The sequence below is a fragment of the Pongo abelii genome, chromosome 4 (assembly GCF_028885655.2).
Source record: "Pongo abelii isolate AG06213 chromosome 4, NHGRI_mPonAbe1-v2.0_pri, whole genome shotgun sequence".
Classification (NCBI taxonomy): domain Eukaryota; kingdom Metazoa; phylum Chordata; class Mammalia; order Primates; family Hominidae; genus Pongo; species Pongo abelii.
Window position 1 is genome coordinate 183075093 of NC_071989.2, and position 72089 is coordinate 183147181.

Here is a 72089-nt window from a genome sequence, read left to right on the forward strand (position 1 = left end):
GCTGCGTGGGGCAAACACCCTGCTGCTACAGGATCTGAGGTCCATGCTGGAAAATCCTGGAGACTCTCTGTGAGGGGTGGGAACAGGATGGGCTGTGGAGTCAGTTGCTAGGCATCCTCACTCTGCCACCTTCCTTGCTGGGGGAACTAGAGAAGTACTTTCCCTCTCTGAGCCTCAATTTCCTCACCTGAAAGATGGAGCTGGTATCTTCCCCACTGACTACTAGGAGGTTAGACTGGATACTTAATTGCACATAATACAAAGTCCTGATGAGTCATTTTTTTATATATCACCCAGTAAGGGTTTGCTTCTTAATGAGTACAAAGGATGTAGTTTGGCCTTGGGGAGAGGTAGATTCAAGAAAATCCCATTGCTAGTATCGATAAAACCTGACATTTCTTGAGGACTAACATACAGCACCCTAATTCTCATACTGCTGCAAGATGGAGAATATATTCCCCACTTTGCAGATGAGTAAACTGAGGCTCAAAGAGCTTAAGGGACATGATTAGGTCACACAGTTAAGAAGTAACAGGTCTGGTGGGTGTCCCCAGGTCCGATGCCAGGAACTTCTCTGCTCACAACTCTCAGAAAGACTTGACACTTTTTTTTGGAAGATTTAGACTCCCAGTGCAACATCTCTGACCAACAACTGGAATGAGAGAACTTTGAGCTTGCCACTCCCCAAGAATGACCTTACTACCCAGGCTGGTAACGTCCTCAATGCCTCTGGTCTCTGCCACTGTGGTCCATCTCCTGCACGGCCCCACCCAAGCAATCTTCCTAAGCTCTAAATCTGACTGTGCCACTGTCCTGCACTAAATGCCTCAATGGCTCCTCATTGCCCTCAAGAGAAAGTCTAACTCCTTAGCCAGAAGCTCAGGGCTGCTGCTGAGCTTTCTAGGCCCCCTCCCATTTCCTTTCCCTAGGATCTTGTGTCTCTATCAGGTTTGGGTGGATCTTCTCTCTCCTTAACTTTAGGAATTTCTGCTTTCCCACCTCTGTGCCTTTGGCTGCATACTTCCCTCCACTTGGAATTTCATTCCCAAACCTCTTCACCCTCCCAATCCTCCATTTCTTGCCCCCTGAAGTCCTACGTACCTTTCAACATCCACTTTCTGATGTGGCTTTCCTATGAGATGACCTCAGAACTTGCTACTGGAAGAGACCTTCAGTAGATATCTGTAAATTGAATGTTTCTTCAGTCCCCCTTACCAGGTGCACCTGAATTTCCTGACTGTTTAAATTTAAGGGGCATTGACTCCATGAATGGCTCCACAATTGAGTCCTTATTGGTTTTAGCCTGGCCACAGTGATGGATTCAAAATGAGCACACAACCCAACTCAGGCCAATCAGAGCCAATAGGACTCAACTTTTTTTGTTCACGTTGACTAATAATGCAGATTTTCTTTTTACATACTAGATTTGAATAAGGAAGCATGTGACCCGGGATATCGCTGGTGGGCATCTTGCAACCATGAGCCTATGGGGACTGCAACCATTCTGAGGAAGCAGAAATGCCAGATTCCATTTACATTGTTAGAGCAGCTGGATCACACCTCTCCTAAAGCCACTGAACCATTCAGTTATGGAAGCCACTCAGTTGTATTTATTGTGAATGGCTATAGTCTTCCTTCCCAACATTTTCCCCAACCTAATGGCCCAAAACTTTTAGAAAGGAGGAACCTCTTTCCTTGGATAATCATCCTGGTCTGTTGGTTTTAGGTTCCCAGGATGTACATAGATGTCACTGAGAAATTTCTCCTTCCTATAGTATTTCTCTTGGGAAACAAAACCCATAAAAAGGATGTTAAAATGAAGTTCTGAGACTACAAATAATTCTGTAACAAAATATTTTTCTATAATTACAACTTCTCTCAAAGGAACATGAAAAGCAAACAGAAAAAAAGGGAAAGAATGAATGGATCCTGTTAAATGAAGCAAGAGGTGGAGAGAAGTGAAATGGATTCTGTTAGATGAAGCAGGAGCTAGAGAGAAGTGAATTACTCTGCTTAATGGAGGGAGAAAATTTTTGAATTCTCAGAGCAGTTCAGGAGGACAGTATGAAGATACAGGTGATATGAGAAAGAAGTTGTCAGCAGAAATTCTCTGTGGGTGGTAAGATGAGATTGGCGGGAGAAGAGAAAGGGACATTTGTAAGCACCTCCCTCCAGTCAGCACTCTTCATCTTCTTATCTTGGATAAAGTCTACTGCATCCACGGAATAGGTGCTAATAAATATTAATTAAATAAATGAATGGATGAACAAACCAGCCAAAGTTACAAGGACTTTACAAATGCACATCAAGAAAAATAACTCTGAGGTTAGGCAAATTTCCAGGTGATAAACCTTAACAGTGTCATTTTCAATAAGTGAGCTAGGGTGAAACCTGTGCCAATGCTATTTCCAAATATAGATAAATATGCCTAAACTTACTCCCTTATCCCTCATGCCTCAGTGATATGAAGATAGAATGAGAGAAAGATAATTGAAACTGACACAGAGTCTCTTTGCATAGAGAGTCCTGTGAGACTGACTTTACCTAACAGGTCAGTTCTTATCTAGGGACTAGAGGAGAAACTGTGATCCCCCCAGGCCAGAGGCTGAGGGAAGAGTCTTGAAGCTTGAAGAATACAAAGCTGCAGAAGAAGGAACATAGTTTCCAAAATGAAAGTTAATTAAACTCGTTCATTTATTCATTCATTCACTCGTTCATCCATTCTTCTGCCAGTGTACCGGGTGTTCGTGAAATATACGTTCATAGAGTGTGTAGTCTGGTGGGAGATAACAAGTAATTATAAAAATAAAAGGAAATACAAAAAATTACTTTATAAAAACAAATAATAAATGTCCAAAGAAGGATGTAGAAGTCTCTGAAGTCTGGGGCATCAGGAAAGGCCTCCCCAAGGGACGTGGGCAGGACCACATTGCGATTTTAGAGTCTTAAGCACTTTTGCTTCCGTGGGCCTCTTCGTTTCTTAAACAAAATTTTAACAAGTTATTTTATGGCTATATTGGTATGTTGGTGATAAAGATGAGTATATTTCTGGCTGTATTCTTTATTATATATTTATTATGGCCCTATCAACATTTTTCTTTTTAAGATAAACTGAAATTGAAACACTTTATAGGCCCATGATATTTTTAGCGCATGGTGCCTTTGGTGCTTAATGAATATGCTGGCCCTGGAACTGGGTTTGGGCCCAGATCCTAAGGAGGCAGACGAGGGGTCTCTCAAGAGCAGAGAACAGCCTATACAATGGTTTTCATGGACCATGCTGGCAAGGCTGGGGTCTCATGAGCTGGGGGTGAAGAGGGGTGAGCTGAGGCAGGAAAGCACACAGGGGCCACATTGTGGGAACCAGGCTTACTTTTTAAGATTCCTCTGGCTTTGCATCTGGCATGATCCTTCTCCCTTCAAGATCCACCTGGATGCTGCCACCTCCATGGGCCATTCCCCAGTCTTCTCATCCTGGATGACTCTCCTCTTCCTCCCCCAGCTCCCACATCCTCCATCTGTCCTGCTCAAGGCTGACATCTGTGCCCTAATCCCTCTTGCCAGGACTCTGGGTTTCACAGGATAGGCACTCACTGCCCCAGCATACGTGGAGAGGGAGCTTCCTGGTTCCTCCTACAAGGGACATCTCCAGGTGTCAGAGAATGCCTGCAGCATGCAGCCCTTACTGCTGGTGCTGCCTTCCTCTATGGCGACACCAATCTCAGTTGGAGTTTCCTTGTGTTGTGCTGAGAAGGCCCTCACAGCCTTGTCTCGGAAAAGATTACAAAATTGCATTTCTCTCACTCTGGGAGGTCATATGTCCATCCTGAGCCAATCATGGGTCTAGGTGATAGGGTGCTTTGTTTGGCTAAATCTGGTCGTATATGCACCTCTTATGCTAGGAGTGGAGTCAAGTTCACTCAAACACCAGGGACTGAGTAAGGGAAAGGATTTTTCCAAAAGAAGAGGGAGGTGCTGTTCCCAGCATAGGGTTCATGAGTGAGTGGGCACAGCAAAAGATGAAACCTACTCTGTTCTCCCACCATCAGTGAGTGCCAGGAGAGGGGGACCATGTTACTCCTCTCAGATGCTTGGAATAGTCAGGGCAATGCCTTGTCCAAAGCTCAGACAATATTCCCAGTAGAGAAGATACCACCTGCCTCTTACAAAGTCAGGAAACCTCACCAGAACTAAATCCGACTCCAACTACACCTTTCACCAGTGTGGTGACCAAAGACACGTCTTTTAAAATCTTTTGGGGCTTTATTTCCCCCAGAGATGCTGATAGAGAGCTGGTTATGAGATAGCCCTCAGGGACACGCTGGGAGAATGTCCTCCCCCTCCATCCTCAGGGGGCACTAGTGTGTTCACCTTCACTACTAATGTTTGGATTCCCTGGAGTCAAGAATCATGTCGTATTTATCTCTAAACCTCAGTTTTCTTACCTGTGAAGTGGGGATAATTTCAACCTTGAAAGACAATTGAGAAAGCAAAATAAAATCACGAATGCAAGGTGCTTATTGAAAAAAAAAATGAATGAACCCAAAGCTGAAACACAGGTAAATTATGCTAAGTCAGTGTCAAGGAAGGATGAGGGAAGAAAAGAAGAGAGTGGAGGAAAGAGACATAATTCTTCCCATTTTTGTTCTTCACAACAGCAAGCAAAGGCAGCCCTGCAGAGCTGCAGGCTCAGGAGGGCGGGAGAGCTGCTGGCAAAGCTGTTATTCCCAAGGCTGTTAATTGTGGGAGCGTTTGCTTCTCTCCCCACGGCATTTTTGGCTCTCAATTTAATATCCCCCCTTCCTTTTTGAGTAGTTTCAAATGTGTAAATATCTCAGAGAACATTAAATCCTGAAAAGGGGGAGAAAGTGGAAGGAGAGGAAGGGAAGGCTGTGTGTAGGGGAGGAGAGGGTGTTGATACAACATTATAGAGCTTCAGTTGGAAAGGAAAAGAAGGAGAGAAGTGGGACGTGGCCATGAGAAGAGAAGGCAGGCCAGTGAGAGTGGCCTTTGTGGCCAGCACCTATCCACCCAGCCCCCACATCCCTCTGGGCCAGCCCTGCAGGTGAGAGCTCTCGATTTGCCAGGAACCCTGCAAAGCTCTTCTTTCAACCAATCTTGAATGAAATGTAAGGAGACGCTCACGTTGTGCATGCAGTGAGGGGAGTTTCTCCTTATATTTTGCATCCTCGGCCCCTCACTCTCAGCCCAGTCTGGGCCCCATTCATAAAAACCTTCAAGGAAGACAGGATTCCCATCTCCTCTTTACAGATGGGAAGGCTGAGGCATAGAGAGCCTGAGTAAGTGAACCAAGCTCACACAGGAGATGAACACCCAAGATTCAAAATCAGACCATTGGGATTCAGAGCCCACAGTTGCAAATCTTTACTCTCATGCCTTGATATGCCCAGAGCACCCCGCCCCAAAACACCCAAAACAGACCTTCTGAACCAGAAAGGCCTCAAACCCATTTCTTCCCCGTCTGTAACATTCTGCTACTGGCCCTCTGTTGCAGCCCACTCCCTCTTCCCTAATGTAGAGGGAGATATGGAGTGGGAAGAATGGGAGGGATGATTGGGAGACACGGGGCGGCCTTTCTGGGAGCCTTCTCCTGTCACCTGGCCAGTGCTCCACACTGAGGTCTTCAGTTCCAGCCCTGGGCTCCAGGCTCCCTCTCCTATGCTCCAGCTCCATGGAGCAGACACAGACCTCAAATTTTACAGGACTTACTTGCCAGCTTGGGAGAAAGGGAAGCACTCTAAAACAGTGGCTTCTAAAAAAAAGCAGTTTATTGAGATATAATTCACACACCATACCATGGATTCATTTAAAGTATAAAATTCGACAGCTTTTAGTGCATTCACAGAATTAACAATTCTCACCACAATCAATTTTAGAACATCTTCATACCCTAAAAAATACCCTGCCACTTAGCCATCTCCTCTCCACCTCCCAGCCCCTGTCAACTACTGATCTACTAATGTACTTTCTGTCACCATAGATTTGCTTTTTACAGACATTTCATAGAAATGGAATCATATAACATGTGGTCCTTTGTGACTGGCTTCTTTCGCTTGGCATGTTTTCAAAGTTCATCCTGCTGTAGCGTGAATCAGTACTTTGCTCCTTTTTATGGCTGAATACTACTCCATCGAATGAATACACACTTTAAAAAAAGATGTATCAGTTGATGGATTTGGGGTGCTAGGTGGCTTTTTAAGGGATAAGACAATGCATACAGCTGGTAGGGGAAGAATGACAGTAAAATGGTTTAATCCTAAAACAGCTTCAACTCCAAACCTTCTGAGCTTATTCAGGGAGCCCAGGACAGCTCCTTTGAGCAAACGCTACTGCACCAGTGACTAGCCCTACGTTAGAGACAAGGACACGGAGTCCCAGGAACTTGTGCTCAAGGTCACCTAAGTGCCAAAAAGCAGGAGAGAGCTCAGAGTTCTAAGCTTCCACACCTCTCGAAGCCAACTCAGCAAGATCATCTCATACAATCTAAGTTGCCATCAATTGTGAAAACATGTTTTTGACACACCACTAGGAAAGAGAAAATGCTGCCAGCTAAACTATGATACATGGCTTTCTGGAAACATCAGTTGCAAGATGCATTACAATTTCAGAGATGTTAAAATCTGAGTGAAAATGTGTGCTAAATTGATGATATACAGTCTCTTTCTGTAAGTGTTGGATGGTTCTAAACATGCTTCCCCATCTTCTCTTCCTCTGCCCAGTTCTGCTTCCTTCCTTCTGATTCTTGTCTTAATGAGCTCTCACCCAAGGACCTCAAGCTATGATCCCCAGCTTCCTTCTTTCTTCCCTTCTTTCTATTTGCCATCTAATCGGTAACCTCACCTGGCCAGTCCTCTAAAGGACTCTTCACTGTGGCCAACCCTTTCCATCCCAACTGCCATGGCCCTAGCTCTGTCCTCTTCCTTTTCCCCGCGCACACCTGCAGCCCCTCCCATCCTCTGCACTGCCGGATCGCCCATGAGACAATGTGGCCTTGCTCCCCGTAAGCCTGTGCTCCCCTTCAGCCACCTATGGAATAGAGTCGAAACTCCTTACTACAACACCCAGGTCCCAGCTTTTCTCCTGGGTCTCCCTGCAGGCTTGGGTCCCAGACACTGCATTAGAGACAAGGACACTGAGTGCTTCCGCACCTGGTAGACGTGCTGTGGGAGGAGCATGCTCCACATGCCCTGCCTTTATCCTGGGGTCCTCCTCCAGAAATGCTTTTCCTGCATTCTCATTTCGGACACCCCTTCATGGGGCTCCACCTGTCTCCCATTTCTAGCTGAACCAACAGCTCCTTTGTTTTACTCCAAGGCTCCTTGCACGGCCCACTGTTGTAGCCCTTGGCTGTGCTGTGGAGCACACAGAATGGGGGCCTCACACCACAAGGCAGTAGCTGTGTGATACTGGCTAAGTCACAGGATGTCCTAGAAAGCTGCAGAGGAGGAGCCCTTTCATTTGCTCTCTCCGGGCATCACTGCTTCTCCCCCAGTCCCTTTTCAGCTCCGCCACAAAAGAGGAAGGGGTGCTGATTCTCGATAGCCAGGGCCTTCCATGGAGCTGAGGGGAAACTGTGCCTCAGTGATTAGCACCAAGGGCACTGTGCTCTCTGGCACTCTGGTCTCAGACAGGTGGAGCCTGTTCCCCAGGGCACACACCTCTCTCCCTCCCAGGGAGCTGTGTGAGTGAGTGTGTTCAGCCCCAGCTCATGCTAGCCAGAGATTTAGTTTTGGAAGGGGAGTGCCAGTTGGAGAAAAGGCTTATCAAGACCTCCAACCTAAGTTGCTTATTTCAGTCCAGATTTTACCAGAGAGTTCTGCTCTCAGGGAGGTGGTGGGGCTGTTGGTTTCAGACAGTTGCCCAGTTAATTAAGCACTTCCTGGTGAACACTCGGCTCTTGCTCCTTGCAGATAGTTCTCCTGCACTGAACAGGGAGGAAGGTGAGCAGCAGGGCTTGACTGAGGGTTTCCTGGACCTGCATCCCAATACCACCTGGATACAAACAAAACATCTCCTTTCACTTCAAACAGTAAGTGCAACACTGTTGCCATTGTCTTCATCTTCATCCTGCTCACGTGTGTTTCCCTTTGTAGCCTGTGCATCCTTTTAGGGAAGATGCATGTCTTATTCATCAATGTTCAAACAAGGCCCAGAGCAGAGCCAGTGCTCTCCTTGCTGGGTTATTTGAAGCACACGATTTGGGTCTAATTATTCTAGTGAGTAACAGGGGACAACGATGACTGTGTTCTAGAATGTGACCCTATTGGACTATTAGGGAGGGGGAGGATTTCTGTACACATCATTAAGAAAGAAAGACAGCGACATCTTTGTGGTATCTGTGTCTGGGATTGGGCCAAGCCGAGAGGCCTTGCGGTCTCCTCTGAGCAGTGTGGACCTGCCCCTCACAACCGATTGCCAGGAGCCCTGGCCTCCCTTCATCTTCCAAGCTGAAATTGAATGCCCTTGCTTCTTTATAAAACTGCAGCCCTTGGCATCTCTTCTATTCATTGTGAGTTTGAAGAACTGCAGGAACCAGAGTGGTCCAGTGAGCCCCAGCGACTTGCACGTATTGCAGCTCTATGAAGGAGGAAAATGAGAGAATGCACAGGGAATGATGGAGATGGCATTTCTGGACTTCAGGCTCTCACTGTTCTCTCCCTTTGAGAATTCTGAGATAAACAAAAATTGCACCCCATGCTGGCCAGCTGTTTTCATAGTGGGCATTCATTAGTGATGCCTCTGTTTGGCTGGGACAACAATTGTGAGGAGTTTGGGGGCAATGGGATCAGGTCTGAGGTGCTCCATTTTGGCACTGTGGACACCCTGGGGTTGATGTCCTTTAAGGCTGAGAGCAGAGACCCGGAAGACTTGAGCTTCTCTCAGAAGCACATGACTCCTCCTCTTTGATTCTGGTTGACCCCAAACTAAGGACCTATATATCCAGTCCTTATCAAATCTCCTACTGGCTCTGTAAACTTACCATGTATATATCTGATTGTCCTCCTTCTCCCTGGTCACCTCATCTCTCTCTCTCTCTGTTTTCTTTTTTTAAATAGACTTTACTTTTTAGAGCAATTTTAGATTCACAGCAATATTGAGCAGTAGGTACAGGGATTTCCCATATACCCTCTGCCCCAACATGTGCGGGGCCTCCCCTGTTAACGTCCCCCACCAGAGTGGTATATTGATGAACGACGTTGACACAGCATGATCTCCCAAAGTCTTGACTCTTGGTGTACGTTCGATGGGTTTGGACAAATGTGTATGGACGTGCATCCATCATTATAGTATCATACAGAGGAGTTTCCCTGCCCTAAAAATCCACTGCGCTCTGCCTGCTCATCCCTCCCTTTCCTGAATCCTGGCAGCTACTGACATTGTACTGCCTCCGTAGAGTTGCCTTTTCCAGAATGTCAGATATTTGGAATCATACAGTAGGTAGCCTTTTCAGATTGGTTCCTATCACTTAGTAATATCTGTTTAAGGCTCTTCCATGTCTTTTTATAGCTTGAAATCTCATTTCTTTTTTAAAACTCATTTTTTTAAAAAAACAAAGCTCATTGTTTTAATTATTCAGTTTTTGAGTGGAATAATAATAATAATAATAATAATAATAATAACAATAGCAGCAGCCAGCATTTACTCAGCTCTTACTAGGTGCCTATAAATACCATAATTGTTTAACTCCCCACAGTAACTGTCCCTTATTTTACTTAACTACTCTATCTCAAATTACTCCCAGATTGTCACTGCATTTGTGTATATGAACTTTCATTTAGGTTGAATTATCTCCAAAAATTACATTTCAGAGTTAAGATTACTGTGAGTCCCAGGGCATAAATATTCTTATTGCCCTTGGTACAAATTGCCAAACTTTATCCCCAAAGGCTTATGTAAAGTTTAAATGTCATTAATTATACAAGAAAGTGTCCATTTCATGCACCTTTGCCAGCACAAAGTGTGATATTTTAATGTCATTTTGTTGCTTGACTATTTTTTAATGAAAGAACTCATCATTCCTTTGTTTTTATTATTTGTCAAAATTTAACATCTTTCCTTATTTTAGCTTATTAGCTCTATTTTTCTTTTCTTTCTGTGTCCCCCCATTTATTTATAAAATTGATGTCTCTTTTGCCAATTTGTTGACCTATTTATTTAACCTCTTACTAAATTATAAGAATAGTTAATGCTTACTTTTAAATAAAGAAGTAAAATTCCCTTCACTCTTTCAGCCCATAATTTTATTTCAAGAAATAATTACTGTTAAGAAAATGGGGCATTTTCACCCAAATACACACTTACAAATTGGAACTCACTTCGTATTTTCACACTTCAATATATCACTCACATCTGTGCCAAACCTACTGAGTCATCTTAATCTTTTTCATAATTACATGGTGTTTCATTATATGGATATATCACAATTTACTTACCAGTCCCGTAGGCATTTAGGCTCCTTCTAATATTTGGAAGACTCATTTATTTTAACATGAAATAATATTCCATCGTCTAGATGAACCATTGTTTATTTATCCACTCACCTACTGAAGGACATCTTAATTGCTTCCAAGTTTTGGCAATTATGAATAAAACTGCCATAAACATCTATGTGCAGGCTTTGTGTAGACATAACTTTTCAACTCCCCTGGGTAAACGCTAAGGAGAGCGATAGCTAGATCATATGGTAAGGTTATGTTTAGCTTGTAGGAAACTGCCAAACTGTCTTCCAAAGTGGCTATACCATTTTGCATTTCCACCAGCAATGAGTGAGAGTTCCTATTGCTCCACATCCTCACTAGCATTTCATGTTGTTAGGGTTCTAATGGATTTTAATTATTCTGCTAGGTATACAGTGGATCATCTTCTCTTGGGTTAATGGAATCACCATTTATGTGCTTGCCCAATTTAGAAACTGGGGAGTTATTAGAGACTCTTTCTTCTGAGGCAGTGGCAATGTTCTGGGTTCCCTTTTCTCCCAAGCACATGACCAAACACATTTCTCCAGCTTCCTTGCAATTAGGCATGGTCATATGACTGAGTTCTGGCCAATGAGTGTAGCCAGAAGTGATGTCACCACTTCCAGGTCTGGCTCATGAAACTCCTCTCAGGGGAACCCTTTCTCACTTTCCCCATTCACAGCTGGACTAGAAGGACTCTGAGGGTGTTGGGATGGGAAAGCCTCAAAAAGGAAAGCCTGGATCTCTGAATGACTACATGGAGTATAGTCACCAACTAGATTTTGTATAAATAAGAGATAAATTTTAGCCACTGAGATTTTGGTGTTTATCAGTTACCACAGCTAGTGGCAGAGTATCTAACACTCTCCAAACAGTCTGATTCTGAAATTGTTTCCATAAACTTTATAAAATTAATCAGAGAAGAAGAGAGAGGGAGAAATGAAAATAAACCAGGCTTGCAGCACATTCAGCATTAATCACTAGTTCAGCCTGCTCTCTGACCTGCTTCCTCATAGTTTTTTGCTATTGCTCTAGAATTATGTAGACCCTGTTACAAGACTGTATACTTCCCCTTAACTGTTCCATACAGCAGCTATACAACATTAATATTATGAAACATTAAGTTTTCCCTTTGAGGTATGCTTTCAGATCCTACATGCCAGTAAAACTGCTGACGTTAGCTGGTCTGAAGGAGCCCATAAGAAGGTGACTCACCAAAGAGCGAAGTCTCCACATACTGCTGATTTCATCCCCCTTACCCTAACCAATCAATGACCCCAACTTTCCAGCTCCCCACCCTCCATAATCCCCTTAAAATCCCCAGCCCCAGAACTCCTCAGGAAGATGATTTTGGGGGTCTCCTTTCATCTCCTCACTCAGCACCTGCTATCATTAAACTCTTTCTCTGCTGCAAACCCTGCTGTGTCAGGATAATTGATCTGTTACTGCACAACATGCATACAAATCTGTTGGTCCTATAACAATCCCAAGGCTTGAATTAGGGTAGACCATCATTTCCTCATCTGTAAAATGGGAACAATGATAGTATTTTCATTGTGAAATTATTGGGAGGGTCAAATGAGGTCTTCCACATAAAGCAGTTAGCACCAGGCATTTAGTAGGTACTCAGCAAGTGTTAGGATTATTATTAAAATCCTTTCAACTCTTTCACAAGTGGCAGGGGAATGTGTGGCTGAGTAGAGTAGATGCTGAGATTCAGGGTTACAGACAACCAGGCCTCATTTCTTCTGTTGCATATGTTTTTCTCTCACAAGTGTAGGTAGGTAAACCCGGGCTCCCTGATATCCATGGAACATACTCTTTTTATAACCAAGAGCAGTGGTTCCTTGATATGGCAAACCTTGCTCCTATGGTTATTTCGAGGTTATTTCAAGGTCTTTGTCCAGGGGCTGAGGAACCCCTTGGAGATAATAGATCAGAGTGAGGGCACATAGCACCAGCAGGACTCACTGACATGGCTGACACCCCAGCAATGGAGGAGAATGCTAAGTCTCAGGACAGCAGCATAGCCCAATTCCTGGCCACACTCTCCATGACTTCAAACAGGTAAGAACTGAATGCACTGCTTCCTGTGAGCTCCACAACACTGGACCCCAAGCAACACTTCTTTGGGGTCCCCCACTGTCAGGTGCTACTCACAGGGGTGAAAGCCATTCTCCATCCCCTCGCTTCACTTTTCAAGAGAACCAGTCAGAGGCAGTGGATTAATTTCCTGTTGCTTCTGTAACAAATGATCACAAATGAGGTGGCTTAAAACAACACACATTTACTCTCTTACAGATTTGGAGGTCAATTCCAAAATCTGTCTCATGGGCTAAAATCAAGATGTCTGCAGGGCTGGTTCCTCTAGAGGCCTCTGGACAATTCTTCTGCTCCCCAGTCCTTGCTTCTAGAGGCTGCCCATGTTCCTTGGGGCATAGCCACATCAATTCAATCTCTGTTTTTTCTTAATTAAATTTTGTTATTTTTAATCTTTATGGTGTACAAGAGATATTTTGATACAGGTATGCAAACACGTAATCACATCAGGGAAAATGGGGTATCCATCAGTTGTCTTTGTGTTACAAACATTCCAATTACATTTTTTTAGTTATTTAAAAATGTACAATAAATGTTTGTTGACTATAATCACCCTGTTGTGCTATCAAATACTAGATCTTTTTCATTCTATCTAACTATATTTTTGGGACCATTCTGCTTCCATTTCACATAGCCTTCTCCTCGTTCTCATCTTCTGCCTCTCTAAGGACATTGGTGATTATATCAGGCCATCCAGGCCCTCCAGGCTAATCCAGGTGATCTCTCCAATGCAAGAGCTTTAAGTTAATCACACCTGCAAAATCTCATATCAGGTAACATTCACAGGTTTCTGGGATTGAGATACGGACACTGTTGAGGATCATCATTCAGCCAGGAACCACCAGGATGGAGTAATCGCCATGGCTGGTACCTGTGCCAAGTAGGTCAGCAGCACTGGCCAGAGCCTGGGAGCTGTGGCACCCCAAAATCAGAGCCAGCTGCAGCACCCAGTCTGGGCAACTTGCAGAGAACAAGCAAGGTTCTCTCTGGGGAACCCTGGAGAAACTAGGACTGGGGTTGGAAGCAGACAGGGAAGGGGGGATTTGCAGGAGCTGAAGGGACAAATGAATAAGTGCACACAAGAGCCAGCCTCCACACACCACCCTGTCACCCAGAGTGGAGGCATTTTTCCAGGTCATAGAATGAAGTAGGAGAAAAGAGGAAGAGAGGACCCCTTGCCCACAAGTGCTGGTAACACATGTTTTAGTGCAGAGAGCAAGAGGCTGTCTCGGCAAAGCTGACCCCAGATTGCTGCTTCGCTGTGCTCAGCTAATGGAAGGCCTTGGGCAGCCAAGATCTCACATCCCTGATCAGTCTCCCAGACAGAGCTCTTATCTCAGGCCCCCTAAAGGCCCAGCACAAGCAATAGAACCAATTAATTAGAGAAAGTGGTCTCCACATGCACACTTTCTGAAGAGAAGATAATTGGATTTCTGTGGTTATGCAGACAAACTCTCCCAAGAATGGGGCCATTTTCATGATGGATGAATGCAGCAGATTTTCTTCTGTTTCAGGAGATGCTATTCCATGGCCTGATGGGGATGCTTGGTATAGAATTGGGGGTGATGTCTGTCAGGGGATTGAGATACAGGGAAAAGACTGCCTGCACCCCCAGAATGAAGTCAAGCCTCCACCTAGGGGGACAAAGGACATATTTTGGGGCAACAAGGCCACATAAGGACCTGGCTCTGAAAGTCTAATCTTGTTAGAATCACCAAGTACATTTAGTCAATGCTAATCAGTGTGAAATAATGGTCATTGTACGCCTGCCCAGCATCCATTTACCCTACTTCCAGTCATGGCTCCTGATTCTAATTTGGGGACCCATTCCAGCCTCGTTCTCAGGGCATGGGATTTGCAGGGGCCTCACCATCAGTCTCCAGATTTAGAACCTCTCTAGGCCCGTTGGCATGTTCTATCCTCCACTCCCTACTTGGCTCAGTGACCAGCTCACTCACTGATTGGCACAAACTTTGGGCCAAGACATCAAATTGGATCAGATCAAACCCGGGGGCTGTGTTCACAACCCCTGCAGGAAGCATTTACACCCTTCCTGCTGGGCTTGGAAGTGGGAGCCGCTGTAGATGTCTTGCGGATGTGATGGGGGAAACTGTGGGGTATGGAGCCAAGAGACAGACATAGAGGAACATACTCTGGGGACTCAAGCACTTAAGTCAAGTAGTGCCTGAAATTATTAGCTCCAGACATTTAAATTGTAAGTCCAATAAATTCCCTCCCCATCCCGCTTTATTTTTTCGTTGTTGTTAAGTCAATTTGGGACGGGGTTTTCTATCCCTTTTAATAGAATCCATCTGGTAAAAAACAACTTGCTGCTTACTTAGGCCTTACCAGATGTCAGTCACTGTGCTAAGAGTCTGGAATGCATTCCAGACTTTAATTGACATTGTAAGCCTATCAGCATCATTGAGGCTCCGGGGTGCGTAGCCCCTGAGACAGTTTGCCTGGCTTGAACACCACTGTTCTCTTAAACACTCTGCTCTATAGACAAAATCTGCCACAGGCCTTCCCTCTCAACCACAGCTTTCAACTCCTCTTTCCACTGGACTGTCTGCCTGGCCAGGACACTCAAGTCCTTCCAAACCTGGTTAGAAAGCTGAGGTCTATAGCGATTGATGAATGAGTGCAATCATCCTAGGGTCTGGAGCCCATTCAGGGGTGCTCCCTCTCCTCCCCGACTCCCACTCTTGAGGAGAGATGAGAGGACAGAGGACAGAGCTCTCCCAGGCTGACCCTTCCCTTGGGGAGTAACTGAGATGATCCCATTATTTGTCAGGGTATGTACCGCTGGTGGGGGCTCCATGAGCTAGGAGTCCCAGAGAGGCCATAGGCTGCCATAGGAAGAACAGGGCTTCATTTAATTCTCATGCCTTGTTAAGCAGCATCTTCATTTTTCAGATGAGCAAACAGAGGCTCGGGGGAGAGAGGGATTGTAGAAGGCCCTGAAACCAGTAAGGGGTGGCAGAGTCAGGGTTTGGCTCAGACTCATGTCACTTCCAAGCCCAAACTCTTCTCCCTCTGGCCTGGTGCCTTATTCATGGTGATGTTAGCAGGATCTAGGAGTGGTGGGTCAGGTCCAGCCTCTCCCACCCTTCCTCAGCTGCAGACAGTCTTTGGCGTCACTGTCTCCAATATGACAGGCATAAGGGCCTCCTGGAGCCCAGCCTCACCACGCAATGGCGAGGCTGCCTTCTGGCTGGGCAGCTGGGGAGGCCCATGTCTGGGGTGAGGATGGGGTTCTGTGTACACAGAATACTTTGTTGCTCATCTCCCCCCATCCCACCGTCCTGGGGAACCTAGTGTCTTAGTCCATTTTCTGTTAACTAATACCTGAGACTGGGTCATTTATAAAGAAAAGGAATTTATTTCTTACAGGTCTGGAGGTTGAGAAGTCCAAGGTGAAGGGGCCACATCTGGTGAGACCTTCTTGCTGGTGGGGTCTCTTTGCAGAGTTCGGAGGTGGTGCAGGGCATCACAGGGTGAGTGGGCCATGAGGGGGCACTGAAAGCCAAACTGGCTTTTATACAGACCCACTCTCATGATAACTCATTAATCGATTAGTCCATTAATCTATTAATCCATGAGCTGATCAATTTACTCCCTCTTAAAGACCCCTCTCTTAAAGCCTTCACCTCTTAATGCTATTACATTGAAGATTAAGTTTCAACATCAGTTTTGGAGGGGACAAAACATTCAAACCGTAGCACCTGGTTCCCCTGGTGCCAGGGCCTGCCTTAGAGCAGGATCAGGTGTTGGGCTCTGACATCGTTGCTAACTTCAGGCAGCTTCCTCTCCCCAGGGCTGGGCACAGAGCTTCCTGTCTGTCACTGGCTGGGGTCCTGTCCAATGGCAGAAAGCCCACCTGGACCCTCAGTGACAGCAGCAATAACTAAGGTGCTTATCACCTGTGCCAGCTGCTCACCTGCATCTCCTCCTGCAACCCTGCTAGGCAAGGTGGCACCGCCCTTGCTCCAGACAGGTGATGTGACTTCCTCTCGCCACACTCCAGGTTGGAGGCGGGAGGTCAGAATCCACACCCAGACCTTCTGAGTATAGACCTCTGGCCTTCTCCTCATTAGTTTCTGAGAAGCAGATGGCTGGTGGGGGCTGCGTGTTCACCACCCCACATGGGTGCAGGAAGAGTGGATGCTGTCCCTCCTCCTTTTCAGGTCGAGCTGAGCAGCTGAGAGTTACCATGGTTCGGTTGCACGACCTGGCGGCGCCAGAGAAAAGACTGGAAACCAGCCCCCTTGATTCAGGAGATGCCCTGGCAGCAATTTCTAGTTATCTCTGCCTCATGGGGGAAGCAGAGCCTTCCTGAGATAGCAGGCAGCCAGGGAGCATGAGTGCTGGCAGACCACTAATAACCTCCGGGCCTCCTCCTCTGAACAGTGCATGGAGAACTCTGGAGAGGCAGGGGGATTTTATCAAGTTTCCCACTAAGAACGTGCAACCCAGTCAACCCAGTCTTCTGCAACCACACTTAATGGCAAAATAAATAGTCTTGAGCCCCCATCACCCACTTTGGGGGGTCTTGAGAACTCCCGAGGGACATGTTATATTCTCCCAATGTCCCTTACACCAATTCCTTGTCCCTTACACCAGTTCTCCAGCTGGAGCTGGATTAATGACCTCCACTAGCTTTTCTGCCCTAGCCTGTAGCCCCCTCTCTGCCACCTCCTCCTCCTTCCCAGCTCCTCTCCTGAGGACCATGGCGTGTAACAGATTTGTCCTCAAGGTTTGGGCTGGGGGACAGGGAGCTGTCTTAAAGGAAGGCCCTTAGAACTCAGAGCAGGAAACTGTTTAAAATCCAATCACTTTGCTGTTCAAAGGGGACAAACTTTCAGTAATAGGATGAATATGATCTGGGGACCTAATGTAGAGCATGGGAGCTGTAGTTTAAAATGCCCTATTGTATACTTGAAATTTGCTAAGGCAGGAGATCTTGTGTTCTTACCACACACACACAATGGCAACTAGGGGAGGTAACGGAGGTGTTAATTGGCTTGATTGTGGTAATCACTTCACCATGTATAAGTAATATCAAATCACCACATTGTATACGTTAGATATATACAGCATGTCCTGGAAAAACATGGTTTTCAGTGTTTAATACTAGCAGTGTTTTGGTCTTTATTTAGAAGTTTATGAGGTTTTTGTAACCAGAAATATGCCATAGAAACTCAACTCTTGTTTATATCAATTAGCCTATGGAAAAATAAGTTTCATTTACATTGTTTCACTTGAAGTCTCAGTTTCCAAGAATGTACCTATGACATTAAGTGAGACTTTACTGTATGATTTTTTTTTTGAGATGGAGTTTCGTTCTTGTTGCCCAGGCTGAAGTGCAATGGCACAATCTTGGCTCACTGCAACCTCTGCCTCCCGGATTCAATCGATTCTCCTGCCTCAGCTTCCTGAGTAGCTGGGATTACAGGCATGCGTCACCATGCCTGGCTAATTTTTGTAGTATTAGTAGAGATGGGGTTTCACCATGTTGGCCAGGCTGGTCTCGAACTCCTGACCTCAGGTGACCCACCTGCCTCAGTCTCCCAAAATGCTGGGATTACAGGTGTGAACCACCATGTCCGGCCTCACTGTATGATTTTTATTTGTCAAGCATACCCCAATAAAGCCACAGGAAAACCCCCCAAGAAGCAAAATCCAGTCCCTGCTCCTGCTCTACCCCACAACCACTCAGAGTTTCTCCCTGGGCTACTTCTCTCCCTAAAGCCCAGCCTGCTCCCATGTGGTCAGAACCTTCTCTCTTCTCTGCTTTTCTCAATACCCAGACTCCTCCTCCTGGCTCGTGGCTGCTGAGAGAAAGTGCCTGATTCCTGTTACTTCATTATGCAGAGAAATGTGGAGCTCCTCTCCTGCTCAGACTAGGCTCTGGGCTTCCCTTGCGTTAAACACCAAGGGGCCCAGGAATGACTTTTCCTAAATAAAATAGTCATTCTCCTCAGCCTTTGTCAGGTGAAATATGTGGAATGGAAGTCACTTGGAAAGCACCGTGCTTCTTTTATTTGTACAGGTCAAATCCCTAGGCAGGTCTCCCTCCTCCACCAACCAGAGAAAACCCCCCAAGGGATGCTGATCTCCCACCCTCCCCACCCCCATCCCACAGAAGCAGGGCCTGGGTGTGGACGTAGGGACTTGGGGCAGGCCTCTCTGCAGAGGGAGGCAGGGTCTTCAGGCAGAAATGGGATTTGAGTTAAGACCCCAGGACAGCAGTGGAGAAGAGAAAAGAAGATTCAAGGTCAAGGATGGCAGAGCCTGGAGAAAGTCCCAGAAGAGGAGGATGCAGCTATCTGGGTTTTGCTGTAGAGAATAGAGTGGATCAGAACACAAGATTAGACAGGCGTGTGTAGGGGGAGCGAAGTTGGGAGGTCTGGTTCTTAAACACAGAAGGAGCTCACCTTGTGGACAGGGTAGGGGAAAATAAAGAACAAAAGACAGGGTAAATGCAGGGTCTGGAAAGATATGCTTCCAAAGACAGACTGTGCGTGGCTCCACACTGACTCAGCTGTTTGCTGTCCTGGAAAAATGAAAAACAAAAAACCGAAAAGAACGAAAAAAACAAACTCCACAGCCAGGTTTAAAAAGCCGTATCAAATTGAAATCCTTTGAAAGCAGGGGCCTTCAGGAGCCAGCCATGTGGGGACTTGACAACTCCTGGGAAGGCCGCGGGGAACAGTTTGTGGCACAGGTCTTGTCTAAAGACATTCAAAAAAGTTTTTAAATGTTTTAAAACACTGATCCATGCTAATAAACACAGGGAGGGTGCATGTGAGTGACCAACCCCCCAGTACAAGTTTAAAGGCACGTTTAGCACATGCTAAAGATGGAAGTGATGGAGGTGCTGGCTTCACAGGAAATAATCTTCTCTGAAACTACTGAGCTGCAGAGAGGCCAGCTGCAATGTGATTTTGCTCCAGGAGAGCGCTGAGCTCCGTATTAAACAGGTGAATCCATTCTGATACGCAATTTCTGATTTAAGAATTAATTGCTTGGGAGAATCTATTAGTGTGTGCCCTCATTTGTATTCGAACTACCACTACCACCTAGTCTTCTAATCCCTCCACCCCAAGCCTACCATTAGCAGTCATCAACAGACAGGTATGAAGCCCCCCTCCAGGCTGAATGCTGCGGTGGCGTTCTAATTCCTCCCATTTCTCAGAAGGTGCTGCTGCAGTAATGAGGAATCAGGACGAGTGGAATGGAGAGGCTGAGATCAGTGTGGATCCCAGACCTGGGGCTTACCCTCTATGTGAGGGGCACAAGTTGCTTCACCTCTTTGAATTTGGTCTTCTCACCTATATGATGTTGAAGAAGTAATACTCACAGTAACAGAATCCTGATTTTCAGCTGCATGGAAAACAAGATGGCATTTTTCCAGCCTTTCTTCCATTAGAGCTAGTTATGCCCATGAGACTTGGTGGTTGTGAACTCAGCTGGGAGGGGTCCCACTTGTCTCCCATTCTCCTCATATATCTGTTTCCTCCCGCTCCCAACCTGGGATAACAGGCTATTCCTCCAGTACCCATCTAAGATTATGATGGAACTTTGAGAGTGGCTATATGCAAGTTCTTCATGATACCATGGAACCGTCAGGCCAGCTTTGCAATACCCAATCCCATATGTATTTTGTGTGAGAAGGGACTCCTTCTATCTTTTTAAAGCCTTTTTTGCTCTTCTTTTATAAGCAGCTGCACATGATACTAACTGATAGGCTGAATGAGTATGGTTTCTGCCCCCAACATCCATTCATTCTTATTGTAACCACCTCCCAACTTCCCTCTGTGAGGCCACCACCTATTCCACGTTCAGCCCATGTTTCTGGCAGAGTTGACTGACTTTGGGCAGAGCAATCAAAGGCCATATCCGCTGGTAACAGGGATTGATTCTGGGGTGGGTATGTGCCCTACAATTTCCCATCAGAATAGATTGCAGGATTTTGCAGGGGTTGCTGGCTTAGGGAGCCTTGTCTATTTCTGCTGCGTTTAAGCCTAGACACATGAGCCCTGGGAGCTCACGTTAGTCATTGATGACCATGATGGGAAAGCCTGCAGAGAAGGAAGCCTCAGTGAAGAGAACAAGGCAAATAAATGGAGAGAAAAATTCATCCTGGTCACGTGATTTTAGCCCTGGATCAAACCTTGCCTGAAGCCAGTAGTCTATTCGGTTTTGTGAGCTGATAAATTATCATTATTTCAATGTGCACAGGAAGGGCTGTTCTGTGACTTGCATCCAAAAGAGCTCTCACTGAGTACACATTAGTTCAAAAACAAAGTAGTGTTATAGTAGGCTTTCAACCGAAAACACACACACACACACACACACACACACACACACACACTGTGGTTCAACTGAAAAACCGCTGGGGAAAAATAGAGTAGTTTGGCTTCCTTCAGGGCACCTAGTCATCACACAGAGCTGCACACATCGGAACCACAGCTGTGGTGAGGCTTCATGCACCTCCCCTGATGGGTTGGACAAGGGTTGTGTCTCCTACCGTTTCAGTGTAAGCAAGCATCAGCCTTGACCAGGAAGCAAGGACTTTTAAGATGGTGAGGAGACTGTTTAGCACAGAGACAACAAAGAGACCCTGCGGGAGGAAGGAGTGGGAAGAGAGGGCCGGGAGGGCAATCGCCAAACTTCACAAAGATCCACACATTTGTGTCCCAGAGGAGATCTCCTCTTCTACAGACAACATCACAGTTTTCCCCAAAGCCTGGCTTGTATAATACCTTGCTAATTAACAGGATGATTTTTAGTGGTACATAAAATTTTCAAAAAATATTTTAATAGCTATTTTAGTAGTTTTGGGTTATGTAATTTTAGAAAATATTTCTTTCTATTTAAAGAATACAGCATCTCCTTATAAAATATATTGATTGAAAGAAAATATTAAGTAATTCATCGCAAAAAATGTTATGCTATTTTTATGAGATTGGGATAGTTGTGTGCTGGAGTTTGGGAAGATCACATTACCTTTTTTAACCTTGATGGCAATTTTGCTCTATAGAGAATATCAGGCCTATTTCACAGAGGAGGAAAATGAAGTCCAGTGGGGGGAATGGCAGGACTTACTATGCTGGACTTCGAAGCACTTCATCTTTTCGTTAGGCCTTGGTCCTGGAACCCGGCACCTCTGGCTAACACCCTCGAAGGCCTGGCCATTCAGAGCACCACCCCTGAGAACCAGTGTCTGATCCCATCAGACCCCAGGGCAGTGGAATGAATGTTCCTCCAACCTGTGGCAGAGTGTGGGCCTGTGCAGAAGCCATAACTTGAACTGCTGCGGAAAAGAATGAAAAAGCCTGACCTTCCTAGAGAACTGCGCGATTCTTTGTTTGAACAGTTTCCAGGGAAGCCTAATTAATCCCGCTGTTGATGCTAATGCATTGCTTTTTTAAGACTCAGAGTTGATGCTGCAAGCAAATTTCTCTTTGATTTAAGACTGGAAAAAGGACAGAAGTTTTATCAGACGTGCCTGGATTTTGCTCTGGGTTCCACACACTGAGAAAATGAAAGCCCATTTAGCTGTGACAGGGTGGCCAGCCCTCCTGATAAAAAAAAAAAAAACAACTTCTTATTTTGGTCACCTTCCAAAGACCCTTCTTTAGTTGGGATTTCATTGATAATTTTCACTCTGTTGACTTCCTTTACAAGGATATGGAGTAAGAGCCAGGCCATCACATACATTGTGTACACATGACAACAAAATAATTGTAATAATAATAGTAACCACAATGATAACAATAGCTGTCGTTTATTTCTTACTTACTACACGCAAACATTTAAAATTTGGAAACACAGTTCAAATAAAAGAAACATTTTCTGAATGTTGATTGTGTTCTGGATACACATAAATGAGTTAGATGTAGTGCTTAGGGGAGATTAGGTCAGTTAGGAAGGTGGATACATATCCTGATAAAATCAAGGAAGGCTTACCTAAAGAAATGACCCCAAGGGGCCATTTAGGAAGGGTACTGAGGGATGACTAGGAGTGCGTAGGAGTGTGCTACATGAAGGGCAAGGATAAGGAGCATTCCCAATCTGGGGGAAGCTTATGCAAAGTATCACAAGGGTGGAATGTAAGGTCACATGGCTAGTAAGGAGCAGAACAGGGATTTAAATTCATGTTTGATTGACTCAGAAGTCCAATGATGAGAGTATTCTCTTCTATTGAGGAGATACAACTGACACCATTTGAGGATGAACAACTGAAAGTGATTCAGGTTCCACTTGAGGCAACTGGATGGATGGTCTGTCACAAACTGTACGTGGTTACCGTAATATTCATTCTCTATATTTTTGTTGGTACTAAAACCTCCAGTGTTTCATTGGGTACCAGAAATAGGGGCTGTTTCCTAGCATCCTAGGAAATAGCAGTGACATGTGGTTAAGTTCTGGACAATGGGATACAGGAAGAAGCATCATGTGTCAGCTTCTGGAAAATGTCCTTAAAATAGAACTGGGCCATGTCATTTGTTCCCCTTCCCCTCCTTCCTCATACTGCTGTTTAGAATGCAGATGAGATGGCTGGAACTCTGCCTTTGGACCAGGAGCATGAGCCCAAATCCCAGGGGATGGTGCAGGAAAAAGCTGCAGACAGTCTGTGTCTAAGACCAAGGCACAGCCACACTAACTCTGGATGGCTTATTTTGAACTCACTGTATGTGAGAGAGAAATACCAAGTTCTATGCCAAATCCATCTCAGTCAATGGAGTTGACACAGAACTCCATCCTTTTAGTTGCTCTGGCTTTAAGCCTTTGAGTCATCCGTGACTTTTTTCTCTCTCAAACTCCACTTGCAATCTTGGTAGCTCTACTTTCAAAATATATCCAGAATCCAGCACTTCTGTCCATCTCTACTGCTGTCTCCCAGGTCTGAGTCACCAGGCTCCTCACCACAGAAGCCTCCCTGCACCCTGCAGTCTATTCTCATAGCAGTCAAAGGGCATCTTTTTAAATGTGGTTGAGTCATATTGCTCCTGCTCAGAACTCTGCACGGCTCCTCATCCTGTCCAGGATAAATGTCCAAGTCCCTAAGAGAGTCTACAGGACCTTACATGACTTTTCCCCCATCCTTTTAGCTCTCTTTGACCCCTCTTTAGAACTACTCTTCCCCAAACTCACTCTGCTGCAGCTACACTGGTGTCCTTGCTATTGCTCAAACTTCGCAGCCACATTCCTACCTCTGGCCTTTGCACTGGCTGTTTCCTTTCCCAGGGGTACCATTACTTAGATATTCTTGTGGCTGACTTCCTTGTCTCTATCAAGTCTTCGTGCAAATGTCTCTGCCACCCAGTTAAAAATGACAACCCACTCCCTCCAGTGACGTCCAGTGCTTGTTGCTGTGTTTGTGTTTATTTATTATGTGTACTGTGCACAGTCTGTCTCCCACCACCTGCATGGAAGCTCCATAAAGGCAAGCATTTTATTTTGTTGTTAATGATGTATTTTTTTTTTTTTTTTTTTTTTGAGATGGAGTCTCGCTCTGTCACCCAGGCTAGAGTGCAGTGGCGCGATCTCGGCTCACTGCAAGCTCCGTCTCCTGGGTTCACACCATTCTCCTGCCTCAGCCTCCCGAGTAGCTGGGACTACAGGCGCCTACCACCGTGCCTGGCTAATTTTTTGTATTTTTTGTTTTTAGTAGAGACAGGGTTTCACTGTGGTCTCGATCTCCTGACCTCATGATCTGCCCGCTTCAGCTTCCCAAAGTGCTGGGATTACAGGCATGAGCCAATGTGCCCGGCCATTGTTAATGTATTTTAAGCTCCCACACAACACATAGTAGGTGTTGAAAAAATATGTGTTAATGAATCTTGTTTAAGACATTATTTTTGAAGTTTTAAAAGATATATGTGGTATATTTTAAATATATACAAATTAATAGAGAGAACAGTATGTCAAATGCCTATATATCCATCATCCAATTTCAACACTTGTAACTGTGAACAAGCTTTTGCCATGTACACAACCTCCCATCTGCACCCTAGATGATTTTGAAGTAAATCCCAGACATTCTATCCTTTCATCTCTTTTTTACATACATATATTTTTTCTTAGAGATGAGGTCTCACTATGTTGCCCAGGCTAATCTCTAACTCCTAAGCTCACATGATCCTTCCACCTCTGCCTCCCAAAGTGCTGGGATTACAGGTGAGCCACTGCACCTGGCCCTTTTATCTCTCTCTCTCTCTTTTTTTTTTTTTTTTTAAAGAGAGAGGGTCTCACTCTCTTACCCAGGCTGGAGGGCAGTGGCGTGATCTCGGCTCACTGCAACCTCTGCCTCCCGGGTTCAAGCAATTCTCCTGCCTCAGCCTCCCAAGTAGCTGGGATTACAGGCTCCTGCTACCAAGCCCAGCTAATTCTGTGTGTGTGTGTTTAGTAGAGATGGGGTTTCACCATGTTGGCCAGGCTAGTCTTGAACTCCTGACCTCAGGTGATCCACCTGCCTCAGCCTCCCAAGTAGCTGGGATTACAGGCTCCTGCTACCAAGCCCAGCTAATTCTGTGTGTGTGTGTTTAGTAGAGATGGGGTTTCACCATGTTGGCCAGGCTAGTCTTGAACTCCTGACCTCAGGTGATCCACCTGCCTCAGCCTCCCAAAGTGCTGGGATTACAGGTGTGAGCCGCCGTGTCCAGCCCTTTTATCTCTTAATAGTTCAGCAGGTAGTTCTAAAAGCAAAACTGCCCTTTAAAAATATAATCATTATACCATCATCACAGCCCAGAACAATCAATAATAATTTCTTGATATCATTAAACACCTAGTTGGTGTTGATACTTCCCAATTGTCTTATACATGTTTTTCTTAAATTAATCTCTTTGAATCAGTTAACATGTCTCTTAAGACTTAAAAAAGTCTATAGACCCCTTCTCCACCATCTTGTCATTTGTTGTTGTTGAAGGAACTGAGTCATGTGTCTTCTATGTTTCCCACAGTCTGGACTTTGCTAATTACATTCCCTTGGTGGCACTTAACAAGCTCCTATGTCTTCTGTGTTTCCTGTTAAGTTGGTGGTTGGCTCTAGAAGCTGCTCGGATCCAGGTTTGAAACTTTGCCAGCCCCATTGCATAAGTGGTGCTGTGCACAGGAAGCAGCTCAGATCCGATTATTTTTCTTTTCCTGATGTTAGTGGACTTTGATCATGAATGCCAAAATCCATTATTTCATTAGGGGTTGCAAAATGCTGATCATACAGTTATACCTTCCCTCTTTGCCAGGAGGTAAAGAGGAACTTCCCCTCACCAACTAGTTGGTTACTCTGAGAGATGCAGTATATGTATAAATTTTCAGGATTTTTACTTGTGTCCAAACTACATCTAATTACTCTAGATGATGATGCCAGGACAGATCCTATAACAGAAGCAAGTTGGGGATAGGAGAGGGAAATGTGTCAGTTTAGGGTTGTGTTGCATAAATTGAGGGAGCTCTGCTTCATAAGCCTCGGTACCTCTCAGTGTGGAGCTCAGTGAGGCCAGGCCAGGGAGGCAACATATCTGTGTCTTCAGCCTCTGGTTGGTAGAAGAAGTCAGGGATGTGGAAGGCCCTTCTGCAGTGACAAAAGCATTTCCTGGCCCTTGCAAGTGGTTGGGTGGGTGGATGGATGGATATAAGGATATTGCTGTCATACATGAGTGTTTATTATCAAGCGATTGCTCAGGAAGAGAAAACGTATGAAAAAGTAATATCACACTCAAACTGTAATCCTTGTTACGACAACTTAGCAGAATAATAGCAATAACCTTTTGGTTTATATTTTTCTATTCAGAAACTCAACATCCTTTATTTTATTTTATTTTTTTTTACTTGGAGCGAAAAACTTGCTCCCTTTAATGGGGCTGTTTAGATTCCCAAGGCCACGAAGGCTGCCTTGGCCTGCAAAATGGCTCCTCCTCTTGACTGCAGCCACTTCTCTCTTTGGGGCCACTGATCCCCATGATAGAGGGTAGACACTGCATTACCCTCCCCAGGCTCACTATTAAATGGTAACAGCTGACTAGCTTTGGGGAACACCTGGGAGATTTTCAGACTACCCAATCTGGAAGGAGGCAGAAAGAGATTTAGGTTCAACTGGTGAGCAAGAGGTGAAGTTATTCCAGCCACCTCCCTGGCAAATGCCAGCTCGGCCCACCCTGGTGACCTGCAGGAGTGGTTCTCAGTGCCTGCTCCTGGTGGTGTGCCCTGACTCACATGCTGAGGGGTAGTCACAGTGGGAACTGACCTTGGTCCCTACTACGTGCCAGCCACTGGGCCAGGTCCCTCACACACATCAGCAATTCATGTAGCCTAGTGTGTAAAATTCTGAACTTTGGCTATGACAAACCAGGTGCAAATTCTCGTTGCTGCTGTTACACACTTGGGCTGGACATTTAATCTCTCAGAGCCTTGGTTTTCTCTTTGTAAAATTAGGGAAATAATTTCTACCTCCTAATGTCTTTGAGATGATCAAGTAAGAAAATTCAAGTTAAGTCCCTAACATGCGTTCAATAAATTGAGTAGTAATTTTCGTTATTGTTGCCAATTCCAAATTATGCTTTTCAAAATGGAGTACTCAGGCACCCCCAGGGGGACTCTGGTGGTGTGTTTCAGAAGATAGGTGGTATTTGAGAAAATGTACATATTTGCATGATAAAGCTGTTTCTAGAACTTGGGTTTTTATGTAAAATTTTGTAAAGGGAAATTTTTTTTCTTTTTCTTTTTCTTTTTTTTTTGAGATGGAGTCTTGGCTCTGTCACCAAGGCTGAAATGCAGTGGTGCGATCTCTGCTCACTGCAACCTCTGCCTCCCAGGTTCAAGTGATTCTCCTTCCTCAGCCTCCTGAGTAGCTGGGATTACATGCGTACGCCACCATGCCTGGCTAATTTTTGTAATTTTAGTAGAGACAGGGTTTCATCATGTTCACCAGGCTGGTCTCGAACTCCTGACCTCAGGTGATCTGCCTGCCTTGGCCTCCCAAAGTGCTGGGATTACAGGTGTGAGCCACTGTGCCCAGCGGAGGGAAATTTTTAACAATTAAACTATGAACTAGAATGCACATCTCAAGTTAATTTTTTAACAGCAGCTCCAGTTCAAGGGTATTTCATGTATGCAGTAGGCTGCTTTAACCTGCACCCCAGCCTTCTGGAACCGCACGTGCATTCTTCTCTGCCTACTGTCCCAGAAAAGCTTGAAAAATGGTCCTACCACAACTTGATGCTGCAGATGCCGCCATCACCCCCATTCTACAGGTGCGAGAAGAGTCTCAGAAATTTCATGAGGTGGGAGTCGAGATTTGAAAACAGATTGTTTTCACTGTGAAGTCCACGCTCTTTTCCCTGCCCCACGTTGTATCGGAGCTGAGAAAGAGAATAATTTAACATTAGGAAACATACCCCACAGGGCCCCAGCTGCCTCTGGGCTGGGTCACTTGGCTTGTATCACAGCAGGAGCAGCCCTGGCAATATAATGCACTGTTTCCACATTCATAAGGCCCGGTCGCATTCATAAGGCCCGGTCACTGTCATGGTGACAGTGACTCAGCATCCAGCCCTGCTGTGGCCTCTGCCTGTCTCTGTCTCACCCACGGTGGTGCATCCAGCAGTGTAGAGTTAGGGCCCAGTGAAGAAGGAAGGTGGGCAGTTGAATTGATTCACTCTACCAACACTGATAGAATCTTCTGAGGCACAGGGGTCTCAAAGAGTCTTTCCGAATGTTTCAAATGACAGCAACCGGCTCGATCAGGAATTTGATAAGAAGCCAGAGTGGCTAGACCATGGGTTACAAGGGGCATGCGATAAACGATGACAGTGGGCCTTGCCCAGTCATGGGCCATGTTAAGGACTGTGCGCTTCATCATAAGATGTGAAGACACTAAGGGGACCGAAGTGGACATGGTCAGATTCATCTTGGAAAATGTTGATTCCCGTTTACTTTAGTAGGGAGGAGTTTGGAGTAGAGAAGGGAGAGTAGAAGCAAAGAAACCAGTTGCCTGTTCAAGTAGTTCTTGTAGTATGGTGATATCAGAGGAAATGGAAATATGAGAACGCTTTACAGAGCTGTTGAGAAGGGAGAATGGAGGGGACGTGGTGATGGCCCAGATCCTCAAGGAAAGAGAGAGGCATCATCAAGATGGTCTATGGGTTCTATTGCGTGCAGCTTAAGAGAGGAAGCTGCCTTTTGCTGAGGCAGTCACGTTGGCCCGTGCAGTGGATGATGGGGAGGGGAACATAGCTTTGGGTTTGAGCCTGCTGAGTTTGAGATGCGTTCCCAATGTGGCTGTGGTTTGAACAAATGTCTGTTCAGGTCTGGATTCTGGAAAAGGGGTCTGCGCTGGAGACATGGTCTGTGAGTCATGGCTGTGAAGGTGGTAATGAAACCAGGGGTGGGAGGGGCGGATGAGATCACTGCTTGACATTTCAGGGTGCACTCAGTACATGGAGAAGCTCTATTAAGCTTTGCAAAATACTTAAAAATAGTTCTGTTCCACCACCTCCCCTGCCCCCATCACTTCAAGAACTTAAAAGATTTTGGAGGGCCAGGTCAGAAACCAATAACCTGTTTTGTTTCTCTACTTCCTTTGGCTGTGGAATCTTTTATTCACATGAATAAGCTCAATAAATAATAAAGCCTATAAAGTATAAATAGCACAGGTCTGGTCAAAGCAGCGTTGTGAAGGGCAGGATCCCGGCCCACTCAGACTTCTCCCACCTGTAGGTTTCTCCAGGGACTCCCAGCGTTGCAGGGAAAACAGCCTGAAAGCTGTCAGCTTATATGATTTCCTATTTGCTTTTGTTTCTAAAGATTTCTGAGCATCTCTGATGGTATTATGGGGGTGTACTGAACAGTGAACATCATCAACATTTTCATAATGGCTCACAAGAAACCCCAGGATTTCATAAGAACTTTGGGTCCATCTTCCCAAACATCAGTTATCCCTGAGCTTCAGACCCTTCGAAGACTTTGAGCTGACAGAACTCCAAACAGACCAGCTTTTACAGAGGATGCAATTTAGAAACCCAGCTTTTGTCAGTCGAGAGTCTCCTTGACAATGAAGGCTTGTCGATTTCCCAACTGGCACTCTCGTTAAGGAAACGCAATTTAACTGTCAGCGGAACTAAGGGCATGTGTTGGATACTCCTTAGTGGCATTTATTCTGCAATGACAAAGAAGTGGAGGATGCCAGGAAAAGCTTGTGGGTCTGGGAAGGGGAAGGGAAGGGTGGCATTTGGGGAGTTTGCTGGTGCTAAATTGCTCCATATGTTGCATTAATAACCAATCCATCCAGGGGGCTGGAAAAATGGGTAATTGAAACATACGGTACCTATTAGGACCTATCTGCACATATGTAACTGCTCATTTCATCTGTACAAATGACTGCTTACTTAAGCAAATAGCAGGTCTGAGTGCTCATGTTGGGAAATTTTGCTAGGAAGTCATTTCTTTAGGAAAGGCTATATTCACATCCTCAAAGTGCTGAAAAGTCTAGGAAACACGATGCCATGGATGCATAAAAAGAGGGCTGGCCAGGATCGGTAGCTCACGCCTGTAATCCTAGCACTTTGGGAGGCCAAGGCGGGTGGATAACTTGAGGCCAGGAGTTCGAGACCAGCCTGGCCAACATGGTGAAACCCTGTCTCTACTAAAAATGCAAAAATTAGCTGGGCATGGTGGCGCACACCTATAATCCCACCTACTCAGGAAGTTGAGGCATGAGAATTGTTTGAACCTGGGAGGCAGAGGTTGCAGTGAGCTGAGATTGCACCACTGCACTCCAGCCTGGGTGATAGAGGAAGACTCTGTCTCAAAAAAAAAAAAAAAGAAAAGAAAAAAAGAAAGAGAGCAGCAAGCAAGGTGGGAAGACCAAAGTCGTACTGGAAGGATGTGAGTATTTGAGGCTATGCTTTTCCAAATGCGGCTGGTAAGCGTGGCTTGCACTGGCCACAGAGTGGAGCAGACTAACAAAATGCTCAAAACAAAGCCCACTAGTGGACTAGTGGTCCAAATTTGGGGAGATGTTGGGCCAGACAGCTCAGTGTGATTTGTGGTAGAGAAACAGCATTAGAACCTAGATATAATCTAAAGCTCCCTGCTGCTCAGGCCCCAATACTAGTCTCATGAAAACCAAATGTCTCTTATTGATTTGGGAGAAAGTGATGAGGAATTATTTGTTATGTTTCTGTCTTCATTTTCTTACTTCTTTCTATGCTATTTATTCTGTTACCTCTATGGCCCTATAGAAACCAAAATCAGCTTCGTCACTGATTTCTACAAGTGGTCCACTTTTATTAGCATTTTTGTGTTTTTTCTGAGCTGTACCAGAATGCGGGGATGTGGGGAGATATGAGAAGTTTCCAGAGAAAGTTGTGAGACCACGCAGGTTCCTAGCTTTCTGCTGTCTCCTGAATCCCCTCTCTCTCTTTTGTCCTCTTATTTCAACATTCCACCTTCTCCTAGGCAACAAATAGTATCCTCTCCTCTGTTCTAGTGAAGCTTAAATGCTTCACAATCACTACTGTGACTTTAAATACTTATCAAACTATTTTTCTCATTAACTCAGCTATCACTTTTTTTTTTTTTTTTTTTTTTGAGACAGAGTCTTGGTGTCTCCAGGCTGGACAGCAGTGGCAGGATCTCGTCTCACTTCAACCTCTGCTTCCCAGGTTCAAGCGATTCCCCTGCCTCAGCCTCCTGAGTAGCTGGGACTACAGGCATGTGCCACCAAGCCCAGCTAATTTTTTGTATTTTAGTAGAGACGGGGTTTCACCATGTTGGCCAGGATGGTCTCGATCTCCTGACCTGATGATCCACCCGCCTCGACCTCCCAAAGTGTTGGGATTACAGGTGTGAGCCACCGTGCTCAGCCTCAGCTATCACTTTTAAAGAGATTTTTGGTGAATTCATCTTCCTCCAACTTGTTACATAAATACAGGCCCTGATCTGAAATCTAATATAAGATTTTCTCTGTGATATAGACAGTTCCTCTTTTGTGTTGCCAGAAGGAAAAGTGGGTTTGCCCAGGCAGTATCAGGTCCTTCCACAGAAAGCGGCTTAGAATACTTTGGGCTCCAACTTGAATTCTCTTAAACAACAAGGAAATGTACTAGCTCAACATCCTAAGAACTCTGCAAGTGAGGAGGCTCTGGGTTGGCTGATTCAGCAGCTCAGTTAACTCACTAAGGACTCGTATTTTCTCATCTTCACGCTGACATCTTTAGTAAGTAAATGGTGTTCTTACATTGGCTCCCTATGTGCTCACACAAAAAAATAAAATAAAATAAAATAAATAAATAAATAAATAAAAGGTGCAGCACTTCCCACTATGATTGAACCCACGATGATTGGTCTAGAATAATGAGAGCCCAATCTTGCAGCTCGTAGGGATGAGGTAGCCAAGTCCTTAGGGAGGGGAGTAGGTCTCCGAAGAATATGTGGGTTCTGTTAAGAAGGAGAGGCAGGAGGAATTAAACCTTGGGTAGATAACCCGTGTTACCTGTTTCAAGAGAGGGGAAGTGAATGGAAAACAGAGAAAAGTTTCCATAAGGCTGTGGGCAACACTGTTCTATTGTTCTGGAGGCTGCAATAGAGTCTTGCATAAATACACATGAGCTTCTTTCTCTCTAGACCATGATTGCTGGAGTTTGAGCAAACCTTTATTCTCATCCTATTTGCAAGATAAGCCCAACAGCACCTTAATTTTTTTTTTTTTTTTTTTTGAGATGCAGTTTCGCTCTTCTTGCCCAGGCTGGTGTGCGATGGCACGATCTTGGCTCACTGCAAGGTTTCACACTTGGCTCAGTATGTCTGACTGCTTTCAACTGGCATCATGCTTTTAAAGACCATCCATGTTATTGCATATACTAGTCGTTCATTTCTTTTTATTGCTTCTCAGTGCAAGCAGGGGTTTTTCTTCCCAGGTTCAAGTCATTCTCCTGCCTCAGCCCCCTGAGTAGCTGGGATTACAGGTGTGCACCACCACGTCTGGCTACTTTTTAGTAGAGACGGGGTTTCACCATGTTGGTCAGGCTGGTCTCAAACTCCTGACCTCAAGTGATCCACCTGCCTTGGCCTCTCAAAGTGCTGGGATTACAGGCGTGAGTCACTGCACCTGGCCCACCACCTTGATTTTTATCTCTTCAACTACCAGCCCAGAAGCCTCATCAGTGATTCCCCATTCCTACCCCAGCCTTAGATATGAGCTCACATGAATCCCATATAGCCCATGAATTCTACACACATCGGCTGCATTGGCCTTAATGGGCATGGTTAGGATGGAGTACAGATAAAACCAAGTCTGGCAGACTGAAAAATGCCACCCTCCCCCATAAAAAAAGAGATTCCAAGTCCTGACCCCTGGAATTTGTGAGTATTACCTTCTATGGCAAAGTGAATATTACCTTCTATGGCAACATGAATATTACCATAAATGGCAAAAGAGGTGATTAAGTTAAGGATTTTGAGATAGAGAGATTATCTTGGATTATCCGGGAGGGCCCTAAATACAATCACATGTATCCTTGTAAGAGAGAAACAGATTTGAGACGGAGAGGAGAAGGTGATGTGACCGTAAGAGCAGAAAGAGTTTTGAAGATGCTGGCCTAGAAGATTGGAGTGATGTGGCCATAAGCCAAAGAATGCTGGCAGACACCAGTAGCTGGAGGAGGGAAGAAATGAATCCTCCCCTTAGAGCCTGCAGAAGGAGTGCAGCCCTTGGTGACACCTTGATTTCAGCCCAGTGATACTAAATTTGGACTTCTGTGAGAGAATAAATTTCTATTGTTGTAAGCCCCTGAGTAATTTGTTACAGCAGCCATGGAAAACCAATACACCAGGTCTAACCAGAATGAGAATTAGTGGTGGGAAGTGAAGGCAATTTTGCTTCAGGGGTTTGGTCTTCAGGATGTCATGAACAGACCAGTTGGAGTGACCCAGATTGGATCCTGACACATGATGATTTCATGCTAGGGATGCCCACCCACACCCGGAGTGTGTGTCATACACAACACAGCAGATGCCTGGGGTCTGGTCCCAGACCTGATTATCGGAGGCAGCTACAGGCCACTGGGACAAAGGGCTAAAGGGATGAAAGCTCTTCTGTACTAAAGGGGAACATGCCCTGCATCACTGTAAATTCGAGGAAGGCATGGAAGGGGCTTCTTGTCAGCAGCCTGGCTTATGAGAGGGAGCCAGAAATTCCACTTGGGAGAGTGACACCCTAGCACACTTCCTAGGTTAGTAGAGTTTCGGGGAGTATTTGTCACTTGGGTATTTAGTGAAGACATTGGACTCAGCTCAAGTGTCAAGTTCAGTTCCTAGTAGCTGTGTTGGATGCCTTGTGGAGGAAGGTTTTGAGAAGGATGGCTGTGACTGAGTAGCGAGGTGCACCATAGACTCAGCAGGGCAGTGGCAGCCCTCCCAGCAGGTGTCTGCCCTGCCATGATCAGCATTCCTGGCTTTTTCTCCCAATGTCAGGCGTCCCTTTGGTTCAGAAATTACATTCCATCTTGCTAACTTATTAATCAATCAGTAGGAATCACAGAGCAAGTCTATGTCGAAAGGTCTGTGCTAAAATGTTGTGGAGACAAAGAAAAGGCCTTCATGGTGGTTGCCATCTAGAGACTGCCTTCTGCGTGGCTGTGTGTCCTTCCTGCCTTCTCCAGGGTCTACTGCTCATCTAGACTCACCAAAACGGAGGTGGAAAGGGCCCTTCAGTGGATTTATTCCAGGGTTTTCTATGCCTTTCACTTTCTTGGAGTAATATATATTTTTTAAAAACTTTTTGTTTGGCCAGGTAATGATGTAACAATAAACCTGCCACATAGTACCAGAAAAGGGTAATCTGTGACAATAAAACATTGAATGAGTTTAAATTATGAAGAATTTTCTACAGTGTCCTTTCTTTTCTTAGTTGACTGCAGACCACTAAAAACTTGTTCATGGGCTGGCTTTGAGCCAGCATTTGAGAGTCTGGATAATCTGTTCAGGCTGCTATAACGAAGTGCCACAAACTGGGTGGCTTAAACAGCAGAAATGTACTATCTCCGTTCTGAAGGCCAGAAGTCCCAGGTCAAGATGTCAGCAGGGCTGGTTCCTTCTGAGGGCTTTGCGGGAGAATTGGCTCCATGCCTCTCACCTAGATGCTGGTAATTTCAGGCATTGCTTGGCTTGTAGAAGGGATTCTCCCTGTGTCTTCACATCACTGTCCCTCTCTGCATATCTGTCTCTGTGTCCAAATTTCTCCATTTTATGAGGACACAGTCACATTGGATTAGGGCCCACCTTAGTGACCTCATCATGGCCAGGTGAGGTGGCTCATGCCTGTAATCCCACTACTTTGGGAGGCCAAGGCAGATGGATAGCTTGAGCCTGGGAGTTCTAGACCAGCCTGGGCAACATGGCGAGTCTCTAAAAAAAATCCAAAAAAATTAGCCAGGTGTGATGGCTTGTATCTGTAGTCCCAGCTACTCAAGAGGCTGAGGTGGGAGGATCATTTGAGTCCAGGACATCGAGGCTACAGTGAGCCATGATTGTGCCATTGCACTCCACCCTGGATGACAGTGAGACCCTGTCTCAAAAAAAAAAAGAAAGAAAAAAAAAAGAGAGACCTCACTATAACTTGATCATCTGTGATCTTATTTTCAAATAAGATCACTTTGAAATATTTTAAAGGTATACAATTCAACCCATAATAAAAGCTATCATTTTATCCAGTAACATGTTCTTTCAGTGTGTCTAGTCACCCATCCACTAATCAGAGGCTGTCAGAGAAGTTGAGTGCATGAAGATACTGGCTGCAGTGTGCTTTATAACAGCAAGATCTGAGAGAAGGGGGTATAAGGAAATGATTTAGTGAAATGTCATCTCATCTCAATGGAGCCATTTAAAAGCTTGTTTATGAAGAGTCCATAACCACATGAAAAATGTCATGACTCCTGTTAGTTTAAAAGGAGGTCACCCTTCCTTCCTCCCCCTGATCTTCCCTTAGTCTTAAAGATGTGTCTGGATCAAAGACAGGGTGTTTCAACCTCAAGAAGAGGAGTATTCCCGGCCGGGCGTGGTGGCTCACGCCTGTAATCCCAGCACTTTGGGAGGCCAAGGTGGGTGGATCACAAGGTCAAGAGATCGAAATCATCCTGGCCAACATGGTGAAACTCCGTCTCTACTAAAAATACAAAAATTAGCTGGGTGTGGTGGTGCATGCCTGTAGTCCCAGCTGGATCATATGGTGGGTGTCTATTGAACTATATAAGAATTGTCAAACTGTTCTTTCAAAGTGGCCAGGAGAGCCATTTTGCATCCCTGCCAGTAATGCATGAGAGCTCCAGTGCTCTGTATCCTCTATGGCACTTGCTGTAGTGCCATACGGGAGGCTGAGGCAGGAGAATCGCTTGAATCCGGGAGGCAGAGGTTGCAGTGAGCCGATATTAGGCCACTGCACTCCAGCCTGGGTGACAGAGTGAGACTCTCAAAAAAAAAAGTGAGAGGGGCATTCCCATGGATTGGTCATGGTTGAGGACATTGGTCAGGTCAGGTGTTAAGAGTATTCTCCCTCTCCTGATCCTCTGTCTCCTGTCTTCCCAGCAGCCTAGAAAGATCAGGTGCAGCCTGTGGCATGCTCCCTCCTGGGAGAAGCTTCTGTTCTCTGGTTCACTCTCTCCTTTCTCACAAGTTCACAAATGACTTTTACATCTGATAAGTGAATTCTCACAATAGTCCCACGAGATGCTTACATTAGGTGTGTCCATTTCACAGATGAGGACACTGAGGCACAGGAAGTCAAGCAACCTGCACAAAGCCATGCAACAACCAGCCAGTATCTGAGTCGCGACCAAAGCCCAGAGCCCAGTCTGCCTTCTTGTCTGAGGTTCTTTCGACAGCCTGCATTGCTTCTCTTCTAGGATAATCTGGCCCTAGGGAAGGAGGCCACCTGGACAGCACCATGGTGACACAGAGGGAACCAGATGTGGGAAAGCTTCTCTCTGAGACCATGTTTGCTTCTGTTTCTCGAGCCAAGTTAATTCTCTCCTAGAACAAAGCCAGTTAGAAATGGGGGAAGCTACTGAAATACCTTTGATGGCTTGTCTTGCATCGATATTATTTTCTCCCACTGAGGAGTTAGAGGGTTTCTGGTTATGTGCTATGTAAATTCTTTGGCTCATTCATTTTTTTCCATCCTTCCCTCCATGGTCCATCAGGAAAATCATGGTTAAATGAGTGAGTAAAAACTTATGATTTGCCCGTCCACGTCCCAACTTCCTTCTTCTTTTAGACCTTTTTGTGTGACATGTATTTTCTTTGGCCCTGATTTTTTATTTATAGCTTCTACTTTATTGAAAGCACTCTTGTGAGCTGCCTCTATTCCTTTGTGGATTGAAACAGAGTGTAAGGAAATAAAATATTATCCTTTTTTCAGAATAAGAACGTTTTGGAAAATGAAAGTCTATTTTCTGTGTTTGTTTTGTTTTGTGATAGAAACAGAAGATAAGGGAAGGATTATCCAATTCCACAAGCTTTGTGCTCTGGGGAATACAGGACTGATGTTTGATATTAAATGTATGTGCTACAGTGTAAATTTCTACTATTGTAATAATTGTGCTGGCATTGTTATTTTCACCTTTATTATCACTTTCATATATTATTACAGGGAGGAGGAAAGAGTAGGATGTGAATTCTTTCACTCTTTTTGTTCAAAGTCAGCTTTATTGATAATTTACAAAACGTAAAATTTATCCTCCTTAAGTATGCAATTCAATACATTTTGCCAAAGCTTCAGAGTCATATAACCACCACCACAATTCAGATGTAGAACATTTCCCTCACTCTAGAAAGTTCCCTCATGCCCTTTTGCAATCAACAATCTTCCCCATTCTGCCCCTGCTCCCAGCCCATTCACCTGATTTCTGTCCAAATATTTTTGAGTTGTTTTGCTCCAAGTGTTATTATATAAATAAAACCATACAGTATGTGGCCTTTTGTGTCTGACTGCTTTCAACTGGCATCATGCTTTTAAAGATCATCCATGTTATTGCATATACTAGTTGTTCATTTCTTTTTATTGCTTCACAGCTGTTTTAGTCTGTTTTGTGTGGACACAACATAATACAAGAGGCTGGGTAATTTACAGAGAAAAGAAGTTTATGTAGCTCATGGTTCTGGAGGCTGGGAAGTTCAAGAGCATGGTGCCTGCATCTGGTGACAGCCCTCATGCTGCATCACCCATAGTGGAAGGTGAAAGGGCAAGAGACAGCAAAAGTGAGAGAGCAAGAGAGTGCCCAACTCACTTTTATCACAATCCACTCTCGAGATAACAAACTCACTCCCTTCATAATGACATTAATCCTTTCATGAGCCCTCATGGCCTAATCACCTCTTAATACACTCACAATGTCAATTAAATTTTAGCATGAGTTTTGGAGGGGACATTGAATCCATAGCAGTAGCAATTTATCTTTTCATTAGTTGAGGAACATTTGGATTGTTTATAATTTGGGGTGATTATGAATAAAGCTGCCATAAACATTTGCATGCAGGTCTTTTTGTGTACATATATTTTCATTTCTTTTGGATGAACATCTATAATAGGATTGCTGGGTCATATGGTGGGTATATATTGAACTATATAAGAAATTGTCAAACTGTTCTTTCAAAGAGGCCAGGAGAGCCATTTTGCATCCTTGCCAGTAATGCATGAGAGCTCCAGTGCTCTGTATCCTCTATGGCACTTGCTATTGATGATTTTTGTTTGTTTGTTTGTTTTTGCCATTCTAATAGGTGTGTAGAGGTATCTCATTGTGGTTTTAAATTGCATTTACCTGGCCGGGCACAGTGGCTCACGCCTGTAATCCCAGCACTTTGGGAGGCCGAGGCGGGAAGATCACGAGGTCAGGAGATGGAGACCATCCTGGCTAACATGGTGAAACCCCGTCTCTACTAAAAGCACAAAAAATTGGCTGGGCATGGTGGTAGGCGCCTGTAGTCCCAGCTACTCAGAAGGCTGAGGCAGGAGAATGGCATGAACCCCGGAGGCGGAACTTGCAGTGAGCCGAGATCACACCACTGAACTCCAGCCTGGGCAACAGAGCGAGACTCTGTCTCAAAAAAAATAAAATAAAATAAATTGCATTTACCTAATGGCTAATGTTATTGAGCATTTTTCATGTGTTTACTCGCCATCTGCATCTTTACTTGAGTAAGTGTCTGTTTAAATCTTTTGTCCATTTTTAATGGTGTTGATTTTCTAATCATTGAGGGGTAAGAGTTCTTTATATGCTTGGGATACAAGTCCTTTATCAGATATGTTTTTCCACAAGCACTTTCTACAAGTCTGAAGCTTGCTTTTAAAATTTTAACAGTGTTTTCTGCAGAGCAGAAGTTTTTAATTTTAATAAAGTCCAAGTTATCAATTTTTTATAGTTTTTGCTGTATGTGCTTGTCTATAAAAATCTTTGCCTAACCCAAGGTAACAGAAATTTTCATCCATTCTCTTCTAGATGCTTTATAGTTTTAGGCTTTATGGTTATGTCTGTGAACAATTTTGCTTTGATTTTTGCATATGGTGTGAGCTAAGTGTTGACGTTCATTTTTGCTTGTGGATATTGAATTGCTCCAACACCACGTGTTGGAAAGTCTCCTCTTTCCCCTTTGACTTACCCTGGCATCTTTGCGGTCTCTCATTCCTGACTTGGAATGAGATGCTGCCATTTACTTCCCCACCTCCCCGCCCCACCATGGCTTTTCACGTCTCAGCTAGGCATGGAGCCTAGACAGGAATTTTTATTGCAATACGTAACCATCTGTAAGAAGAAAATGTTTTCTGTAAGCGACTAATAAAAAAGCCTCCTAAAGCCTGATGAATTGGCCTCCGCATCTAAGTGCTTCCCTCTGGTTTTAAAAGAGAAAGCTGAAAGATATCCAGGCTCACCTGTTCAAATGAAATTCAGCTTCCTCTGATTGGATGGCCATAAAATCTGCCATTATCTGCTGTCCTAGCCTTTTCTGAAAGAAATCCAATTTAGCAAGTAGAATATAGTTATTCCAGCTGACAACTACATGCTGGCGGTGAGCCGCGTAAGCCGCTGTGTACTGGCACCTGCAGATTGGCTGAAATGAAGATGGTGCCAACAAAATGTGTCTATGGCAGGCCATTCATCATGGGGCCAATGGGGGCCACCATTGAACATGACAATGGGACCTGCAGTGTTTGGGGGGAAAGCAGGGAGCTCAAGAGTCCTCACATTCTGTCACATATGAATTCTTTGATCTGGTGAACTTTTGTTTGCTTTCAGTCAGTTTCCTCACCCTAAGCTGGGGACAGAAGAACTCTTGTGTTGGGGTGAAGACAGGAGGTAATGCAGGTACCAACTTGAATATTCTGTACTTAGGGTGTTCTCCAGGGTTATAACCATCATCATGGTAAAAAAAAAAAAAAAAAAAAAAAAAAACCAAAAAACCAGATGAACTTTCCACAGAGGTGTCAAGGTTGAAATCTTGGTTGGTATATGACAATGTGTGGCCCTCTTCTCTAATGCCTACTTTGTAGGATGGCTGAGTGGACTACAGTGGATCACCTAAGGTCAGGAGTTCCAGACAAGCCTGGCCAACATGGCAAAACCCTGTCTCTACTAAAAATACAAAAATTAGCCAGGCATGGTGGCAGGTGCCTGTAATCCCAGCTACTCAGAGGTTGAGGCGGGAGAATCGGTTGAACCCGGGAGGCAGAGGTTGCAGTGAGCTGAGATAGCACCACTGCACTCCAGCCTAGGCAACAGAGCGAGACTCAATCTCAAAAAAAAAAAAAAAAAGAAAAGAAAAAGAAAAAGAAAAAGAAATAATATAATTAAAACACCCAGTCCAGTCTGACAAAGCTTTCAGCAGTATTGCTTTTATTATTTATGGTAGGCTGGGTAATGTTCCCCCAACCCCCACAATTATCAGTGCCTTAATCCCTGTAATCTGTGAATATGATACCTTATATGGTCTGAAGGAAAAGCAAACCAAGAGATAGTGTCAGATCCCACAGGTTAAAGGCTCATTCCCACAAAACTGCCTCCGATTCAGACACCAAATGCAAGTGGTAAGTTGTAAAACAAACAAAAAGTAAGTAGTATGTTGTCACCTACACTGACTACAAATTGGGCTTCCCATGACCCTCAGCCCCCACACACAACTTGAGTTTGGTTAATTTGCTAGGATGTCTTATAGAATTCAGGGAAACACCTTACTTATGTTTACCCATTTATTACAAAGGACATTACAAAGACTACAGATGAGCAGCCAGATGGAAGAGATGCAGAGAGCGAGGTATGGGAGGAGGGACGTGAAGCCTGCACACCCTCTCTTGGTGCTCCACCTTCCCAGCCCACATGTTCAGCAACCTAGAAGCTCATCAAGTCTTTTTGTTCAAGAGTTTTTACATAAGAGAGCTTGATAGAGCTTAATCTCCAGCCACCAGCCTCCCTAGCCAGAGATCCCAGGCCTCATGCTGGGATTGGTCTCATTTGCTAGCTTGGTCCGTTCCTTAAACCCAGCTTGCACCTGGGATCGCTAATCCCCGCTGAAACGTGTTCTCCTGCTAGAGTTCTACTTAGGAATATCTGAGTGTCTCTTCTTCATCAGAGTGGAAAACGCTCCCTGTAACCTCTAAGCCTACGAGCTTAGACAGCTTGAATGTTTCAAAATCATGCCGCTGCTCTGGGATCTGCCTATAAAATTCCGCTCACGCTTTGCTTGGGACTAGAATGTCCCCATGCAATGCTGTCTGTACACCAAGCTCACAGCCCAGGATGCCAAAACGTTGGCTGATTTCGGCTCCTTTCATTGCTTTCTATCGTCCTTCCTTTCTCCCACCTTCCTCTCATTAATACTGACTGATCACATATTACCTGCTAGGGACTTCATGCCTCTTCTCTTTCAACACTCACAATAGCTTCATGAGATACATTTTCTTCTTAGATGAAGAAATCATTTCATGATAACAAGTGGGGGAGACACGATCCCAGTCAGAACTGTTTCCGAACGCACCATGCTGTGCTGGTCCAGTCCCTCATTCAGTTTCTGAGAGGGCACAGCTGTGAGGGATGGGCACAGCTGAGCCTGTTCAGGAACTCAGAATCCTGTGGCAGAGGCAGATTTGGAAAACTACTAATTACCACACGATGTGGTTGGTGCTCCTGTATTACAGTGGCTTTCAAAGCGTGGAGCCCAGAGCGGCAGCATCAGGATCAGCCTGGAGCTTGTTAGAAATGCACGTACTTAGACCCCAGCCAGGCCTACCAAATCAGAAACCCTGGGCGTGGGATGACCAGCCTTCGCCGTCATTCTGATGCTCACTAAAGTTTGAGAACCACTTTTAAGGTATGTGGGATGATGGGACAAGGAGCAATGAACCCTTCCTAGTGGATGGGGTAGGCTTTACGGACCTTCCAGCGGGAGCCTGAGAGGCAACAGAGGGACAGAGGCCTATTCCAGGCAAGGTAAGGAGCAATGCGGGCAGTGTCCCTGCCATGTAAAGGATGTGTGGTATTCTGAGATCCAGGAGCAATGATAGTACTTGATAGTAGTTCAAGTACAGGTATGAGGTGGGAAATTAAAATGGCACCAGAACTTGGAGGACATTGAAGCCAAGAAAGTTGAGACTTTCCTGTAAACAATAGGGAGGTGCTGATGACTTTTAAGCTGGGAATTGGCATGCTTATGTTTGAGTTTAAGAAGCATCATTTGGGGAGTGGGTTAAAGGAAGAGACAAGAGGCATGTAACCCTATGAATCAAACAGTAAATCGTTAAAAAAAAAAAAAAAAGGAAGAAGGGAAAGAGAAAGTGTAAAAAAAACAACCATGAGTCTAACGAGCTAATTGATAGTATCTTACCCTTGAATTGAGACTTAGTTTCTGTTCAGGCTGCTAAACTGAAATACCATAGACTGGGTAGATTAAAAACAACAGAAATTGGCTGGGCGTGGTGGCTCATGCCTGTAATCCCAGAAGCTTGTGGGGCCGAGGGGGGCGCGGATCATCTGAGGTCAGGAGTTCAAGGCCAGCCTGGCTAACATGGTGAAACCCCGTGGCCACTAAAAGTACAAAAAAATTAGCTGGGCGTGGTGGTGGGCGCCTGTAATCCCAGCTACTCAGGAGGCTGAGGCAGGAGAATTGCTTGAACCCTGGAGGAGGAGGTTGCAGTGAGCCAAGATCACGCTATTGCATTCCAGCCTGGGTGACAAGACAGAGACTCAGTCTCAAAAACAAAACAAAACAAAACAAAAAGAAAACAACCCAGAAATGTATTCCTTCAGTTCTGGAGGCTGAGAAGTTTAAGATCAAGGCATCAGTGGAGTCAGTGTCTGGTGTGGGCCTGTTTCCTGACACATAGATGTTGCCTCTTCCTGAGTCTTCACTTGGTGGAAGAGGTGAACAGGCTCCCTCCCTTGGGTCTCTTTTATGAGAGCACTAATCAATCCCATGACCTAATCACCTCCCAAAGGCCCCACTTCCTAAGACCTTGGGGGTTAGGATTTCTTTTTTTTTTAATTTTATTATTATTATACTTTTAAGTTTTAGGGTACATGTGCACAACGTGCAGGTTTGTTACATATGTATACATGTGCCATGTTGGTGTGCTGCACCCATTAACTTGTCATTAGGTATATCTCCTAATGCTATCCCTCCCCGCTCCCCCCACCCCACAACAGTCCCCGGTGTGTGATGTTCCCCTTCTTGTGTCCATGTGTTCTCATTGTTCAATTCCCACCTGTGAGTGAGAACATGCGGTGTTTGGTTTTTTGTCCTTGCGATAGTTTGCTGAGAATGATGATTTCCAGCTTCATCCATGTCCCTACAAAGGACATGAACTCATCATTTTTTATGGCTGCATAGTATTCCATGGTGTATATGTGCCACATTTTCTTAATCCAGTCTGTCATTGTTGGACATTTGGGTTAGTTCCAAGTCTTTGCTATTGTGAATAGTGCCGCAATGAACATACGTGTGCATGTGTCTTTATAGCAGCATGATTTATAATCCTTTGGGTATATACCCAGTAATGGGATGGCTGGGTCAAATGGTATTTCTAGTTCTAGATTCCTGAGGAATCGCCACACCGACTTCCACAGTGGTTGAACTAGTTTACACTCCCACCAACAGTGTAAAAGCATTCCTATTTCTCCACATCCTCTCCAGCACCTGTTGTTTCCTGACTTTTTAATGATCGCTATTCTAACTGGTGTGAGATGGTATCTCATTGTGGTTTTGATTTGCATTTCTCTGATGGCTAGTGATGATGAGCATTTTTTCATGTGTGTTCTGGCTGCATAAATGTCTTCTTTTGAGAGGTGTCTGTTCATATCCTTCACCCACATTTTGATGGGGTTGTTTGTTTTTTTCTTGTAAATTTGTTTGAGTTCATTGTAGATTCTGGATATTAGCCCTTTGTCAGATGAGTAGATTGCAAAAATTTTCTCCCATTCTGTATGTTGCCTGTTCACTCAGATGGTGGTTTCTTTTGCTGTGCAGAAGCTCTTTAGTTTGATTAAATCCCATTTGTCAATTTTGGCTTTTGTTGCCATTGCTTTTGGTGTTTTAGACATGAAGTCCTTGCCCATGCCTATGTCCTGAATGGTATTGCCTAGGTTTTCTTCTAGGGTTTTTATGGTTTTAGGTCTAACATGTAAGTCTTTAATCCATCTTGAATTAATTTTTGTATAAGATGTAAGGAAGGGATCCAGTTTCAGGATTTCAGCATAGGAGATATGAGGGAGACAAACATTCAGACCATGGTAGTTTCCAAGGGACAGACTGGTATTTTTGAGGAGATGTATAAATGAGTACATGCCTAGACCCACAGGGCTGTGTCTATACAGAATTAAAGACCTGGCTGTAAATGAAAAACAATGTTATTTTAATGGCCTTCCTGGAGTCTTGTAGAAATCTTAAAATTCAATGTACAAAAAAAATCACCTGAGGCTCTTGTTAAAATGAAATAGGTATGAGGTGGTACCGAAGAATTTTCATTTCTAAGCTCCAAGGTAAAGCCATGTTACTGGTCTGAGGGCCATGCTTTGATTAGCAAGACTGAGGACATATCTTATTATAGTCCAGAGATTGTATAGTATATGTATTTTTTTCCTTCTAGAGCAAACTCATTAGTGTATAATGATCCATCTGTTAGGTACCTTTATCTCTTCACTGTTTCTTCTTACGTCTGCGGAAACTGAAGTAGCATATGCTATATAAATACATGTCTTTAAGAGAAGACAGAGTCCAACGGACCAAGGTTTAAATCTCAGTTCTGGCAGTTAGTGGCTGGGTGGTGGTGGATAAATCATGCATATTCCCTGAGTCCCCTGCCTTTATTGGTAAAATGGGGATAATAACACTTATTCTAATAATTAAACATGAAGTGGGATAATGTAAGTCATGTATGCACATGGCATATAGCCGATATTCAGGTAATGTGAACTGTATGTTTACATATGCATTTGTGCAGCCCTAACTGCCTTCTCCATGGCACAGACCAGACTTCTGGCCAATTCTCTGCCTTGGGCAGTATGGATTAGAGAGAAAAAAGGTCAGAAAGACTTGTTTACTCTGTGTCACACAGGCCCCCAGGGAAGGGCACTCAGCATGAGAGAATACATTTTTCCAAAGCCCTAATGCTACAAGATAAGCATTCTGCTTGGTTGGCCAAAATGTACTGAAGAGATAAGGGAAACAGACAACAGGCCCCCAAAGCAAGATTCTTTTAGTCAACTAACCGTTATGTAATTCAGGGCAGCTTGAAGACTGGATGTACTTTCTGCAGCAGAGAAGCCAGTGACTGCCTCTCCATCAATTTCCGTCCAGCTCTCCCATTGCGAAGCATGTGGACAAAATGGGAACGGAAAAAAAATAAAACCTTGTAATCTTTTCCAAGGAGGCAGCACGGTGCAGTGCTGTCAGACAAATGTGGCTTTGGATTTCAGATCTAATGCTAGCTGGGCAAACGTGGGCGAGCTACTTAATTTCTCTAAGCCTCGTTTCATCATCTGGGAAGTGGAGATAAGACCAGCTCACTCCCAGAGTGGTTGGGAAATGAGATTGCACACATAAAGCAGTGTCAGGTGTGTGCACACACACACACACACACACACACACACAAAATGCACCCAGTGAAGACTTTTTGTGTTGAACAAGTCATGTTACAAGGCTGACTATAAACTCTTTGAGGGCAGCAATAGTCCTATTCATTATTTACAGCCCATTGCCTTAAACACAGTAGGTTTCCAGTAAATGCCTTTGATCTAATTGATGCATCTATATACCTGTAATTTAAAATAATCTAGGGTTTGGAAAGGCTGTGATTTTTTACTGTCTCTAGATCAGAGTGAATTTTCTTAACCACAAAGATAAGCCTAGCAGCCTTGGCACACAGGCCCAAATAGCTCCCTCCCCAGGGCCTACAACAGGGATGCTTAATAGTTTCCATGTTTAACGTTTCATCCCTGGTTGATTGGCAGTCGCTGCCTGGAGTCCTGAAGTGGGGAAGGCTTCCAGACTTCCCTAGATAGCCTAGAAGATGGCTAGGGTCAATGGTGGGAAAGATGCTGGATTCAATTTGTGATGATAGGGATAGGTGTGACAGGGGAAATTTAAGAGCTAGAATTTGACTCCCTGGACTGTATGATAAAATCTACAAATTTTTATAATTTAAAAACAAACTTCTGAGTCACTTATGAATTAAAGATGAATTAATAAGGAAAAATTTTTAAATGATTGGAACCAAGTGTTGATAAAATTGCTATTTAAGAAAATGTGGGATGGCATTAAATTGCTTTTTAGGAGGAATTTTATAGCCTTCAATGATGATATTGGAAAATAAGTAAATGAGATGAGAAAAAATGAACTAAGTGTTCAACTTAAGAAGCTGGAAAAAGCACAAGCAAATAAACTCAAAGTGATTAGAGTGGAATTATAAAAATAAATGCAAATATAAAATAAAATGAGAAAACAAAGAGAAAGAAGTATAAAAAACTTGAAGTTGGGTTTTTTTTTTTGGTTTAGCTTTTGAGACAGAGTCTCACCCTGTCACTTAATCTGAGTACAGCAGTGCGATCACTGCTCACTGCAGCCTGGACTTCCCAGGCTCAAGCAATCCTCCTACCTCAGCCTCCTGAGCAGCTGGGACTACAGGCACATGCCATCACACCCAGCTATATTTTTTGGTATTTTCTGTAGAGACGGGGTTTCGCCATGTTGCCCAGGCTGGCCTCGAACTCCTGGGCTAAAGCCATCCAAACCTGCCTTGGCCTCCCAAAGTGCTGGATTACAGGGGTGAGCCACCACATCCGGCCTGAAGTTGTTTTTTTAAAACTCTAAAAAGTTAAGAAACTTCTAGCAATATTGAAAAACCTCAAATATGACAAAATACTCAAATTTTAAAAAATATCAAAAGTAGGAAAATAGACATGCAAATTCAGCAGAGATTTTAGAAACAGTAAAAGACCATGTGAATACTTTTATATCAATATATTTAGAAGCAGGCATAATAGACAAATAATAGAAAAATATAGATAATTAAAACTGACTCAAGAAAAAGTTAAAAACTTGAGTGGTACAAGAGTTATCATGGGAATTAATTGTAGAATTCATTTTTTCTCATACATAAAACATCATGCTTACTTAATAGTGATGGTACAGATAATTTCACTCTTCACACAAATTCGGAGAAAAGCAGACGAAACACTCCTCTTAAATTGTTACAAACTTGATATTTAAACCAGAGAAGGACTATGTTAAAAAGCAAAATATGAACCAATCTTATTCAAGAATGTAGACGAAAAATTCCTAAACCAAATATGAGAAAACAAACTGAATCCAACAATAGATAAGAGTATACTATAACTAGGTTGACTTTATTTCAAAAAAGCAAGATTGACTTAACAGTAGAAAAATCTATTTATCTAAATTACAAGATTACCACATTAAAAGGGGAAAAATTTGTCTGATAATCTTATTAGTACACAGGAGAAGGATTTGACAAAGCTAAGCCAAAGTTTACACTTATGCCTAGTGTTTCATTATTGAAACGCTAAGCACGTGGGAGCTATTTATATCCTACTGCTCAAGGTCATCACTAAGGTCAGATTGCAAAAATTCAAAAAAATTGCAACCTCAGGCATAAGTGGGTTAAAAACGAAACAACAATTTTATAGTGGAAATAAAGGGTAACTTCCTTTGCCTGATGAAGTTTAGCAAAACAACAACAAAATGTCCTACTCGAAGGTAAAATGTTAAAAGCATGCCTTTTTAATTTGAAATAAAACAAGGAAGACTACCATCTCTACCAGTGAGCAGTCTTTATGCTGCAGGTCTAAACCAGTACACAAGGCAAGGAAAAGAAATGAGAGTTGTAAGGAATAGAAAGGAAGAAGCTTTAATTATGCATAGATTATATAAACACTCACTTATAAAACTTAAAAAATTATGTACAAATTATTAATGTATGTATTGTGAAACAATTCACTAATTAGTGTTGGGACAATTTCTTATTCATATGAGGAAAATGAAATCAAATGCCTTCCTTATCTAAAAATTTATTTTGGATAGATAAAATATTTAAATGTGGAAAGTATAAACCAGTGAGAATGAATTTAGAAATTTATAGTAGGGAAATATTTCATAAATAAAAATGCAGGCAATAAAGAATATCAATCCATCTAGCCATATTAAATTGAGAAGCCATGAGTGGAGAAAATCCACAAACAGGGAAATTTATTTTAAACCTAAACTGTTTTGGTGTGCAGAACATATGATGAACTCCTAGGCGTCAATTAGAAAGCACTCCCACCTCTACCACCCCTCCAACATGTAACTTAATAGAACAAAAGACCAAAAAACCTGAACAGGCAATTCAGAGATGAGAAAATACAAATGGGCTAAAAGCGTAGAAAAAGATCAACTTATAAGTAACTAGGGAAATCCAAACTAAAATCACAATGAGATACCACTCAATACCAAGCACAGTTGCAAAATTTTTAAAAACCAGCTACTATTAAGTATTGAAGGGAAGGTTGAACAACAATACAAAAACTGATACTCCTAGTAAGAGTATAAATTGATACGAGGCCAGGCATGGTGGCTCACGCCTGTAATCCCAGCACTTTGGGAGGCCTAGGCAAGCAGATCGCTTGAGGTCAGGAGTACGAGACCACCCTGGCCGACATTGTAAAACCCTGTCTCTACTAAAAATACAAATATTAGCCAGGTATGGTGGTGCGTGCCTGCAGTCCCAGCTACTTGGGAGGCTGAGGCAGAAGAATGGCTTGAACCCGGGAGGCAGAGGTTGCAGTGAGCAGAGATCGCGCCATTGCACTCCAGTCTGGGCGACAGAGTAAGATTCCGTCTCAAAAAAAAAAAAAAGATACAAATACTTTGGGGAAATTTTTGACATTATCTGATAAGCCTTAATATAGGCATATTGCCTGAGCCAGCAATTCCATTTTGCTGTTTATATCCCAAATTAAATGTGCATTCCCACATGGCTCACAACAGCAAAATACTGCAAACAACCCAAATGTCCACCAGCAAGAGAATGGATAAAAAGTTATAAAACACTTTGTAGCTATGGAAATGAACCATGGATATATAGAGCTACATTTATGAATCTCACAATCAAAATATTGATCAAAAGGAAACGGACACAGCCATTCATTCAGACATTAGGATTCCAACTATATCAAGGTCAAAACTGGCAAGTACAAATCCATATACAAAATATAAAGAGATGTAAATGAATGATTAACACAAAATTTGGGATTTGAGTACCCCCTGGGTATTAGGAAGGGAGGAGGGTGGGGTTGGAGAGAGGCAAGTTTAGATTGTTGATATACTGGCAATGTTCAGTGTTTAAACTGGGAGGTGGGGCACAAATACTACTATTGAAACAACACATATTATATCCTGAAACATACGTATGTGATATGCCTCATAATTGTAAAGATTAAAATGAGTGAGTGTAGAGATACTACATGCAGTCACTTTCCTTGCTTTCTTCCGCAATATCCCATTGGATACACCAGCCACCTATTTTGATTCCAGTTCAACATAATTGGTTATTGTTTATGTCTCAAAAAAAAAAAGAGACAATTTTCTTGTTCCCTCCTTACATTTCTTTCTTTTATACCTAGGCCAGACCTAGAAATGTATTTTCCATACAAATATCATTGCTATGCAAATAGAAATGTAACCTCACGTTCTCCCAGCAGGGTTATTTACAGGAGTTCCCTTCTTCCCTACTCAGTAATATGTTTGGGAATAAACCAAAAGAGTTAACTTCCAGGGTGATTTGAAGTAGAAATATACAATTTTGGAAAGTAAAAAAAAAAAAACTCACATTTTTTTTGTGGAGGCTGACATGTTTGAGCCAGAGAAATCTGGAGTTCAATCCACCAGAGCTCCAGGTGTGTCTGATTCCCAAGCCCAAGCTCTTGACCACCATCCCATAATTACTAAGTACTTACCTTTTTGAGCCTTAGTTTCTTCATGTGTAAAATGGTGCTTCATCTTCCTGAGTCAGTTTCCTCATCATTATCCCTGTATCACAGTGTTGTTGCGAGAATAAATGAGAAAATATGTAGATGTCAAATAGTATGGCAATTACCCAGAAAAGTAAAAATATAATTACCATATGATCCAGCAACCCCACTTCTTGGTATGTATCCAAAAGAATTGGGTGCAGGGACTTGAAGAGATGTTTCTACAGCCATGTTCACAGCAGCATTATGCACAATAGCCAAAAGGTGGAAGCAATTGAGGTGTCCACCAATGGATGAATGACCATCTTGTATGGCCTATGCATACAAAGAGAATAGTATTCAGCCTTAAAAAGGAAGAATATTCTGGCACATGCTACAACTTGAATGAACTTTAAGGACACTATGCTAAGTGAAATAAGCCAGTCACAAAAAGACAACTACTGAATGATTCCATGTATGAGGTACCTAAAGTCATCCAAATTCATAGAGACAGAAAGTGGAATGATGGTTGTCAGAAGCTGGGAAGAGGGAAAATGAGGAGTTAGTGTTTAATGGATGCAGTTTCAGTTTTGTGAGATGAAAAGAGTTCTGGAGATTGGTTTGCACAATGATGTGAATTCACTCAACAGTACAGAACTGTACACTTAAAAATGATTAATATAGTAAATTTTATGTTGTGGGTATTTGACCATGATTAAAAAATATATATGTACGTGTCTCAATGCTCAACACATAGTAAGAATTCATTACAATCTATAATTCTGTTCTGGTTGTCGTTGTCAGCCTACTCCTTTATCGGGTTAGAGCTGGAATTCACTCTATCATGAAAGGCATATGGCCATTTTTACTTTAGACGTGCCATGAGCAGATGACCTAACTCCTCCACTGTGGTCATGATGCAAACAGGGGAAATTATGTAACACAAGGCTAAAATGTTTCTTCCAAGAGCCCGCGGCTGCTGCTCATTGCAGGCTGAGTCTTGGATCATTGTTCATATTTCTTCCAAAATCAGTTTTAGGGCTTGCGACACTCCAGCTGTTACGCTGGTGCTGGCATCTCCATTCATAATTGACAAGGCAGAAAGTGAATTAAAAATTAACTCAAAATGCTTTGAAGGGAAATGGAGCTGATGTTCTGGGCTGACTGTTACCATTGCCTTGCATGTTCAGTGCCCCTGTCTAGTTCTGGCTCAATTGTCCAGCTCACAAACCTCTCAGAGATCTTGCCTACTTGACTACCTTTTTTTTTTTTTTTTTTTCATGCTTGGAGGAGGATGGAGACAGAATTCCCACTAAACAACCTATCTGATTACACTTAGGGGTTGCTTATCTTCAGAATGCCTTACGAAATGGCTTAGAAGCCAAGCATGACTCCCTAATATACACTGAAATGTCCAAACAGTCATATTTTCCCCCAAATAGGTTATTCCCTCAATGTGATGGTGTGTGCAAAATGATGTCATATGCTTCTGAAAGTAGAAGATCCCCTGATCCTTTCTTTCATCCCTCCTTCTTCCTTGCTCCCATCCAAGGGAGGAGGGTTAATAGGATTGCCTAGAGCTACAGCAGCTTCACTAGAGTGTAAAAACGTCAGGCAAAGTCTCTCTTTCACTCAGCTGGAGGGCAAGTTGCCTAGTCCTGCCATCTTAGTTTCCCAAGAGAAACAAGAGAGAGTCACACACACACACACATACACTCTCTCTCTCTCTCTCGGCATTCATGACTAAGCATCATGGCCATTGCCATGTTCCTATACCAAGTGTTTTATGAGATAATGTCAACACTATAAAATCTAGATAGCTTAGGGAGAAGTACAATTCCCTGCTTAGACCTTGAAGCTAGGCTTATATAACCCAATCAGCTTTTCCAGGAGTCCAAACAATGATAAACTGATGCTTTGATTTTCCTTTGCTAATGGTCTTATGAGAATCACTACACCTGCAACCCTGTGGGAGGTGAAGAGATGGACCAGGAAGTATCCAGATGCACTTGAATTCATTATCATCACCCTCAATCTGAACTCCTAATAGTGGATACAGACTATTCCAAATTATATCGAGAAAAAACGCTCTATGTTCTGTTGGTAATTTAGTTCAAAGATGAAGGCGGTGTGCTACAGTAAAAAGGGCAGTGTTCAACCCAGACAGCCCTGAGTTCAAGTTTGGGCTCTTCTTCTACGTGTGAGACCACACAGAAATCAATTCACCTCCATGGACTCAGTTTTAGTATGTTGTAAGTGGGAAAATGAGAGAACTTAGCTCAAAACGTTCTAGGAATATTAAGTGAAATACAGCATGGAAACAGTGGAGCCCTCCGTAACTGGCTGCTATTAATGTCACCATGAGGACTGAGACCCAAAGTGAGAGACTGAATTGGTGCTCTGGACAAGGGTATGCCTCGGCTTGCGGGATGAACAGTTAGGATGAGTGTCTGTGTTTCCAAGATGAGCTGTAAGCAGGGGCCTGCCTACTGACTAACTTCCTGGGTGCTTGTTTTACCCTTCCAAGAAGAGCTGGTTTATAAACTCTATGCTTGCATTGATCATGGATTCCTCCGAACCATTTAACCTTTGGTTGTCCAAAAACTAATAACTTTGGAGAAAGGAAGGCAGTTGAACTCATTCTTCTCAAACTTTTACATTATTCCTGGCACCATCTGTCTTCTTCTAGCAAAATGCTGCTTTTGGATGTGTCTGTGTGACTGGAGGGAGAAATGGGGATTTTGAGAATATTTGCTTTATTAAAATGAAGCATCTGGTTAAAGCAAAAATAAACATAGGCTCCAATTCTGGAAGAGGATATTTTTCCTTGAAAATTTTTTCTTTAATTAATTTTATTATTATAAATGTCCACTATAGGAAAATAAGATTAAAAATTATAAAATAAAACAAATACATTAAAAAATTAAGAAGGAGGAGGAAAAAATTAAAACACATATATTTCTACCACTCAACCATTATTCATATTTTGGCATACTCTTTCCAGATATTTTTGCTGTCTTTCTCTCTATGTACCCATCCTTTGAGAAAAATATAGGGATGCTTCTGTGTAAGCCTATTTTGTATTTTTCAATTTTTTACTGAAAATGAACATTTTCCTACAAAAATAAATATAGATCCATATCATAATCATTCACAATGGCTGCAAAACAGCCCATTTTGTGGATGTACCATAATTTATTTAACTGGTCTGTTATTGTTACACATTGTAATGGACACTTGTTGGTTGTTTACTCAGAATTCACATAAGTATTTTTCTAACAGTTGTCTAATTTTTATTCAGAAGACCATGGCTTCTCCATGTAGCACAGGGACTGTGGGGAGATCTTGCTGCACTCCCTGTTGCAGGGGCAGCACCAAACATCACATTTCACCCCCCGCGCACATTCATTCCACTCCCATTGTGGTTGTGCCGTCACCTCAGTTGGTCCAGTCAATTAGGCTTATCTCGCTGTGACTCTTGCTTGGAATGACAGAACAGATGTTTCCCTTCTCCCTCTCATGGATGAAAGAACAGGTAGCCCTAGGAGATGTTGGCAGCTGTCTTGCAATAACAAAGGGAAGCAGGCTTAAAATGTCCTGTACTGTTGGATTCCCATGGCTGAAAACCATTGTTTCATCTCTTTTGTCCAGTTTTTTTTTCACTTGTTTCAACTAGGAGCTTAAATCTGCTCTCCATTGTTCCATTTTGGTTGGAGGTGGAAATATGAAGCATCTAAATATGAAATAGAGGACAAAATTCTAATTGCTACTCCACAGGTCACAGGTCCTCTCATGTGCCTGAGATGGGGGAGGGACAAGGCACTGCAACCGTCTCTGCAAGGCCACCTAGAATGGGTGGTGGGTTAGTTCATCAAAGGAAGGGACTGCAGCAAGCAGCTGTGCCTGTTTTGCCATCTTCCTGGGCTGTCATGATGATTAATTGAGAATCTCTATGAATGACGACTGGCTTGGCATGGCTAGGTAATAAACGAATGTTTGTGATTATTATTGAAAAAGATAAGCAGATTGGAAAAAAATATTGTGGTTGAACCTTGCAGAAATGTGTTAGAAAGTGGCTTTGAGACCATCCAGCTGGGTGACGGGATAATAAATCTGATTATATTGGTTGTTTGGGAGGTGTCACTCATTGGCTTGGGGAAATCATATGCCTTGGAAACCGGAAGATTCTGTTTTTGAGGGAAATATCTACCAAGGAAGATGCTCAGTGCATTCCTTCTCAGAGATCTGAAAGCAACATATAAGGGGAAGTTGAAAATATGGTAGATTTTCAGCCTAGAGAAGAGAAGACTAAATGGGGGAGACAAGACAGCAATTTGGCATGTCTGTGGGGCCTTGGTGAAGAAAAAGGATTCTAGTTAGTTGCCTTACCCAAGATTATACAGTTACTAAGTGGCAGATCTGGGACTAGAACCTCAGTGTATCTGATTCCTAGCTTGGTGCTGAGTGACCTTGGGAGCAAGTAGAATTATTCAACAACGAAATAGGGGACTTCAAGAGATGGTGGGTTCTTTGTTCCTGGAAGTATTCAAGCAGCAGCTAAAGGACCATTGTATTAGTCTGTTCTCACATTGCTATAAATACCTGAGACTGAGTAATTTATTAAGAAAAGAGGTTTAATTGGCTCATGTTTCTGCAAGCTATTCCAGAAGCATAATGCTGGCATCTGCTTGGCTTCTGGGGAGGCCTCAGGAAACTTACAGTCATGGCAGAAGGTGAAGTAGGGGCAGGCAAGTCACAAGACCAGAGCAGGAGCAAGAAAGAGAGGGGAAAGGTGCTACACACTTTTAAACAACCAGATCTTGCAAGAATTCCCTATCATAAGAACAGCACCAAGGGGGATGGTGCTAAATTCATGAGACATCTGCTCCCATGATCCAATCACCTGCCACCAGGCCCCACCTAAAACTTGAGGATTACAATTAAACATGAGATTTGGGTGGGGACACAGATCCAAACCATATCAACCATACACTATGAGTGTTGTAGAGAGGATTCCTGCAGTGGGCAGGAAGCTGGATGACCTGTCCTGAGGTCGTTTCTAACTCCAAGGGTCTAAAGCTTTCTCCAAGGTTGAGTTTTCTACAGGACTCCTGGTTCTGCCTATAGCATAATATGTGACGTGCTCTTAATTTTGAAGATACTAGAAGAAATATATCCAGCAGGAGCATACCAATTGTGCAATAAAATGAATTCATACATATTTTTATTGAATTTAGCTTCTCTGACTTCCAAAATACATTTCCTCCAGAATTTAATGGGGAATTAAAGTTACTAATTTCAGAAAAAGTCTAGGCAGATGCCAAAGTGATTCCATCACATCTTAAATAAAGACTGCGGAAGAAAGAGTTACTTTATTCTCTAGATACGGGAATAATTTTGAGGGTTTTTTGTTGTGAATGTTTTCTAGCCTTATTTGAGATTCTGTAAACAATCCCTGGATTCATACAGGAAGCATGCAATTTATGGAGTCATTCCTTTCCATGGGGGGTGTGGTAGGAAGACAATACATTTGTAAAGATGTTAGTTTTGAGATTATATAGACCTAGTCACGTCTCAGTTCTGCCATTTCCTGGCTGGGTAACCTTAAACAAAGCAGTGTCCTCTTTGAGCTTTATTTTTTCTCTTTTACTTGGAGAGAATCCCTATGTCACAAGATATTATTATATTAAATGAGCTGACATATTAAAGTTCCTGCAACACAGTAGATTCCCTTTCTGAATAGCCCACCTGTTCCATCACTGCATTATGTGTAAACATTGAAAGCCCTTTAAGTGCAGGTGCAATGACTGGTTCATCTTTGTAACTGCAGTACTTGGTACCACGCCTGACCCAGAGTGAGAACAGAGTGCCCTGTAGAGTGAGAATCCAGAAGACAGAAGCCAAGCTTTAAAAAGCAGACCCAGGGTAACATTGGGAAGAGACCTAGTAGAGCCCTTTTATCTGTACATAAATAAAAATAACACAAGATACAGGCTACATAAAATAGAGCATATCAAAGACATGCCACAAATGTGAATTTGTTTACAATAAGCACTAGTTACAGTGAGCACTAGAATTCATTTCTAATTACCATTCTTTGCTCTCAAGCATGTTTTTAGTAACCATGATCCTTGAGGTTTCAATGAAAGACTTATAAATAAATTTTCACTTGTCAATAATTATTCCACATTCTGACTACAATGGAATGAAACTAGAAATCAGTAGCAGAAGGAAAACTAGAAAATTCACAAACAGGTGGAAGTTAAACAATACACTCTTAAACAACCAATGAGTCAAAGAAGAAATAACAAAAAAATTATTATATATCTTGAGACAAATGAAAATGAGGACACAACATGGCCAAAACTTACGGGATGGAGCAAAGGCAATACTGAGAGGAAAGCTTTTTATGATAAACACCTTCATTAAAAAGAAGGATCTCAAAGTAACAGCCTAACTTTATGCCTCAAAGAACTAAAAAAAGGACAACTAAACCCAAAATTAGCAGAAGGGAGGAAATAATGAAGATCAGAGAAGAAATAAATGAAATAGAGAATAGAAAAACAATATAAAAAATCAGTGAAACTAAGAGTTGGTTTGAAACAATTTTTTAAAGATGGAGTCTCACTCTGTTGACCAGTGTGGAATGTAGTGGCACTATCATAGCTCATAGCAGCCTCGAACTCCTGGGCTCAAGTGATCCTCCCACCTCAGCCTTCCAAGTAGCAGGAACTGCAGGCACACACCACCATGTCTAGCTAATTTTTAAAAGTTTTTGTAGAGATGGAGTCTCACTTTGCTGTCCAGGCTGTTCTCAAACTTCTGGCTTCAAGCGATCCTCCTGCTTTGGCCTCCCAAAGTACTGAGATAATGGGCATGAGCCCATTGTTTGTTTGTTTGTTTGTTGTTGTATTTTTTAAGAGCAACAAAATTGACAAACTCTTAGCTAGAATAAGAAAAAAAAGAGAAAACTCAATTAAAGAGAATCGATGTTCTGTGAAAGGGCCATATATGCAAAGTGATCCCCAAATGCTACAAGAACCAAGAAACAAAAGAATAAGACAGACAAATCCAGTTTGTCAGTAATGGGTGTTTTATTGGAGAAACTTACAGACAGAAGTGTGGTCCTGGGTGGCTGCAAGACAGGTAGATCTCTGCACTGTTATTCCCCAGACCTAGGACTTAAATGCCATGGGGAAAGGGGATACATGCTCCAGGGAGATAATTAAGGGCAACCCTTCAGAACAGGCATGTATGGTACATGCATTATGACCTATAATTTGTGCTATAACATCAAGGTTCACATGTTTGTATGCTAGGGACAGTAAATAAAGTAGGACTCAGGAGGCAGTCACAGGACTGGGGCTAATCAGAAATCAACATGGTGGATTAGCATTAAAGATAGAATCACTGTTGTCTCCACAATCAGAAATGAAAAAGAAGACATTACAATTGATGCCACAGAAATACAAAGGATGATCAGAGACTACTATGAACCATTATATGCCAATAAATTGGATAACCTAGAAAAAAATTGATGAATTCTTGAAACTTACAGCCTAACAAGACTGTATCATGAAGAACCATAAACTCTGAACAGAGAAATCAGTAATCAAAAGCTTCCCAACAAGAATAGCCTAGGACCAGACTTTACTGGAGAATTTAAAAAATAATTAATATCAATTCTTCTCAAACTTTTCCAAAAACTTGAAGGAAAGGGAACACTTCCAAACTCACTTTATGAAGCCAGCATTACTCTGCTACCAATGCCAGACAAAGATCTGTAAGAAAGAAAACTGCAAGAACTACAACAAAACAACAACAACAATAAACTGCAGCCCAGTATCCCTGATGAATATTGATGTAAAAATCCTCAACAAAACACTAGAAAACTAAGTTCAACAGCACATTAAAAGGATAATATGCCATGGCCAAGTGGGATTTATCCTGGGATATGAGGATGGTTCAGCATGTGAAAATCATATATAATACACTACATTAACAGAACAAAGGATAAAAATCACATGATCACATCAGTTGATGCAGAAAAAGCATTTGACAACATTTAAAGCACTTTTATGATAAAAACTCTCAACAAACTAGCAATAGAAGGAAATTAACTCAACATAATAAAGGCTATATATGAGAAGCCCACAGTGAACATCAGATTTAGTGGTGAAAAACTGGAAGCTTTTCTTTAAGATTAAGAACAAGGTGAGGATGTCCACTCTTGCCACTTTTATTCAAGAGAGTACTGGCTTCTAGCCAGAGCAAATTAGGCAAGAAAAAGACGTAAAGTCATCAAAATTAGAAAGAAAAAATTGAAAACATTTTTGTTCACAGATGACATAATCTTATATGTGGAAAGCCCTAAAGATTACACACAAAAAAAAACCGTTAAAATAAACAAAATCAGTGAAGTTGCAGGAGAAAAAAAACCCACAAAAATGTGTTGCATTTTCATATACTAGTAATGAACAATCTGAAAAGAAAATTAAGAAAATCCCATTTAAAAATAGCATTTAAAAAATAAAATACTTAAGAGTAAACTTAATCAAAGAGATGAAAGACTTTTACACTGAAAACTACAACACATTACTGAAATAAATTAAAGAAGACACAAATAGATAAAAAGACACCCTATGTTCATGAATTTTAATGGTCAATATTGTTAAAATGCCCACACTACTCAAAATGATCTACAGATTCAATGCAACCCCTATCAAAATTCCAATGGCATTTTTTTGAAGAAATAGAAGAACCAATCCTAAATTGTATATAGAATTTCAAAAGATTATGAATAGCTAAAACAATCCTGAGAAAGAACAAAGCTAGAGGCTTCACACTTCCTGATTTCAAAACATGTTACAAAGCTACAGTAATAAAAAGAGTATGGTACTGGTGTAAAGACAGACATATAAACCAGTAGACTTAAATAGAACTCAGAAATAAACTCTTATGTTTATGATCAAATGATCTTCAAAAACGGTGCCAATGTATACCAACAAAATAGAATAGAAAGCCCAGAAATAAAGCTGCACACCTACAACTGATCTTTGACAAAGTCAGCAAAAACAAGCCATAGGGAAAGTACTCCCTATTCAACTAATAGTGCTGGGATAACTGGCTAGCCATATACAGAGGAATAAAACTGGACCCCTTTCTTACAGCATATACAAAAATCAACTCAAGATGGATTAAAGATTTAAATGTAAAACGTAAAACTATAAAAACCCTGGAAGATAATCTAGAAAATACCATTCTGGATACAAGCTCTGGCAAAGATTTCATGATGAAGATGCCAAAAGCAATTGCAACAAAAACGAAGATTGACAATGGGACCTAATTAAACTAAAGAGGTTTAAAGAAACTATCAACAGAGTAAAAAGACAACGTACAGAATGGGAGAAAATATCTGCAAACTATGCATCTGACAAAGGTCTAATATCCAGACTCTATAACAGACAGTGAGATTGAAACAGTGATAAAAAAAATTTCCAAAGAAAAAAAATCTACAACCAGATGGATTCACAGCTGAATTTTATCAGGTATTCAAAGAAAAATTAGTACTGTTCTTACTGAAACTGTTCCAAAAGATAGAGAAAAAGGGAATCCTCCCTAAATCATTCTATGATGCCAGTATCACCCTAATACCAAAACCAGGAAAGGACATAACAAAAAAGAAAACTACAGACCAATATGCCCATTGAACATAGATGCAAAAATCCTCAACAAAATACTAGCTAACCAAATCCAACAGCACATCAACAAGATAATACACCATGATCAAGTGGGTTTCATACCAGGGATGCAGGGATGGTTTAACATGCACAAATCAATAAATGTGACACATCACACAAACAGAATTAAAAACAAAAATTACATGACTATTTTAATAGGTCCAAAAATGTATTTGACAAAATCCAGCATCCTTTTGTGATGAGAACCCTTAGCAAAACTGATATAGAAGGGACATACCTCAAGGTAATAAAAACCACTTATGACAAACTCACAGCCAACATTGTAATGAACAGGGAAAAGTTGAAATCATTCCTCTTGAGAACTGGAACAAGACAAGGATGTCTACTTTCATCACTTCTATTTAACATAGTACTGAAAGTCCTAACCAGAGCAATCATAGAAGATAAAGAAATAAAGGGCAATAAATTAGCAAAGAGAAAGTCAAACTCACTGTTCGCCAATTATATGGTTGTGTACATAGAAAACCTAAAGACTCATCCAAAAAGCTCCTAGATCTGATAAATGAATTCAGTAAAGTTTCATGATACAAAATCAATGTACACAAATCAGTAGCACTGCTATACACCACCAACAACCAAGCTGAGAATCAAATCAAGAACTCAATGCCTTTTTACAACAGCTGCAAAAAGTAAAATAAAATAAAATACTTAGCAATATACCTAATCAAGGAGGTTAAAGATCTCTGTAGGGAAAACTACAAAACACTGCTGAAAGAAATCATAGATGACACAAATAGAAACACATCCCATACTCATGGATGGGTAGAATCAATATTGTGAAAATGACCGTACTGCCAAAAGCAATCTACAAATTCAGGGCAATACCCATCAAAATACTATCATATTCTTCATAGAACTAGAAAAAAAAATTCTAAAATTCATATAGAACCAAAAAAGAGCCCACATAGCCAAAGCAAGACTAAGCAAAAAGAACAAGTCTGGGGCATCACATTACCTGACTTCAAACTGTACTATAAGGCTGTAGTTACCAAAACAGCATGATACTGGTGTAAAAATAGGCACATAGACCAACTGAATGGAATACAGAATCCAGAAATAAAGCCAAATACTTACAGCCAACTGATCTTTGACAAAGCAAACAAAAACGTAAAATGGGGAAAGGACACCTTATTCAACAAATGTTGCTGGGATAATTGGCAAGCCACATGTAGAAAAATGAATCCTCACCTCTCATCTTATACAAAAATCAACTTAAGATGAATCAAAGACTTAAATCTAAGCCACAAAACCATAAAAATTATAGACAATAACATTGGAAAAACTCTTCTAGACATTGGCTTAGGCAAGGAGTTCATGACTAATAACGCAAAAGCAAACGCAACAAAAACAAAGATAAATAAATGAGACCTAATTAAACTAAAAAAGCTTCTGCACAGCAAAGGAAGTAACCAGCAGAGTAAACAGACAACCCACAGAGTGGGAGAAAATATTCGCAAACTATGCATTCAACAAAAGACTAATATCCAGAATACAAGGAACTCAAACAAATCAGCAACAAGAAAATAAAGAATCCCATCGAAAAATAAGCTAAGGACATGAATAGACAATTCTTAAAAGAAGATAAGACAAATGGCCAACAAACATATGAAAAAATGTTCAACATCACTAATTATCAGGGAACTGCAAATCAAAACCACAATGAGATACCACCTTACTCCTGCAAGAAGGCCAAAATTTAAAAATAAAAAAAAAACAGATGTTGGCATGGGTGTGGTGAAAAGGAACAGTTTTACAATGCTTGTGAGAATGTAGTAAGAATGTAAACTAGTACAACCACTATGAAAAGCAGTATGAAGTTTCCTTAAAGACCTAAAAGTAGAACTACCATTTGATCCAGCAATCCCACTACTGGGTTATCTACCCAGAGGAACAGAAGTCATTATACAAAAAAGATACTTGTACACCCATGTTTATAGCAGCACAATTCACAATTGCAAAATCATGGAACCGACTCAAATGCACATCAATCAATGAGTAGATAAAGAAACTGTGATATCTATATATGATGGAATACCACTCAGCCATACAAAGGAATGAATTAACAGCTTTGCAGTGACCTGGATGAGATTGGAGACTATTATTCTAAGTGGAGTAACTCAGGAATGGAAAACCAAACATTGTATGTTCTCACTGACATGTGGAAGCTAAGCATTAAGAATGCAAAGGCATAAGAATGATACAATGGACTTTGGGGCACCAAAATCTCACTAATCACCACTAAAGAACTTACTCAGGTAACCAAATACAACCTGTACCCCAATAACTCATGGAAAAATAATAATAATAAAATTAAACATTAAACATTAAATTAAAAAATATTAGCAAGCAAAATACAAACAACCCCATTAAAAAGTGGGCAAATGACATGAACAACATGAACAGGCACTTTTCACAAGAAGAAATACACATGCCCAGCAAGCATATAAAGAATTCTCAATAACATTAATTATTAGAGAAATGCAAATCAAAACCACAATGAGATATCATCTCACATCAGTCAGAATTGCTATTACTAAAAAGTCAAAACATAACAAATACTGGGGAGGTTGTGGAGAAAAGGAATCACTTATACACTGCTGGTGGGAATGTAAATTAGTTCAGCCATTGCGGAAAGCAGTTTGGCAATTTCTCAAATAACTTAGAACTATCATTCAACCCAGCAATCCCACAATTGAGTATATACCCAAAGGAATATAAATAATTCTACCATAAAGACACACACATGAGTATGTTCATCAAAACGCTATTCACAATAGCAAAGACATAGAGTCAATCTAAATGCCTATCAATGGAAGACTGATAAAGAAAATGTGGTACATATACACTATGGAATACTATGCAGCCATAAAAAATAACAAGATCATTTCCTTCGCAGCAACATGGATGGAGCTGGAGACCATTAGGCAAACTAATGCAGGAACAGAAAACCAAATACCGTATGGTCTCACTTATAAGTGGGAACTAAACATTGAGTACACATGAACACAAAGAAGAAAACAACAGACACCAGGGCCTAATTGAGGGTAGAAGATGAGGAGGAGGGTCAGAATTTAAAAACTACCTATTGGGTACTGTGTTTAATACCTGGGTGACAAAATAATCTGTGCGCCAAACCCCCATGACACATAATTTACCTGCATAACAAACCTGCACATGTACCCCTGAACCTAAAATAAAAGTTGGAAAAAAAAGAAGGGTGCCAAGACTACACAATAGGGGAAGGGATCATTTCTTCAACAAATGTTATTGGGTGTTGAGAAAACTGGACATCCACATTCAATGAAAAAAATTTGGACACTTATTCCACACCATATACAAAAATTAACTCAAAATGGGTTAAAGACCTAAACATAAGACAAACATAAAACCTGAAACTATAACATTCTTAGAAAAAACACAGGGAAAACGCTTCATGACATTGGGTTTGAAAAAAGATTTTTGGATATTATATCAAAAGCACAGGCAATGAAAGCAAAAATAAACATATGGGATGACATCAAACCTAAAAGCCTCTTTGCAGGAAAAAAAACAAGACTGAAAAGGCAAACTACATATGGGAGAAAATATTTGCAAACCATTTATCTGATAAGGGGTTAATATTCAGAATATGTAAAGAACTCCTACAACTAAGCAACAACAACAAAAAAACAGCCTGATTTAGAAATGGGTGAAAAACTTGAATAGATGTTTCTTCAAAGGAGATATACAAATGGCCAACAAGCACATGAAGAGATGATTGGTATCACTAATCATTAGAGAAATGCAAATCAAAACCACAATGAGATATGACTTCACATGTATTAGAATGGTCTCTATCAAAAAAACAACAACAGAAAATAGCAAGTGTTGGTGAGACTGTGGAAAAAATTGGAAACTTTGGGCATTGTAGATGGGATTGTAAAATGGTGCAGCCTCTATGGAAAAAAGTACAAAAATTTGTCAAAACATTTAAAATAGAACTACCATATGATTCAGCAATCCCACTTCTGGGTATGTGTCTTTCTTATTTCATTTTCTACTGCTAAAACCAAATACCTGAAACTAGGTAGTTTATAAAGAAAATAATTGTCTTTCTCACAGTTCTGAAGGATGAAAGTCCAAGAGCATGGTGTTGGTGTCTGACAAGGGTCTTCTTGCTACATCGTCCCGTGGCAAAAGGTGAAAGGGTAAGCAAATATGGAAAGAGGATGAGGGGTGAGCTGCATCTTTTTATCAGGAACCCACTCCCACAATAACAGCATTAATCCATTTTAAGGGTGGAACTCTCATGACCTAATCACCTCTTAAAGGTTTCACTTTTTAATACTGTTACAATGGCAATTAAATTTCAACATGAGTGTTAGGACATGCAAACCATAGTGGTATCCAAAACGATTAAAAACTGGATTTTGAAGAGATTTTTGCACACCAATGTTTATAGCAGCATCATTCACAATAGCCAAGAAGTGGAAGCAACCTAAAATGTGCCTCAATGGATAAATAGATAAAGAGGATGTGGCATAACAATGGAATACTATTCAGCATTAAAAAAAAGAAGGAAATCTTGTCACATGTTATGATAAACCTTGAGGGCATTATGTCCCGTGAAATGAGCCAGTCACGAAAGGACAAATACAGCACTCTTTCATTTATGTGAGGAGTCTAAAGTAGTGAGACTCATAGGAATGGAAAGTAGAATGGTGGTTGCCAGGGGCTCGGGGAGGGAGAGTTGCTTAATGGGTCTAAGGTAGAATAGCGGACTCTGGGGCTCTGTTGCAAACAACGTGCATGTGGTTGACAATATTCTACTGTTCACTTGGAAATTGTTAGAAGGGTAAATTTTGTGTTATGTGTTTTTATGGCACAATAAAAAATGAAAAATAAACTTCATCTTCTGAGTGTTTGCTCTATTATCCATCCTGCAGAACTCGACCAAGAGTATCTGTAGTTTTTATTTTCCATTTTTTATATCCCTTTTATTCACACTTTTATTCCTCACTTAGTTTTCAAGCCCTTTTCGGTGATGAGAAGAATACCAGGTCCTGGGGGAATGGAAAGTTGGATGAGATACTGTTCCAGATGTCAGGAGCTCACCGTTCTATGACAGGGACAGTCAGGTAAACAATAAGGCACCTCCCAGCCCAGCTGGGGTGGGTGGGGCTGGGAGTCTTGCCAAAGAGCCAGGAGTTGCCACACAGTAGGACTCTCCATAAGGAATTGTCAATAAATAGAGAATGGAAGGTTGGGCGAAGTATCACCACCTTTTTTTTTTTCCTTTTCACAAACAGAAACAAAACAAAACCCCACTGGCTATGATTATGACTGTAATTATTGTAATAGTTATTTTGCTTTCTACCATGGCATAGTTCAACCATGATAGTAAATGGGCTTCTATGGAGAAAAAGAGATGAAGAGGGAATTTTTTCACTCTCTCATTATTAAGTTTCCTTCTCAAAGGGAGATGCCAGTGGAAAATGATGACAGAAAATACTGCGATGAATAATTCACTCTGCCTAATTTCACACAATTTTGTTTTCTTTATGAGTTAGTAATTAGAATATGCAGGTTATTTAAGGGACAGAAAATGGCTCTTTAAACTCAGGTAAAAAGAAGCTGTATACTATTATTGGTTTACAAAATTACAAACAAAAACCAAAAAATGCCTTCAGGAGCTATCTTGTCTTCCCTGGGTCTCTGGAAGCACCTCAGGGCTGCAGCTTTCACAGGGAAAAAGGCTTTTGGGTCAAAACCGTGTGGATGCCAGCACAGTGGTCTCTGTGCAAGCCAAAATGTCAATGCTTCTGTGAAGTTCAGGCACTTGGCAAGATTTTAAACAAATACTAGCTTGAATGCTCAAGATATTTGACTGACCTAAGGGGTGGTGGGCACCATGACTTGGATATAGCTGCATAACGTATAATTACCAAGCCTGGCTGTCTGTATGCCGAGGATGCCAGGTAGCGCCCTGGCCACCAACAATTAGGCTCTGCCTTCTTTGTTGGGAGGACCACTGTGAGTGGTGTCTGGACAGAAAAGGGGGCTAGGGAGACCTCACAAATCAGTACCTGTTGCAGGTTCCTCATCTGTAAAATAGGAACACAAACAGCACCTATCTCATAGGGTTGCAGACAGGACTGGGTGAGATGATGAATGTCAAGTGCATGGTTTTCCGTGTGGCACATAGGAAGTGCCAACTAAGATATTCTTATGATTAGTGGTGGAGGCCCTATGAATACTGCATTATTGGGAGACACAGTAAGTTGAAAATATCACATGCCATTGTGCTAGTCATTCTCTGCATGTCCCCACCTCAAATCTTCTCCCCAGCCTGCTCTGAGCCCACATCATCTATGGGCCACATTATCTGGCTCCCTTGTCTTGCAACATCCTGGGGATTCAGACAATGGGAGGCTCTGGCAGGGACAGAGGGAGGTCTGGTCCCAGGGCAGGTCCCAGGGCAGGAGGAAAGAGAGGTGGGGCATCTCTCTCCCTCCTCACTTGCTTCCTGTCTTACCTCTGTTTGGCTGTTTCTACTGTTGTAGGTCCTGTCACACAACCCCTTTGTGTCCAAAGCTGTCTCCAGGCCCTGGGAACATGCTTCCATTCTCTTGCCCCTTTGGGTCTGGAAGGATACGGGTCAGAGGAGCGGGATCTGCCCATGGGTCCTATTGACCCTGCCCACACCTCTGTAAATAGCCTCTTCATTAGCCTCCCCTCAGGTAAACCCTTTGAGGTTTCACTTGTAGCCTGCCGGGATACTGAGTAATCAGTTAAACATTTTTGTAAGTTTCTAATATGAGCAAAGAAGCATGCAAAGTATATGTAATTTCATTTTAAAACAAGCTTAGGGGAAAGGGCTTATTAATGTCATTTTGGAGACAAGGAAAGAGTGATTCTGAGAGGTTTAAAGTAATCAGACCAAGACCTCATGGAGAGTAAGAAACAGAGCCAGGGCTGAAAGCCAGGCCTGCCTTTCTCCAACTCCAGTCTCTGAGTGGAGTCTGTTGTAGCCTCTGATATAGAGGGGAAATGGACAGGGTGGAGGAGTGGGAGCCCCACGCAAAGTCTCAAAGCCTCTGATGTGTAGGTGTGGGAAGAAGCTGTATATTGCAGAGCAATAATGCTGCCGTGGAATTTGTGAGTAGTGGTTACAGATAGTCACTGAAGTGAGAAAAGAAAGAGAAAGAAAAAAAAGTGGGGGATGAGAGAGAGAGAACAGGTGTGTGTGTGTAAGCAACCACATTGATTTTTAACTTGTGGGCTCATGACACTTGGCCTGCAGCACAATCTCTGTTGCATGCCCTGAGACTCCAGCTAGGCTCTTTGGACAATGCCACAAACATCTGGCGGCTGAAAACCTGGCCCTTTTGGAGATGGTGAGACCCCTGCTGGGTTATTTGAAAGAAACCATAACTCTGATAAAAATTCCTGTGGCAGATACTCTTTTGGCATTTTCCCAGTCTTACTCAAAACCTGCCAAGACTCCACAGAAAGGCTCTTGATCTCCAGGTGGCTCTTGGTAATTAAAAAGGTGTGATAGATTACCCAGGGCCTGTCTGCAAATAACGCTGTACCTAGGGGCCAAGTCCAATTGCGCTTCAAGGAGCTTTTGCTTATCAGATTATAGGCAAATGTACTTCTGAGAAGGTGAAGTTAAATAGTTAGGAACATTGAAAATGATAATGCTCTTGACCCAAAATCCTCCTCTCACTTCTGTAGCTTTAAGAAGACTTCCATAAACCCATAATCAGGCTTTCCATGTAAAAGAAAGAACCGTCTCCAACTGTCACTTAACTGTCATCTAAAACTTGTATTCCCAAGGCCGCCTTCACTGTCTATTTTTAATGTGTGGCCATTATCTATGTAGAAGAAGCAGATGATGGTTCAGATGTATCAGCCACAGCCTGTTCATCCACCCATCCATCCATCCATCTATCCATCAATCCATCCATCCATCCACCAATCCTCTGTAACCACTCCTTATTCAAAAAATCTATCCATCTATTTGTCCATTCATCTACCTATTCATCTATAAATCAACTCATAAACTTATTAATGCATAATGCACTCATTGACAGAAAAATCCATTCATCATCTATCAATTTGCCTACTCATCTATCAACTCATTCACTTATAAATGCATACATGCACTCATTGATTGAAAAATTCATCCATCCATCCATCCATCCATCCATCCATCCATCCATCCATCCATCCATCCATCCTTACACTCATCTATCAATCAACTTGTTCACTTCCAAGAACATACATATAATCATTGATTTAAAAATCAACCAATGACTCCATTAATCCATCCATCCATCCATCTAGCCACTCATTTATCCATTCATTCATCCACCTACTTATCCATCAATCATCTAATTTACTTATAAATATACATACACACTCAATGATTGAAAAATATATCCATCCATCCATCTTTCCACCCACCACTCCCCTACTTATTCACCAGCTATACATCCATCCATTTGAATAAACACTCATTTGCTCTTATATTCAACTAACATTTACTAAGAACCAATAGTAATGATAACACTTTGTTTAGCTTTTAAGGTATGCCAGGTAGTGCACTAAGTGCTTTAACAGGGATTACCTCATTTAGTTATCAAAACAAGACCATTAAGGTAGAGATTGTTATTATCATCTCTGCTTCAGAGATAAGAAATCTGAGTTTCAGAGATCGAATACTTCTCCCAAGGTGACACAGCTAGTAAGTGACAAAGTTCATGTCCTTCGTCATTCTGTTGGGGGCGGGTCCAGGGCTGCACATGGAAAACATGAACAGAAACATGAAAGAACACCAGTGAGGACACGGGCTTGAGATGCTCCCAGCCCCTGGGGCTGACAGACACATTAAAAAGAAAATTCAAATGCAAAATCCTAGTGCCTGTTTTTGACCATTGGAGACCTGACTTCAGAAAAGTTGACTTTCCCAAACTTACATAGGTAAGGAGGGCAAAGCTGAAATTCAAATTTGGGACTGCTTTCTTCCAATGCCACTTTTCCAATAAATCACTATTGCCTAATATTCAATTATTTGAATAAGACCTTTACAATTTTCACCACTTCTTGTAGCTGCAATTACTATTATTCATTTAATATTTTTATTAATCTCAAAAACTTAACCCTGATCAACATAATCTGTGAGGTTGCATTTTAAGATGCCAATTACCTATTTTTTCCTGGTACACATTGTATTTGTTTATTAGGGCTGCCATAATAAAACACTACAGATTGGGTGGCTTAAAAAACAAAAATTTATTTTCTCACAGTTCGGAAGGCTGGAAGTCCAAGATCAAAGTGCTGGCAGGGTGGGCTTCTGGCAAGGCCTCTCTCCTTGGCTTATGTTGGCCTGTTGGCCACCTTCTCATGTGAGCTCACTTGGCTTTTTTTTTTTTTTTTTTTTCCGTGCGTGCACTCCCAGTGTATCTTCCTCCTCTTATGAAGACACCAGTCCTAGTGGATCCAAGCCCTACCCTCATGACCTCATTTAACCTTAATTGCATTCTTAAAAGTTCTATTTCCTAAACACCATCACACTGAGGGTCAGGGCTTCAACATATTAATTTTGGGGGCACAGAATTCAGTCCATAACACACATTAAAGTAAGTTCAAGCCTAAAAACGCTCACCCAGGTGCCCTCTAAAATCATTCTGCACGTCACCATAATTAAGGGCATGCTGCACTCCCAATGTTGCCATTCATAAAACAGTGGTGAAGCAGCTGGTGGAAATACTTTGTGGATACAGACACAAGCCCAGATGGAGGGAAGGAGTCAGGCTACAGAGGAACAAGAGATCCCAGTATGGTGGTGAAGCTTTAATTGCTGAGTTGCTCCCTAGGGATGCTGATTAGAGGAAGAAGATGGAGCAAAACAGGTGTTTGGATAGATGAGACCCAAGAAAGGAGCCATATTTGGCTCTGTCAGAAATGTACTCATTTGCTACAAAATAGACCCAGCCTGGATGGAGCTGGGTTCTGCCCATTGCAAAGTAAAGTATGGGCTGTGCTGCAACCCTCTGTTTTGCTTGCAGTGGTTGCCTCTCTGCTCTGACTTCTTTGCTGGGACCCACCTAGGGCACATACTTGCTCTAGTCACTATGACATCTTCCCTCTACTTCCTCCCTTCATGGTAACTTGAACATGAGTCATTGAGAGGCTGTGTACTGCAGGTTGGGGTCTTCTCAGATATTTCACTTGTGCCTCTGATGCTTAAATGAAAGCCTGAGTGTTCATCCGATTTCTCAGAGCACAAGAAGGTAGTCAGAAGGGTTTGGGCCAGTACAGGAGGCAATCAGTAAAAGGAAGTGGGGGATACTCCATGGTCACTACTGAGACCCATGATCCCGAGTCCCCACTGGTGGTATGCTGTGCACCCAACTGGGGATTGGTTTGTGCGGGGATCTCAAATGCAGGTGATGGTGGGGACCATGCCACTAATGTGATTGAAAGAGGAAAGCCAGATGAGGTGGATGGAGAGAAAATGCCCCATCTGAATGGGATGTCTACGCAGCTCCAGGAAAACATGCAGGCCATGGTAGAACGTGGGCCACTCTGGACTTAACTTTCTAATTTTTCAAGAGAGATCAGGAATCTGCATTTTTCTTTGACAGCTCAATGTTTAAAATCCTGGCAATTACATTTTTTAAGTGTGAAAACATAGTGACCCTCAAATAATACAGCTATGGGTCATATCTGGTCCCCAGGGGCAATTCTTATTCTCGGAAATACTTCTCAGGATGACTGATCCTGGCCCCTGGCTCTGTTCCTAATGCTTCACTGTGCACTGACCCACCTGTTTGTTTTTCCTACCAGACTGGGGATTAGGGTTCTCTAGAGAAACAGAACCAGTAAGATAAATGTAGAGAGAAGCAGATATGTGATAGGCAACTCACTGGGGGAATTGGCTCACATGGTTATGGAGGCTGCGATATGGCATCTTCAAGCCAGAGCACCAAGGAAGCCGGCAGCATGGCTCAGCCCAAGTCCCAAGGCTGAGAGACAGGGCAATTGATGGTGTCACTCACAGTCTGAGACCTGAGACACTAGGGGACTGCCAGTGCAGCTCTCAGAGTCTGAAGGCTGGAGAACCTGGATCTCTGATGTCCAAGGGAGGAGAAGGATATTCCAACCTCAGAAGGGAGAAAGCGTGTGTTCTCCTTTTTTCCAGGCTTTTTGTTCTATCTAGGCCCTCAGCTGATTGAGCAATGCTTACCATGTTGACAGTGGATCCTCCTTACTCAGTCCATGTATACAAACGCCAATCTATTTCAGGAACCCTCACAGACACACCCAGAAATCATGCTTTTCCAGCTATCTGGGCATCCCTTAATCCAGTCAAGTTGACACCTGGAATGAATCATCACAGAGAGAATCCTAAGGGCTGGGACCGGGTCTTTGCCCTCCTTTTATTCTCTGAGCTCAAAGCTCAGATCTAGGGTCAGGCCCAAAGTGGACACCAAGTGAACTCTCAGGCACTTAACTGGATTAAAGATAAACCAGTGCTTCGATGCAGAAGTACTGAGTCCTCTCAGCTCTTGTTGGCTCCGGGAGGTTTCTATGAAGGTCATCCCAGCCAGTCCTCACTTAGCCTATGACTGGGTCTGCTGATCAGGAGAGTAGCACAAGGACTTCTATACTTTTCCTGACTGGCCCATGCCAGCTTAGCTCACTGTGGTGGTTAATACTGAGTGTCAACTTGATTGGATTGAAGGATGCAAAGTATTGATTCTGGGAGTGTCTGTAAGGGTGTTGCCAAAGGAGATTAACATTTGAGTCAGTGGGCTGGGAAAGGCAGACCCACCCTTAATCTGAGTGGGCACCATCTAATCAGCTGCCAGCATGGCTAGAATATAAAACAGGCAGAAAAGAAAAATGTTAAAAGCCTAGACTGGCCTAGCCTCCCAGCCTACATCTTTCTTCCATGCTGGACCTTTCTGGCCCTTGAACATCAGCCTCTAAGTTCTTCACTTTTGGAACTCGGACTGGCTTTCCTTGTTCCTCAACTTGCAGATGGCCTATTGTGGGACCTTGTGATCATGTGAGTTAATATTTAATAAACTCCCCGAGATATATATATATATCCTATTTGTTCTGTCCCTCTAGAGAACCCTAATACATTCACCTTATTGTCTCATATTCTGAGGGTTTACAAATGTGCTGGAAACACACTTACTGCCTGTCTTCTTTGGCACAAATCATTCTGAGAACACAGCCTAGGCATAATCTCATTTGAT

General features: G+C 42.5%; 2 long non-coding RNA genes across 2 annotated transcripts in view; both read left to right on the plus strand.

Annotated features, from left to right (window-relative positions):
• The window catches only part of LOC129059629 (uncharacterized), a 20840-nt gene extending 12288 nt beyond the window's left edge, over window positions 1–8552 (plus strand). Inside the window, exon 3 of the long non-coding RNA XR_010140181.1 lies at window positions 7932–8552. This is a non-coding gene — a long non-coding RNA (uncharacterized LOC129059629). The remainder of the gene's footprint in view (window positions 1–7931) is intronic.
• A 22692-nt stretch (window positions 8553–31244) lies between these two features.
• LOC129059303 (uncharacterized) lies at window positions 31245–36831 on the plus strand. Its single transcript, XR_008525096.2, has 2 exons — window positions 31245–31806; window positions 36342–36831. It is a non-coding gene; the product is annotated as an uncharacterized LOC129059303 (long non-coding RNA).
• The last annotated feature ends 35258 nt before the right edge of the window (window positions 36832–72089 follow it).